The sequence below is a fragment of the Cebus imitator genome, unplaced genomic scaffold (genome assembly GCF_001604975.1).
Source record: "Cebus imitator isolate Cc_AM_T3 unplaced genomic scaffold, Cebus_imitator-1.0 Scaffold12, whole genome shotgun sequence".
Classification (NCBI taxonomy): Eukaryota; Metazoa; Chordata; class Mammalia; order Primates; family Cebidae; genus Cebus; species Cebus imitator.
Window position 1 is genome coordinate 4,846,518 of NW_016107327.1, and position 72,089 is coordinate 4,918,606.

General features: G+C 39.3%; 3 protein-coding genes across 4 annotated transcripts; all 3 read left to right on the top strand.

Moving 5' to 3' along the window:
- Nucleotides 1–16,626: 16,626 nt before the first annotated feature.
- Nucleotides 16,627–17,153, top strand: LOC108282262 (protein S100-A11). The gene has a single exon (XM_017498137.2). It carries the CDS (start codon nucleotides 16,681–16,683, stop codon nucleotides 16,996–16,998), a length of 318 nt encoding a protein of 105 aa, XP_017353626.1. The 5' UTR covers nucleotides 16,627–16,680; the 3' UTR covers nucleotides 16,999–17,153.
- A 10,386-nt stretch (nucleotides 17,154–27,539) lies between these two features.
- Nucleotides 27,540–40,909, top strand: AQP4 (aquaporin 4). Of its 2 annotated transcripts, XM_017498153.2 has the most exons (6): nucleotides 27,605–27,695; nucleotides 29,484–29,588; nucleotides 30,732–31,146; nucleotides 32,036–32,200; nucleotides 32,478–32,558; nucleotides 36,491–39,487. In XM_017498153.2, the coding sequence occupies exons 3-6, from the start codon at nucleotides 30,766–30,768 to the stop codon at nucleotides 36,767–36,769; spliced, it is 906 nt and encodes a 301-aa protein (XP_017353642.1). In that variant the 5' UTR covers nucleotides 27,605–27,695; nucleotides 29,484–29,588; nucleotides 30,732–30,765; the 3' UTR covers nucleotides 36,770–39,487. The 2 variants fall into 2 exon arrangements, with proteins under 2 accessions (XP_017353635.1, XP_017353642.1); XM_017498146.2 differs by lacking the exon at nucleotides 29,484–29,588 and having other exon boundaries at nucleotides 27,540–27,695; nucleotides 36,491–40,909.
- A 12,091-nt stretch (nucleotides 40,910–53,000) lies between these two features.
- LOC108282031 (10 kDa heat shock protein, mitochondrial-like) lies at nucleotides 53,001–53,324 on the top strand. Its single transcript, XM_037728263.1, has one exon. The coding sequence runs from the start codon at nucleotides 53,016–53,018 to the stop codon at nucleotides 53,322–53,324; it is 309 nt and encodes a 102-aa protein (XP_037584191.1). The 5' UTR covers nucleotides 53,001–53,015.
- Nucleotides 53,325–72,089: the final 18,765 nt, after the last annotated feature.

Here is a 72,089-nt window from a genome sequence, read left to right on the forward strand (position 1 = left end):
CCCATTTGACTCTTTTAGCTTTTGTTGCCAATGCTTTTGGTGGTTTAGTCATGAAGTCCTTGCCTATGCCTATGTCCTGAATGGTTTTACCCAGATTTTCTTCTAAGGTTTTTGTGGTGTTAGGTCTTATGTTTAAGTCTTTAATCCATCTGGTGTTAAAATTTTAGTGTAAGGCGTCAGGAAGGGGTACAGTTTCTGCTTTCTGCACATGACTAGCCAGTTTTCCCAACACTATTTATTAAACAGGGAATCTTTCCCCATTGCTTGTTTTTGTCAGGTTTGTCAAAGATCAGATGGTTGTAGATGTGTGGCATTGCCTTCGAGGCCTCTGTTCTGTTCCATTGGTCTATATCTCTGTTTTGGTACCAGTACCATGCTGTTTTGATTACTGTAGCCTTTTAGTATAGTTTGAAGTCAGGTAGTGTGATCCCTCCAGCTTTGTTCTTCTAGCTTAGAACTCATTAGGCTATGTGGGCTCTCTTTTGGTTCCATATGAAATTTAAGGTGGTTTTTTCCAGTTCTTTGAAGAAGGTCATTGGTAGCTTGATGGGGAAAGCATTGAATCTATAAATTACTGTGGGCAGTATGGCCATTTTCATGATATTGATTCTCCCTAACAATGAACATGGAATGTTTCTCCATCTGTTTGTGTCCTTTCTTATTTCGTTGAGCAGTGGTTTGTAGTTCTCCTTGAAGAGGTCCTTTACATCCTTTGTTGGTTGTATTCCTAGGTATTTTATTCTCTTTGTGGCAATTGTGAATGGGAGTTTGTTCTTGATGTGGCTCTCTTTAAGTCTGTTATTGGTGTATAGGAATGCTTGTAATTTTTGCACACTGATTTTGTATTCTAAGACTTTGCTGAAGTTGCATATCAGTTTAAGGAGATTTTCGGCTAAGGTGATGGGGTCTTCTAAATATACAATCATGTCATCTGCAAATAAAGACAATTTGACTTCCTCCTTTCCTAACTGAATACCCTTTATTTCTTTTTCTTACCTGATTGCTCTGGCTAGAACTTCCAATACTATATTGAATAGGAGTGGTGAGAGAGGGCATCCTTGTCTAGTGCCAGATTTCAAAGGGAATGCTTCCAGTTTTTGCCCATTCAGTATGATATTGCCTGTGGGTTTGCATAAATTGCTTTTGTTATTTTGAGGTACGTTCCTTCAATACGTAGTTTATTGAGAGTTTTTAGCATAAAGTGCTGTTAAATTTTGTCGAAGGCCTTCTCTGCATCTATTGAGATTGATCATGTGGTTTTTGTCTTTGGTTCTGTTAATGTGGTGAAGTATGTTTATAGACTTCTGTATGTTGAACCAGCCTTGCATCCCCACAATGAAGCCTACTTGATAGTGATGGATAAGCTTTTTGATGTGCTGTTGCATATTTGCCAGTATTTTATTGAAGATTTTTGCATCTATGTTCATCATGGATATTGACCTGAAGTTTTCTTTTCTTGTCGAGTCTCTGCTGGGTTTTGGTATCAGGATGATGTTGGTCTCATAAAAATATTTGGGGAGGATTCCCTCTTTTTGGATTGTTTGGAATAGTTTCAGAAGGAGTGGTACCAGCTCCTCTTTCTATGTCTGGTAGAATTCGGCTGTGAACCCACCTGGACCTGGGCTTTTTTTCATTGGTAGGCTATTAATTGCTGCCTCAACTTCAGCCCTTGTTATTGGTCTATTCAGGGTTTCATCTCTTTCCTGGTTTAGGTTTGGGAGGGTGTAAGCGTCCAGGAATTTATCCATTTCTTCCAGGTTTACTGGTTTATATGCATAGAGTTGTTTGTAGTAATCTCTGATGGTGGTTTGTATTTCTGTGGAATCTGTGATGATATCCCCTTTATCATTTATTATTGCATCTATTTGATTCTTCTCTCTTTTCTTTTTTATTAATCTGGCTAGTGGTCTGTCTATTTTGTTGATCTTTTCAAAAAACAAGCTCCTGGATATTGATTTTTTGAAAGGTTTTTTGTGTCTCTATCTCCTTCAGTTCTGTTCTGATCTTATTTCTTGTCTTCTGCTAGCTTTTGAGTTTTTTTTTTTATCTTGCTCCTCTAGATCTTTCAATTTTGATGATAGGGTGTTGGTTTTAGATCTTTCCTTGCTATGAATTTTCTGCTATAAATTTTTCTCTAGACACTGCTTTAAATGTGTCCCAGAGATTCTGGTACATTGTATCTTCATTCTCATTGGTTTCAAAGAACCTCTTTATTTCTGCCTTCATTTCATTGTTTATCCAGTCAACATTCAAGAGCCAGTTGTTCAGTTTCCATGAAGTTGTGTGGTTCTGAGTTAGTTTCTCAATTCTTAATTCTAATTTGATTGCACTATGGTCTGAGAGACTGTTTGTTACGATTTCCGTTCTTTTGCATTTGCTGAGAAGTGATTTACTTCCAATTATGTGGTCAATTTTAGAGTAGGTGGGATGTGGTGCTGAGAAGAATGTATATTCTGTGGATTTGGTATGGAGAGTTCTGTAAACGTCTATTAGGTCCGCTTGGTCCAGGTCTGAGTTCAAGTCCTGGATATCCTTGTTAATTTTCTGTCTCATTGATCTGTCTAATATTGACAGTGGAGTGTTAAAGTCTCCCACTATTATTGTGTGGGAGTCTAAGTCTCTTTTTAGGTCATTAAGAACTTGCTTTATGTATCTGGGTGCTCCTGTATTGGGTGCGTATATATTTAGGATCATTAGCTCTACTTGTTGCATCAATCCTTTTACCATTATGTAATATCCTTCATTGTCTCTTTTGATCTTTGTTAGTTTAAAGTCTATTTTATCAGAGACTAGGATTGCAACTCCTGCTTTTATTTTTGCTCCCCATTTGCTTGGTAGATCTTCCTGTATCCCTTTATTTTGAGCCTTTGTGTATCCTTGCATATGAGATGGGTTTCATGGATACAGCACACAGATGGGTTTCGACTTTTTATCCAATTTGCTAGTCTGTGTCTTTTGATTGGGGCATTTAGCCCATTTACATTTAAGATTAACATTGTTATGTGTGAATTTGATCCTGCCATTTTGATGCTAGCTGGTTGTTTTCCCCATTAGTTGATGCAATTTCTTCATTGTGTCAATGCTCTTTACCATTTGGTACATTTTTGGAGTGGCTGGTACTGGTTGTTCCTTTCTGTGTTTAGTGCTTCTTTCAGGAGCTCTTGTAAGGCAGGCCTGGTGGTAATGAAATCTCTGAGCAATTGCTTGTTCATAAAGGGTTTTATTTCTCTTTCGCTTATGCTTAGTTTGGCTGGATATGAAATTCTAGGTTGAAAGTTCTTTTCTTTAAGGATGTTGAGTATTGACCCCCACTCTCTTCTGGCTTGTAGGGTTTCTATTTGGAGATCCACTGTGAGTCTGATGGGCTTCCCTTTGTGGGTAACCCAACCTTTCTCTCTGGCTGTCTTTAGCACTTTTTCCTTCATTTAACCCTGGTGAATCTGATGATTATGTGCCTTGGGTTTGCTCTTCTTGAGGAATATCTTTGTGTTGTTCTCTGTGTTTCCTGGACTTGAATGTTGGCCTGCCTTGCTAGATTGTGGAAGTTCTCCTGGACAATATCCTGAAGAGTGTTTTCCAGCTGGGATTCATTCTCTCCATCACATTCAGGTACACCTATCAAACGTAGATTAGGTCTTTTCACATAATCCCATATTTCTTGGACCTTTGTTCATTTCTCTTCCTCTTTTTTCTCTAATCTTTCCTTCTCATTTTATTTCATTGAGTTGATCTTCAATCTCTGATATCCTTTCTTCTGCTTCGTCAATTTGGCTGTTGAAACTGTGTGTGCTTCACGAAGTTCTCGTGCTGTGTTTTTCAGCTCCATCAATTCATTTATATTCCTCTCTAAGCTGTTTATTCTCATTAGCATTTCATCAAACCTTTTTTCAAAGTTCTTAGTTTCTTTGCACTGGGTTAGAACACGACCTTTTAGCTTAGAGAAGTTTGTTATTACCCACCTTCTGAAGCCTGTTTCTGTCAATTCATCAGACTCATTCTCCATCTAGCCTTGTTCCCTTGCTGGTGAGGAGTTGTGATCCCTTGGAGGAGGAGAGGCATTCTGGTTTTGGGTATTTTCATTCTTTTTGCACTGGTTTCTTCTCATCTTTGTGGATTTATATACCTGCGGTCTTTGTGGTTGGTGACTTTCAGATGGGGTCTCTGAGTGGACATCCTTTTTGTTGCTGATGAAGTTATTTATTTCTGTTTCTTAGTTTTCCTTCTAACAGTCAGGCCCCTCTGCTGTAGGACTGCTGGAGGTCCATTCCAGATCCTGCTTGCCTGGTGATCACCTGCAGTGGCTGCAGAACAGTAAGGGTTGCTGCCAGTTTCTTCTTCTCTCATCTTTGTCCCAGAAGGATACCCACCAGATGTCAGCCTGAGCTCTCCTTTATGAGGTGTCTCTTTGGTTATACAGGGGTCAGAGAGCTGCTTGAGGAGACAGTCTGTCCCTTAGAGGAGCTCAAGTGCTGAGCTGTGAGTTCCATTGTTCTGTTCAGAGCTGCTGGACAGGTACATTTAAGTCTGCTGCAGCAGAACTCATAACTGCCTTTTTTTCTCAGGTGCTCCGTCCTGGGAAGGTGGGGCTTTATTTATAAGTTCCTGTCATTCTGCTGCCTTTTTGCAGAGATGCCCTGCCCAGCGAGGAGGTAGCCTAGTTACAGTCTGCCAGCAGAGGCATTGCTGAGCTGCTGTGGGCTCTGCCCAGCTGCTTTGTGAACTTCCTTACAGTTTTGTTTATAGGGGTATAGTTAGAACTGCCTTGGTAATGGCAGTCTGCCTCAGTAATGGCAGACTGCCTCGGTATTGGTGGACTGCCTCGGTAATACAGGACTGCCTCAGTAGTGGTGGACTCCCTTGGTAATGACTGACGCCCTTCCCCCAACAGAGCTGGACCATCCCACATCCAGCTGTGCTTGCTGTGAAACTCTCAATCCAGAGCGTTTCAGGTTGCTGGTCTTTGTGGGGTGGGACCTGCTGAGCCAGATCACCTGGCTCCCTGTTTCAGCCCCCTTTTTTCACTTGAACTGGTGACTCTGTCTCCCAGGCATTCCAGTCGCGAGTTGAAACAGAGCCCAGATTTGTGTGAGTTTTTGTGCAGAGACCTGCTGCGCCACCTGAAACAACTGTGCTGTAGACTTGTGGTGCTTTTCCACCCGTGAATCTCCTGGTCTGGGGCAGTAAAAATTTTTTTGGAAATGCAGTGATCACTCACCCTCTGCATTTTCGCTGAGAACTACAATCCAGAGCTGTTCCTATTTGGCCATCTTGGATCCTCTCTCCATGATTTTCTTGAAAAGGAAAACATTTTAAAAACCAGATGGCAGAAAAGACTGAAATACAAAACAACTTTTAGCCATGAGACTATAACTACAGCTCACATCTAGAGGCTAAGAGGGCTCAGGCACAGTGCTGGCCACACAGTATATGCTCAAGACATTTTTCTCATTATGTAAATATATTCTAGAGCACTCCCTGAGAACAAAAGTAGCAGTTCTGCAAAACTGCTAATTAGCCAGCACATCTTCTGAATGTTATGAGAAGAAGAAGAAAACAGCATCACCTATCTGAGCCATGTTGACCTTGACCTTGACCCAGAGAAGGTACTGTCTTGGACCTCTCCTCTCAGCCACGAATCTTCACCAGCTCTCCATTCCACTCCATGGCTGACCAAGATGTATTTTTCTCAACATGTTTTACACACTTTTGCAGCCTTCAGGGGATGAATTTTTTTTTTTGAGGGGGGCTCAAACTTGAGGCTGTAACTAAAGTTCTAGCATTAACAGCACAGGGAGGGAAACACCATATTCCCAGTCCTGTCAGAGGGTGGGGGCTAGGGGAGAGATAATGGGGTGGGGGGATAGGGGAAGGATAGCATTAGGAGAAATACCTAATGTAGATGACAGGGTGATGGATGCAGCAAACCACCATAGCATGTGTATACCTATGTAACAAACATGCACGTTCTGTACTTGTACCCCAGAACTTAAAGTATAACAATAATAATAACAAAGAAAGGTTTCTAAATATGGATTTTAAATAGCAATAAATTTATTCATTGAAAGTACTTTAAAACTATCATTCACAAGGCAAAACTTGTTGTTTGGAAACTCTCATATAGCACAATAGGTTTCTCTTTTATTATAGACAGACAGACAGACACACACACACACACACGCACACACACACAGGCTTTCCATATTAAGCTAATAATACAGACTTGAGGACTGTGGAGATGTGTGGAGGTTATCAATTATCAATGTTTATATTCTGAGAAATTCAGTGAACTTACTATTCATCACTAGAATAAAAAAAATGCATTTTTCTTACAGTTGAGAGATTACTGGGGGAAGTTTAACATATTAGAAAACAGTTTAAACTGGGAAATAAGATTTTGAGTAGGTGACCTACATGTGTAGAAAACAGAAATTCTTTAAAAGCAATTTGCTCAATTCTTAGAACTTTCCAAGCAACCAAATCAACAAAGGAATCTGTACAATCACTTACTAGGGAAAAGAACACTGGGGAGAGAATCTTCTCAGTTAAATCATAAATTCACTCAATTTTTAATACTACTTTGCTGCCTGTCTCCTATTTAGAATGCCATTCTGGGATTCTAACATATGGCACAGAACAGTACTGAGGGCCACAGAATCTGGGGTGTCAGAGGCAGGGATAGGTAGGCAGACAGAGCTAGGCTTAGTTAGCAGCACACTGCTTTAAATCAGCTCTTCTGTTACAAAGTAAACATCGAGATGTGTCAGTTTGCAAAGAAATAAAATGAAAAATTGTTTTCAAAGCCCTCAGAATCCTCCCCGCTTTGAGGCATTGGAAAAAATTGATTTCAGTAATTGAAAGAGAGTTTTGCTGTGCATGAACAATCAGCTCCATAGAAGATTCTGCCTACACGGCCCACTGACTTCCACGATACATGAGTTAAGATTGTTCTACACCCACAAACAAGCGGAGCAGACTAAAATCTATGTCTGTTTTTCCAGATTCCATTACACATGTTAAGTGCAAAAGTTAGTAATTATAAACACCAATTGAGATCTTGAAATGGTTGCTTCCCTTATATGGCCATATTACCAAATGAAAAATTAGCCCAATCTGAGTTGGATTTTTCTTCACATGATAAAGGAAACACTGTTACAGACACCCATACTTCTCCACCACAGCACAGGTAAACAAATTACTTTGTTTAAAAATCTATTTTTTCAATTCTAAATAATGGAATCAAGTTCTCATTTATTTTTCTACCAGTGGAAGCCCAATTCAGAACAAGCTTTAAAAATACTAAGTTTAATTTCACATCCCTAAAGAGAGGCAGGGAAGACCTTATTTACAACCCTGCTTCCAAACAAGTGCACATGGAAAATATTCCAAAATAGCCAAAATAATTCAATCAACTTTAATGACCTTTCAAGATGATCACTACATTTTATTACAGTCATTCATTCTGGAATTGTCAAATATTTTTGTTTTGTTTTTAAAAATTTGTCTACCTTAAATGACAAGTAAAAATTGTATATAGTGTAATGACGTTTTGATATATGTTGTTGATTAGCTAAGTTAAGCTACTTAACATACCTCTATCTCAAATACTTATCATTTTTTAGAAAAGAACACTGAAAATCTACTTTCTTAGCAACTGGCCATTTCTATGTCTTCTTGGAAGAAATATCTACTCAGATCCATTGCCCATTTGTAAATCAGGTTGTTTTCTTGCTATTGAGTCATTTGATTTCCTAATATATTTTGGATATTGACCACTTACCAGATATATGGTTTGCAAATATTTTCTCCCATCCCATAGGTTGTCTCTTCATTCTGTTGATTATTTCCTTGCTTGGGCAGAAGTTTTTTAGTTTGATATAATCCCATTTGTTTATTTTTGGTTTCATCTCCTGTGCTTTTGGGATCATATCCAAAAAATCACTACCCAGATCAACATCATGGGGTTTTCCCTTATATTTTCTTCTATAGTTTTACATTTTCAGGTCTTACATTTAAGTCTTTAATCCATTTTGAGTTGATTTTTGTGCATGTTGTAAGATGACGGTCCATCTTTATTCATCCACATGTGGATATCCAGTTTTCCCAGCACTATTTGTTAAAGAGACTGTCCTTTCCTCATTAGGTATTCTTGGCATCCTTGTCAAAAATCAATGGATTGTAATATGTGGATTTATTTCTGAGCCTGCTATTCTGTTCCATTAGTCTATACATTATTTTTATGCCAGTACTATGCTGTTTTGATTACTATAGCTTTGTGGTATATTAGGAAGTCAGGTAGTGTGATCCCTCCAGCTTTGTTCTTTTTTGCATAAGATTGCTTTGGCTAATCAAAGTCTTTTATAGTTCCATGCAAATTTTAGAATTTTTTTTTTCTATTTCTAGGAAAAAAATGTCATTGAAATTTTGATAGGGATTTTGATAGGGATTTCATTAAATCAATAGATCATTTTGTGTAGTATAGACATTTTAACAATATTAATTTTGGAATTTCCAAGTCTTTAAAGCTAAATTTCTCATACTGAACTTCATCTATGTTCAGTATACATTGAGGCAGTTGAATACAAATTTCTAGAACCTTTACCAAGCTTTGGAATCACTCTGCCTGCCTTTCTGTCTTACATAGCTTGCTAACTAACTCTCTTACGGTCACATGCCTCCCACCCAGGCCAGAGATGATCAACTTAAAGACTTAAGAACAGAAACTGGCATATAGTAAGAGCTCAAAACAAATTGTTAGTGATTATGATGATGATAATTAGCCCAGGCAGCATGGCCAGCCACTTCAATATTCAAGTGGGTACTGTGCCAAGCTTGACCCAGTTCCCTCCACCCATTCGTCCTGCTCCTCCTCCCAACTGCAGTAGCTTCAAATGCACTGCTAGCTGACCAAAACCTTCTTATTTGTATTATGTGCCTTCCACAGCACATTTTCCAGACAAATTACTCCAAATCTCTACGTTAAATCTTCTCCACCCAGAGCCCCTCTCCCATCTGATTCCCGCAGCAATTTATTTTCACACTATTTCATTAACACCAGTGCCTTCCTTAATATATAAAAGATAGAGTTTGTTCAACACATATGTATCTGATTGAAACCAAAACCAACAATCCTTGGTGTCATTTCAATGCTAACCTCCATTTCCCTTTTTCCTAAAGAACTGGTGAAAATCTTAGCTCAGTGCATGTAAGGGAACATTCCTGTACATATCTCATGGAGAGCCTTTTTGCTGCCTTGTTTCCACTCATGTTGCTTTTCTTCCTCTGTGTTCTACACTGCCCTGTTCCAATTCAGTCTGTATCAAAATGGCCACAGTTAGGATTCTATGAATCTAGTCTTTGGTACTAACTGCACACAGCACTCTATCTCTTGGTCTGCTTGTTAAAGATTCTCATTTTATTTATTTATATATTTATTTATTTATTTATTATTTTTCTTTTATGAGACAGAGTGTTGCTTTGTCACCCAGGCTGGAGTGCAGTGGTGCCATAATAGCTCATTGTAGCCTTGAACTCCCGGTCTCAAGGGATTCTCCCACCTCAAAGTAGCTGCGACCACAGGCGTGCACTGCTATGCCCAGCTATTTTTTTTTTTTTTTTTTTTTTTTTAGTAGAGATGAGGTCTCAAACTCCTGAGCTCAAGGGATCCTCCTGCCCCGGCCTTCCAAACTGCTGGGATTACAGGTGTGACCCACCACATCCAGCCCCATTTTAAATAAAGTCTTCCTCACAATATTTGCCCAGCTGTGGATAATTCTAACTCCTACTACACAGTGGTGAGTATGTGCAGAGGATGCACTTGCAGGACATGCTCTCTTTAAATGGTCTCTCCTGTTCTCTGGAAATTGTGTCTCTCTCTTTTGCTCAGTTCTCTGAGTTTGGGGTAATCAAATTCTTTCCTAATATTTGCATGACTGGGTCCCTCCCTTTTCTTTCCACCCATGGCTCTACTCTGCAGCACAAGGAGCCTAGCATACAGGTATGTGGACACCTCAGGCCAAGGTCCACAGGCACACACCTACTAACTATTGGCCATCAGCTATCTATTGGCCACCACTGGAACCTAAGGTTGCAGATAGCTGCAATGTAGTTCAGGTGGGGAGAGGGATGCAATAGAAGAGACAGGCCCAGGCACTGAGAACAGAGAATTCCAGAGTCCCAGTTATGGAGAGTGTGGATGTGCCCAAGAAGGAAGGTGGCGTACCCTGGGGAGGTACAGAGCATCCTCGAACAGGAACCCAGGGAAGGAGTCCCCAGTGCCAAGGTCTAAGGCCAGGACTGCTGCTGCCTTCATCCTTTGCTGCTCTGCAGGGTATATACCAACAGACATCAGAGCCCAAGCCACCACTTGAAAAATGTAAAACCTCCATTCTGAAATAATTAATTCTCTAATGATTTCTGTGATGCCCTATCCAACATTCCTTGATCTGTATTGCCTGAGGGGCAAATCTTCATCTCCATCTTAATATAAGGCATTTTCTCCTGAATCCTCTTTTTCTTTCCTCCTTTCTCAAAAACAGTGTCATTCCTCATCATGGAGGCAGCATATGGGCCACTGATGGTATGCAAGATGCCCTTAGGTGATACATGGAATGGATTTTCCTGAAAGTATATATATTGAATTTAATATGCATTATAAAAATGTAACTAGCATGTCAAGCCTGTGGTATTGTTGCACAGGTTGATGCTAAGTAAAAATCTGAGTTGCATATGTGTGTTGATACACACACACACATCCAAGCACACATATACATACACACACAAAAATATATTAGTAAGGAGCTGACTTCAATATGGCAGAAATGGTGAAGGTGGCACAGAAATGAAAGCAGTTTGGGAAATGCTGTGGAAGGAGAGCTCATTAGGAAAAGCTAATTAGGACACATTCTTTGTCGTAGGTCTTCCAGTTCACAACTGTACAAATCTGGCCCCTATGAAATCAATTTTCCTCATCTGTCTATCTCAGAGCCATTAGGAAGATCAAATGAAGAAATATACAGGAAAGATATAATGTGGCTCTCTCCAAGACTGACTTCTCTGTAATCCCAGTTCTCATATTTTCTAGATTCTGGCTTTCTCAGCTGTACCTTTCTATTCAATCATTTTGTTTTTTTCCTATCCACTGCTATCAGCTCATTCTCTTCCTCTTACTTGGTTAGATTCCAGTATCCTAGGAAGAAAGGTCTCTCCCTTATTTTTAGTCAAGCTCACTAAAACACGGCGGTTTAAACAACAGCTATTTATTTCTCACAGCTCTAGAGGCTGGAAGTTCAAGATCAAGGTACCAGCAGGATTGGTTTCTGGCGAGACCTCTCTCCTAGCTTGTGGATGGCCGCTTTCTCAGTGTCCAGAGAGAGAGAGAGGAAGAGAGAAAGAGAGAGCATACTCCAGTGTCTCTTCCTCTTCTTACAAGGACACCAGCCCTTTTGGATTAGGGCCCCACCTATTTGATATCATTTAATCCTCATTATTTATTGAAAGACCCTATTTCCAAATACAGTCACATTGGGGGTTAGGGCTTCAACATATAAATGTGGGGGGAATGCGATTCAGCCCATAACACTTCCCCTAGTCTTACTTTCTTCATTACTGTACCAGCCAAACTAATAAAGTGATGGATATACACTAAAGATTTTCAAGCAGAGGTTCAGTCTCTCATAATGCTTTTCAGAATTACAGAATCCCAGGCCCCATTCCAGATCTACTGAATGAGAAAACCATGAATGGTGTCAGGGATAGTGATTTTTACATCTGTGCAGGTGAATCTGATGTGTCTACCTGGTTGAGAACCACGGAGCTACACGTTATGCTTCAGCTTCACCCTCGACTTCCTCGCTGTCCACTTTCTCCTCACTCCCCTGATTTTTATCTTTATTCAACTGCAACAGTTCTTTTAAAAACCACCAAATTATTTCATAATTCCAAAATCACATGGCATTATAAAAATCTTTATTCCCTTTAATGTGTTTGCAAATGTTGGACCCCAGGGTATCCCTATTTTATGAACTTCCCACCTTTTGTTTCCACTGCTTGCAGTCACATGAATTTCATCTCTAACCCACGTGTTTTTGAGGGTTCTTCATAGACTCTTATTTTCCCATTCCCCAAGGCATCTCTTTTCTTCTTTCTTCCATGTACCTAATTCATCCCAATAACTTCAAACACTATTTCTATGAAAACAACTATGAAATCTTTAGACCACTCTTGTAATGACCTTTCCCCATTAACCACTTCCAGATACACACCTCAGGAAGGTCCCATGCATTCCTCACACCCAGTATGTTTATTTATTCATCAGATATTAAAGGACAACCATATTCCAGGCCCTGTACCAGATTCTAGGGGTGCAAAATGAAACTCAGACACAATCTCACCATTTCAAAGCTAGAACTCAATGAAGAAATGTAAGCCAGCAACTTTAATGCACACAAGGCAAAATACCACAAGGGAGGAAGCTCAGTGCACCAAGAGGCACAGCTAACCCAAATTTGGAAGTCAGGAGAGGCCTCTGGGAAACAGCAGTATCTAAGTTGAGTCTTAAAATATGAGTAGGAGTCAGTGAATAAGAAGAAAGAGAAGAATAAATCCTAGTGACCATTTATCAGTTCTGAACGAAGTAACATCCAATTATTCTTTGGCTTGAGCAAGTCCCTGAGTACAGCCTTAGGGGTACCTTCCAGAGTCAAAGGATACAAACCACCCATTCCCCAGCATGGCAAAGGCAGGGGCTGGGTGTGCCCATTACTTAGCCATGGCCAGTTTAGTAACCTTTCCCAAGACCTTTGCTTTAAGCAAAGGAAGAACATGGGACAAGTGTACTTTTTTTTACACATGGAAAGGAGACCACAGAGACCTAGACAGGACGGAAAATAAACCTGGAGAGTGGTACTGTGGAAAAGGAAAGTGAATGTTTCAAAAAGGGGGTGTATTGTGGTGAAGGCCTCTGGATTTGGGGTCATGGAGAGCTGACCTCAAGACGCTATACTTCTATTTGTGACCTGTATAACCTTGGTCAGTTTTCTCAGTTTTCTAAAGTATGAGATGGAATAACAATCCTAGCTACATCACCAGGTTACTTTGAGGATTAAATGAGCTATCTCATTTAAAGCACTTAGCACAATTCGTGGCACAGAGAACAAAATGGTCGGGGGGTCAGGTGCTGCAGAAGGGTCAAGGAAGGTAAGGACCAGAGCAGGTTTCCAGGAGTCACGTGACAGGAAAGGCCCTCAGAACCTAGAAAGAGCAGTTTACAGGAACAGACAAGAGCAGAAAAGAGATTGCAAGGGGTGTGAAAGCATGGAAGACGGGAAAAGCAGAGACAATAAGTAGAGATGATTCTTTAAAGACATTTGACGGTAAAGGGAAAATAGATTTAATGGTCTTTGGTAGACAACTTGGAGTTACCTTTAAAGTTTTTTTTCTAAGATGGGAGATACATCAGCATGCTTAAAAGATAGAGAAACAATATGAATTAGAGAATTAAGATATTAAAAAAGGAGATAATCAGTTAGATTAGGGATCTCAAAGGGTGGTCTACATATCCCTTAGAGCTCCCAAAAACCTTTCCAGAGAAGCTGAGAGATCAAAACTATATTCATAATAATAATAAGATGGCATTTGCCTACTTCATCCTATGACTTTTGTATTGTGCGTGCAAAAGCAATGGTGGGTATATTTGTACAGTTTGTGCTGCTGTAATAGAACATCTGAGACTGGGTAATATATAAAGAACAGAGAATTTTTTTTCTTACAGTTCTGGAGCCTGGGAAGTCCAAGATTAAGGGGCTTGCATCTGGCGAGGGCTCTTTCATTGCATCATCCAATGGAGGAAGGCTGAAGAGAAGAGAGAAAACACAAGAGAGCGAGAGGAAGGGAGTCAAACTCACCCTTTTATCAGAAATCCACTCCTGCAATAATTAACCCACTCCCTCAATATTGGCATTAATTCATTTTCTCCCCTCATGACCTAATCACCTCTTAAAGGTTCCACTCCTCCACACTGTTGCATTGGGGATGAAGTTTCTAGCACATGAATTTTGCAGGACACATTCAAGCCATAGCAGTGGTTACAACTGCTGGCCCCTGGCATGAATCAAGGTAGAGCCATCACACTGTCACAGCTGTCATTATCCTCTTCACCACCAAAAAACAGTAAGATGAACACAAGTTTCATTTAAGAAAGTTCTTGGCAAAGCACACAAATTTTAATCTTATTAAATCTTGATTGATAGCCCACATCTTTTTAGCATTCTACGTGGCAAAATGAAAACTGCATACAAAGCGCTTCTCCTGTAGACCAAGCGTGATGGCTGTTTTCAGGCTGTTTGCAGAGTTGTGAGTTGAACTAACCCCTTTTTTCATGAAATACTATTTTTACTTCAAAGAATGGCTAACTAACAAAGTATGGCTATTCAAATTGGATGTTTGGAAGATATTTTCTTGAAATTAGCAAAATGAGCCTGTCATCTCACGAAAAACTGATGGAATTTGTTTCCAATATTAATATTTGAGATTTTAAGCAAAAATTACAATTTTGGAAAATTTGTATCAGCCTTATGAGTTTAACAGCTCTCAATGCTTAAATTTTCTGATGTCATTGGTCATAATATTAATGAATATGGTATTTTTTATGATATAAAATAAAATATCCCAACATTTGGATGGTCTGCACAAATCGGTCAACCAATATTTTTTGAAAGACCATGGATAGTCTTAAAAATCATGCCTTAGTAAAAAATTAGTTCAAAGTATAAATAGATGAATGAATTTTAAAGTAACAAGGTATGAAAAATTCATTAATACGCTTTCAGATTTCACATTGCAGCTAGCCTTTAAGAAAGTACCACTTGTTGAATTTTGATATAGTATCAAAGAAAAATATCCACAGTTATCTGAACAGATTATTAAAAGAGTCCTCCCTTGTCCAACTACATATGTCTATGAGTCAGGACTCTCTATCATACTTCAAATAAATAACTATTTCACAATAGATTGTATACAGAAATCCAGTTGTCTTCTACTAAATAATACTTAAAAGATTTGAAAAAATGTAAAACGCCGGGCACGGTGGCTCACGCCTGTAATCCTAGCACTTTGGGAGGCCGAGGTGGGTGGATCACCTGAGGTCAGGAGTTCAAGACCAGCCTGGCCATCTTGGTGAAACCTCCATCTTAAAAAAAATAAAAAATAAATAAAAATAAATAAATTTTAAAAAATGTAAAACAATGCTCTCTTCCCTTTAATTGTTTTTGTTTTGAAGATTACCTTTATTTTTATTTACAAACGCAATTTAGGACCAAGCATGGTGACTCACACCTATAGTCCCAGCACTTTGGGAGGTGAGGCAAGAGGATCACTGAAACAAGAAGTTCAACACCAGCCTGGCAACATAGCGAGACCAGCCCCCCACCGTCCCAACAAAAAAAGTTTGCAAATTAGCTTAGCATGGTGGTACATGCTTGTAATCCCAGCTACTAGGCTGAGACAGGAGGATCACTTGAGTCCAGGAGTTCAAGACTACAGTGAGCTATGATGGTACCCCTGCACTCCAGCCTGGGTGACAGAACAAGACCCTGTATTAAAAAATAAACAAACAAATAAAAGTTCAATTTAGTTAACATATATTGAGTTTATTCTTGATATTTGAAGAAAATTATAACATATTTTTAAATTTTTCTGTTTCAATTCCTAGTATGGTGTCAACACATATAGTTCAATTTGAGGACTGCTGGATTAGAGAATGGCACTAGAGAAGGGAGGAGAGAGCAAGACTCAGAACAGAAGTGGAGAAATTCATCTGAGACAAAGGAGGGATATCTCTCCTATAGGAAACAGAGGAGGAGGGGATGAGACAGACATGGAGACATTTTTAGATTTGGTGGCAGGAATTTGAAGGACTTCCCTTCGAAAGTTTGTTTTCATTGTAATGTTGGAGTTGAAATCACTGGCTAAACATAAGAAAGTGCAGCGGGTACCAGGAGTGTGAGCAGCCTGTGGAGCGGCTCTGTGGTACCTATCAGAGCCATGCAGAGGGAAGACAGAGCAGCATCAGAGTCCCCGGGTTGGGGTGAGTATTCCTGAATCGTGACCAAATCTATGCCCATTAACCTGCTGAAGCAGCTGGGCAGGAACACTGAACAAGATAATATCAACCAGCATTTACAATATGTATTTAATTTCTTATTTATTTAACATTTCAACCATACAGAAATAGAACAGTATCTCAAACACCTGCCTGTCCACTCCCAAAATTTCAATAATTTTAATGTTTTGCCATAGGTAACACACTGAACATTTAAACTAATTTATTTCTGGATGTTTTAATGTGTCCTAAAATACTTTATTAGTTGCTAGGTCCACTCTTTATCTTCTAATTTTATAAATACTCAGTTATTCAATTCTGCTTCTGCTGTTGATCTTGAAATCTAACTCTACTAGATGGATAGCACACCAGGAATTGTACACAGTACACACACCTCGATCAAGATTGAGGTGCTCGCTGTAAGTAATCATCTTGCCACCTTTAGCTTCAGAGAACAAACAATTTTACTGGGAAAAAATGGTTAAACGGATCTGTTTTCACTTTCTCTTTTAAAGAATATAATATGGAGAGCTCTCAGCGCCGGTCCCAGCCGCAGCCTCCCGCGCGCCTCGCTCAGCTCCAACATGGCAAAAATCTCCAGCCCTACAGAGACCGAGCGGTGCATCGAGTCCCTGATTGCTGTTTTCCAGAAGTATGCTGGAAAAGATGGTTATAACTACACCCTCTCCAAGACGGAGTTCCTGAGCTTCATGAATACAGAACTGGCTGCCTTCACAAAGAACCAGAAGGACCCCGGTGTCCTGGACCGCATGATGAAGAAACTGGACACCAACAGTGATGGGCAGCTAGATTTCTCAGAATTTCTTAATCTGATTGGTGGCCTAGCTATGGCTTGCCATGACTCCTTCCTCAAGGCTGTCCCTTCCCAGAAGCGGACCTGAGGAACCCTTAGGCCTTCAGATCCACCCCATTTCCTTCCAGCCTTTCTGTCGTCATCTCCATAGCCCACACATTACCCTTTGAGCCCAGCACACCAGCCACCTCATGCAGGCCCCACCTGTGGATAGTAATAAAACAATGTCGCTTTTTTAAAACATGAACTGGAGAGTTGCTGAATTTGTGCAAGGGAGGGTGGAAAGTGGGAGGAATGTAAATTAGGTTGATAGAAGCTGTGTAGTAAATAAGAACAATGCATCTTGTTATACACATAATCATAACTAATGTTACAACCAGAATCATCTCTAAATTACTGACTGATAGAGAGATGTCATTTATTGTCGTTAGTCACTCACTGCTACCCCTGTTGGCACTATCAGAAGTCCTGAGAATACAACCAGCAAGACAGACAAGATCCTGCCTTCACTGAGTATAACTTGTAGCTGGGGGAGAGAACAGTCACTAAATAAACAAAGGACTATCAGAGTATGGTAAGTCCTAGGAAAGACAGACTACAATTATGTTATGGATTCACGGGGACTACACGAGGGCACTGTTCTGCAGACATGACATTTGTGCTGAGATCTGAAGAACTAGAAAGAGCAAACGTGGAAAGAAGGAGAAGGATTTCAAGAGAAGCAACGGGAAGGGCAAAGGTCCTCCAAAGCCGAAAAGGATCTGGGATGTTTGTAGAACAGAAAGGAAGCTGGTGTTGCCAAGGTCTTTCTGTTTGGCTTGGCTTAAGCTAGTGTTAACATTAGGGTTTTTTTTTGTTTTTGAGACAGAGTTTCGCTCTTGTTGCTGAGGCTGGAGTGCAATGGTGCGATCTCGGCTCACTGCAACCTCNAAAAAAAAGAATATAATATGACCCATTGCCTCAATGTATTATGTAGTAAGGATGTGATCCAACCAAAAAAAAAAAAAATCTAAGTTCAGCTTCCTTGTCAGAGTGAACAAATTCCATTGGTTAGAGCTAAATCTTCAGAACCCAAACTCTGGAAATAGTTCATGTCTTCTACTACTATGTAATTTTGACAGACAATTAACCATTAGAGTTTTAATCTTATCAACTATGCAAGCACTTGCTCTCCTTTCACCAAAATGAAAGGTTCCTGGGATGACTACACAACACTCAGAAATGTCTGAGGAACTATATTCCCATATTCAGCTGCAGTTGAGCCTAACAGTCTGAGCTGAGGTGGAGGCCTTGAGACATTCATGAGCTCTGATTCCAGCAACCTCTTTTGGCCTCCCTAACATCTCATGAGCCACAAGGCACTTGGGGCAGCATTTTGGCTACTCAAAATGTTGTGCAGTATGAAAAGGGTAATATGAGGTTTTAGACGTATTCTGTGAGATCTCCAATGTGATATGCTTTCAAAGGGTATAGTGTTGGTACTATCAAGGCACTATAGAGTTCTTTCATTTATTCCACACAACAATTCCTCATTTTTAAAGTGGAATTATTAACAACAACAACAAAAATAAGGATGACATTGCTCTTGAAAGCTTATAAGGTGATTTTCATATGCCCCTTTCTCAGTTACAAAGACTGTTCACAAAATAATGATTACAACAAAAATATAAAGTATATACTGAGTGTGCCTATGAAACTGTTCAGACTTTGTTACAATTTCTATTGTACCAATCACCCTCAGATATTAATACAAATCACAGTTCATTATGTCAGTACTTTCCTGGTTTATTAAATTGTTTCTCAAGAATTCTTTCCCATTTGAAATAAAAATTTATTTTTTTAGTCTAACCAGTTAAACAGTATAGGATTCTGTGCTTGCTAAAAGATTTTATCAAATGATTCTGAAATTAGACAATTTTTCTACAAATTTACTCTATTTTCAAAAGAAGACTAAAGTACAACCATTAACTATGGAGCATATAATTATAACACAACCCTATATGTAATTATAACTAAGGCAGCCCTGTGTACAATTCCTACTGAGTCATCCATTACTGGTCATAAAGGCCTTTGATTCATATACCTCCTTACAGGAGCGACTCACATGTTTTGGGGAGAGACATGAAGGGGATCTGATACTTACATGCTTGGAAATAGGGAGGTATGAAGCTATTTTGGAAGGGTGTTGTGGGGGAAAAAAAGAGAAACAGTATCTAAATAAAATTAGAGGAACAGGAAAGATTTCACAGAAAAAGTGAAACTTAAATTGAATTTTAAAGGATGAGATGTAAGTTACCTAGTCAGGGAAGGGAAGAAAGAATGTGTGAGAAGCTCCAGAACTTCTGTTAGATAGGTCCCTGCTAGGCACTGAATTATGTCCTCCCCCAAATTCAGATGTCAAGAAGAACTCATCAGGACATACAGAGAGATAGATACCAGGGATGGCCACACACAGAGAAAAGGCCATGTGAGGGCATGGCAAGAAAGCACCCGCTGCAAACAAGGAGAGGCCCCAGGAAAAACCCAAGTCACCGAATTACCCTTGATCTCCAGTCTCCAGAGCTGTGAGAAGATAAATTCCTGTTGTTCAAGCCACCGGTCTATAGTACATTGTTATGGCAGCTTGAGCTGACTAGTATAGCTTCGTGTAACTAGAGAGAAAAGTGGGTGTCAGGATGGTGGGAGCCAAGTGTGGGGAGAACCTGAAGCCAATGATGAAATGACGAGGGTCAGCAGTTTGAAATCTACCTGGAAAACAAGCAGCACCTTTGAAGGATTTTAAGCCAGAGAGTCATAAAATCAGTTTCAAGTTGTGTGTTAGAAAGCTTACTCCCCAGCAGTTTGGGAGGCTAAGGCGGGCAGATAGCTTGAGGCCAGGAGTTCGAGACCAGCCTGGCCAACATGGTGAAACCCTGTCTCTACTAAAAATACACACGCAAAAATTAGCTGCACATTGTAGCCCACACTTGTAATCCCAGATACTCAGGAAGCTGAGACAGGAGAATGGCTCGAACCCAGGAAGCAGAGGTTGCAGTGAGCTGAGATCGCGCCACTACACTCCAGCCTGGGTGTGGAGTGAGACTCCATCTCAAAATAAAACTTTAAAAAAAAAAAAGAACACTTACTCCTGCAGCGATGATGGGTTAAAGGGGTACAGGGCTGTGGGAGGAAGACCCTCTGGGAGGCTAATAATCCAAGTGTAAATCATTAAGGTTTGACCTAAGAAGGTGACAATGGGGTAAAAAAGAGGAGATGAATGTAAAAGGTATTAATGAGGTGACATTGGCAGAATCCTGTGATTGATTGGGAGTGTGGATTGGGAGAAATCAGGAATGATCCCCACCTTCTCGCTTGGGATAGCTGGGTGAATGGAGATGGCAGTTGATTTGGAGGGAAGAATACACAATTTTGTTTTGGCAATAGAAACTTTGGAGGTCATGTTTGTAGGTGAAAGAGAGCAGACAGAGTGCTGGGTGGAAAGCCTCTACTTTCCCAGTGAAGAGTGAGGCATGTGTTATATGCAGAACTGGGGCAAAGGGAGACAGGTGGAAGAACAGTGCAAAGGAGCATTTGCTGTTTTTCAGCTGTCTGTATCAAGCTGCTTGCTGACTTGCATCCCAGAGTCCTTTGGAAGAGGAGGCATGCTAAAGTGATGAAAAGCAAGAACTCTGAAGTCTGACTGCCATGGTTCAAATCCAGCTTCACTGTACACTGGCAGTGTGACCTTCAAGCAGAATCTGTCATCTCTCTCTACCTCTGTCTCCATATCTGTAAACAGGGACAGCAATAGTATCTCCTTCAAAAAGTTGTGTGAAGGATTAAATGAGATCATACAAAAGAGCTGCCGTCATTGTTACCTCTCACCCACTGAGTGTGGCCTTGGGAGGAGGAGAATTCCTGGTGACTCTCTCCCTCTATGGAAGTCACCTATCTTCCTGACCCAGTGTCACATGCTCATCTCTGTGATTTTAGTTCTGCACGCAGCAATGCCAGAAAAGGAGGAAGGCTGGTAGGCCATCCATCCCAGCAGCCGACGTGCAGGTCCTGCCTCCAGCTTCTGGAGCTGCCTGGGGTGTTGTCACTTGCAGACTGGTTCTCCATCCTCCCCACAATTCTTTGAGCCTCCATATACTTTCAATAAAGTTTCCTTTGCTTAGGGAAGCCAGAGTCATTTTCTGTCTCAGCAAGGGTCCTGACTGGAGAGGGAGAAAGATTACTTTGAACCCATACAGGATTGCCGGGTGACACGGAGGAGCACCTGTACTTTAGAAACCATAATTCTGCCAAGTTATCAATTTTCCACAGTGTTATTTGCAGCAGTACTCAGTAATGTCATTTATTGTCAACCACAAAGAGCTAAGAAGCCAATGAGGAGATGACATACTAATCAGCTACTTACTTTTTAATAAAATTTGCAAGATATTTTTTATTAATCCATAAAACAAAGTAAAGTTTTAAAATGTATTACTTCTGTCTTAAACCCATTTGAAGTTTATGAAATGTTATCATTAATGTTAATACTCTACAGTTACTAACTACTTATTTAAAAAGCAACATGCATCCATCAACATGCTATTGGTCCTAAGTCCTTACCTATGCTCAAGAAAAGATTTATCACTGAATTCTGTAATTTGGATAAGATTAAGAATATGTGATTTTTTTCAAAGTCTGACGTGCATAAGTTTCTTAACTCCATAAGCAAATGCCGTTTTTATTTACTTATTTATTTTTCAGCAACAGTGTCTCACTCTGGCACCCAGATTGGAATGCAGTGGTGCAATCATAGCTCACTGCAGCTCCAAACTCGGGCTCAAGCTGTCCTCCCACCTCAGTCCCCCAGTGGCTGGGACTACAGGTGGGTACTATCATACCTGACTAATGTTTTAAATTTTTTTGTAAAGACAGGGGTCTCTCTATGTTGCCCAGGCTGGTATTGAACTCTTGAGCTGAAGTGATACTCCTGCCTCAACCTCCCAAAGCACTGGGAGTAGCAGTATGAGCTGCCACACCCAGCTTGAATGCCTTTTATAAAATTATGAGCCTCGGCATCATCCTTACATTTATTAATGCTGTTTGCAAAGCATTCCTGCTGATACTGCCTTATTTGAGCCATACTCACTTGTTTACTCCACAATTCTTTTTAATCTTTACAATTCAACTAATTAATTAGTAAGATGATTAAGAGAGTGTTCCCTACTCCCACTGCCACCATCACAGGCCAGTGTTGGAGTTAAAAGTAAACAAGTGATTCCAGCATGCTAGGAACAATTCTACAATCGGATTTGGGAGCCCAAACTATTATGGAAGTATATAAAAGTTGCCCCCAAACCAGACTGAGGTGAAAAGGATAACTTAGCCCATTTTTGTATTATTATGAAGAAGTAACTGAGGCTGGGCAATTCTTAAAGAAAAGAGATTTATTTGGCTCACAGCTCTGCAGGCTGTATAAGGAGCATGGCACCAGCATCTGCTTCTGGAGGGCTTCGGGAAGATTCCACTCATGGTGGACGGGGAAGTGGAGCTGCCATGTGGGAGAGCACACTGTGAGAGGAGGAAGCAAGAGAGGGAGGAAGAGATGCCAGACTCTTCAACAACCTGTTCTCATGGGAACTAAGAGTGAGAATTCAGTTACTTCTGCAAGCATGGCATCAAGCCATCCATTAGGGATCCACCCCAATGACCCAAACACCTCCCACCAGGCCCCACCTTCAACATTGGGGATCAGATTTCAACATGAGACTTAGAAGGGTCAAATAGACCAAAGCATCACAGAGGGTATTATAGATTTCCTATAAATTTGCAAAATCACAGAACAGATCATCATCTGTTACATTTCACAGAGGAAGAAAACAGAGCTCCAAGAGGTCAAGGGTCTACAGCCAATAAAGGTAAATGATTGAGTCAAGATTGCCAACTCTTACCCTTCTCCTTCCACTACACAATGGTATCGTCAACAAAATCATTACCATCACTTCATTACCATCATCATCATCATCAACACAGTAAGAAATTTCATAGGACATATATTCCCATAACTACAGTTCATATTTTAAAAGAGATATAAGGCAGCATCAAAACACCAGTGAATGAGTCAATGCTTCACCCAGTTATAAATGCAGAGTATCACATAAGCTTTCAGGTTGTTTAGGGGATTACGTGACTAGAACCAAGCAAGTGTGCCACGAGCAGGTTTCATGAAGGAGATAAATACTGAGGATCATTTAAAGAAGAATCAGAGAATCCTGTGGCAGAGAGAGCAGGAAAAGGGATTGAGGATAAAAGAATCACCGAAGTTGGCTCCAAGGTGGGACCTGACAAGGTGTGGTCACAGCATACTCCCTGCAGCAGAAATACAGGCCAAAGTGCAGCAAAAGATAAGAACATTCAGGAAAGATAAAATCAGTAACGCAGAGACTTGACACTTCTAAGGCCTTGTGAATTTCAGATGTGCTTTCCTGATTGTATGAATGTGGGGGAAAAAAAGTACAAAGGTTAAAGAGAAGGATGTATAACTATTTAGGAAGGAAAAAGAGAAAGTGTCTGAATTATTAGCAAGGTCACCCAAGGGCATTTCTAAACAACTTAACTGTTGAGATCAGTCATTCCTTTTTGTGGTCACAGATTATGGACACTTCTGCTCCTTTAATAAGTGTTCTGTTTCTTGCATTATTCTGAAAGCATTTTTTTAACCACCTAGTTTTTTGGCCTACTCTGCCTGTCATACCCTATGCGTACAGGATTTTAAACATCTTTTCTGTCCTTGAAGCTGGAAACATCTTTGTTAGTCTGTTTAAAATATGGGTCCTCTGAGCCCTTCCATAATGATCACTGTAGATGACAGTGGTCACCAAAATGTTGGCTACGTTTTTAATATGTTTGAATTTAATTTAAATTCTAAAACAATTGCTAGTACAGGCTGCTTTCAGACAATTAACCATTTCAAACATTTTGGTCCCCCCCATTAAATCCCAAAGTCCTTTGCTTCCCAGAGAACTGATTGTCTACTAGGGAAGTCTGAGCTGTTTTTTTAAATGCCCAACCAGACCCTGAGCTGTCATATTAGCTGGGGAAGAGATAAGGTGTAAGAAAAGTATCCAGTCATCCAACCACATTTCTGGTTTTTTGTACCAGCTTCAGATGAAATACAGTCACTCAATAAAGTCCTTCTGTTTTCTCTTTCCCTCCCTCCCGTTCTCTCTCCCTATTTGCCTAGAGAGGGGAACCCTAAACCCTTTGGAGCTTTTCCAGCAGCTCCAAAAGAATCTCTTGACTATTTTCCCAGGGAATTCCTGCCTTAAATGTCAGCAGAGTACAACTCCCCCGCCAAAGCAGAATCTGCCTGGATCTGAATCAAGAAAAATGTGCCTGCTATACCAAACATGAAAACCTGGATCTGTGGGGTGTGGGGGCACAGAGAGAGATTTACTGTGTTTGTGAGAGATTCAACAACCATTGGAAAGAGAGGTTTCCTCCAATTTACCTCACTAAGGAACGGGAAGCTAAGTTAAATACTCTGATTCCTTGCTGTTATTTGATCATTATTTTTCTTTTACTCTTTCTGTGGTGAACTCTATTTCTGGAAGCCACCCCGAATTATAACCATAAGGTAAAGCCTCCTTGAAAAAGGAACAAAGTCCATTAAGCTCTTCATCGTGATGGTTGTGGTTGTGGCTGCCGCTGCTGTTCTTGTTCTGTTTTTTTGTTTGTTTTTAATGAACATACTGATATATAAGTGCTCTGGGGGAATTCATGATGCTGAGATTCATGAAAAGCCAAGTAAGATTTATGAGTTGCGATTGAATCTGCCCCTACCAGCCTGCAGACACTTCCCGTCTGGTGCTGAGGCATTGCTGGCATGTTTAGTGCTTTTGTTTCAGTTTTCAATCTCTGAACACACGAAGAAATATTAAAAGTTCTGAGGGCGAGGAAGGGAGAAGGAGTCCACAAATCCCAAAGATATACAACAGCACCCAAGGAAAATAGCATGGTGTAGTAGATTAAAAATTCAGCAACAAAGTGTGTCAATTAGCTAGTGTTTGCTAAGTGCCTGTCATTTTCACTTACGCTTCTCTCTGGTTCCTCATGTGTTACTGACCCACAACTTCACCAGGCAATTGAACTAAAGATTCACAAGGTGGTCTGGCATAAAGACAAATTTTAAATTAATGTGCCATGTAACTATCCTCCCCCAAAAGATCATAACACTATACAGTGAGAAAGTTAAGAAGATTTAATTTATAAATTGTTATTCAATTTTTAATGAATTGGGCCCTTTTAAACATACTGGTGGAGGGAAAAATTAGATTCCAACTCTCACTTGGATCCAAGTCCACATCAAAACACTTCAGCGTAGAAGGTATTACGCGTCTTCACCAGACCTTCCCACCTCCTGGGGACCCACCAATACCACAAGCACGGTATAGCTGCTTTCCTCCGTCATCGCATTCTGCATATAAGGCCACAGACAATCCTGTGAGAAATTTCTGCCCCTAGTCCAAAGAAAAGCCATATAAGTAGCTGGCTATTACACAGAGCTGACAGTATCACAGGAAGATCAATAGTAGCAACTTAAGTACAAAAAAGATCATTAGCAATACTTAATAAGAAAAGCTTCCTCTGGAAGGTGAAGAGTTAATCCCCAGTCAATTTTAAGCTACTCTGCTGAGAGTACTAATAAGTATAGGAGCTGGTGCCAATGAGGGTGGCCCCTTCCTTGATGGGAACAGTCATCCCTTAGGAACTGCACTGCCAACGCATCAGCCAGCCAGAAAACAGGGAAAGAGTCTGAGAAACCGTGGTAACCAAGTTTTGCTGGCATTTTGTAAAATGGTAACTGGAACTGCCAAGGCTGTGCACAGAATGCTAATGAGCCTAGGAAAACCTGTGAAGAGTGGACCTAGGAAATGTCCACCCACCGACCAGACCAGCAGCCCTAAGGAGCCCCACTCTGTAGACTCCTGGGGATCTGCCCACAGGATTCATTCACAAGGAAGCAGCTAAACATGGCTGCATGATGCCTTAGCTTCACAGCCCTCAAAACACTTCTGACTCAAATTTCTTAGGGTCAGAGTAATTACATTTAGCACATCTGCCTAGCAAGTCACAGTTTTCCAATTTGTAACAAACATTTTGCACCTTTTTAAAATCTCATTCTAAAATCCAAATGGCAAACAGCTTTAAGAATCAATATGAAATGTTTTAAGTGTGCTTTGTGGATTCACATAAATTTCCCCTGCCCCTCGCATCAGAATTTATTCTGACTTTCAAGGACCATATTAAAGGTAGAAACCACTGATGTACAATAATCAGTGTACAACCATATTCTTAAGAACTTAAATTCAATCTTGGTTAGCTGAGAATGCTTGAAATGGTAATAAAGTGGTCCTCTGAAAGTCACACTCAAATTTTTAATTCCTCTTTCTAATGAGAGCTCTTCACCCATACCCACATCTCAAAGTACACAAATGAAAGCAACAAAACATCAAAACTGTAGCTGGGTTTAAAAGTATAACAGTCTTTCTTCTCTTTTCTGTATTTCTTTTTTGTCATACTTCATTCTGGAAAAAAAAAATATCCAATCTGAATATAAAGTAGGAAAAGGGAGGCGTCCATAGGTACTATGAGTTATTATCATCGTTCTAGTTGTTGGGTTGAGTAATGGGTTCACATATGTTCATGATACTATTTAAAAGCCATTATAATTAACTATTAGAAAATAAGAGGGCCATACGTGCATGAGTGATGATGAGTGTCATAAATCAGGCCTTTTGATTATTCCAATCCCATGCACCTAAGGTCTATTTAAAGAAAAAATAATAAGATGGTGATGCAGGTAGCTAATGGTTAGACCTTCCAGAGTTCACCGGACTCCTTAGGCAGGGATGTCTTCATAAGCATGAAGTCTGCGCAGCTGCACAAGGTCCTGCATTTAGAAGCACCCAGCCTTTATTTATGCTCTGCCGTCACAATCTTGAAATTTTAATAATGTTTTAGCAAGGTGTCCTACGTTCATTTTGCACTGGGACCAGCAAATTATATAATCACTCCTGTCCCCGGGTTTCCAGATGTTACATTTACCTACAGTTCCCCATGGTTTCATTCCCATCCAACCTCGATATTTTTTCAATGTGATACTTCTTACCCCCAAAATATTAATGTAACAGTCAGGTGAGCACGCTAGAGCAGCCTTATTTCCTATGTTTCCTTATTTTTATTGTGCAAATCAGTGCTGCCTGTGCTATAAATGAAGCCGCAGTTATATATTGTACTCAAATGCTTCTTCTCAGATCAGAGACTTCAAACAGAACTCATTAGCTCAAAAATAAATCCACTGAAGTCTCTATCTCAATTCATCTCAACTGCTGGATAATAACAAATTCATTTTCTAATAGTTGCCCAACTTCAACTACAACATATAACCAAACAAGATAAATTTTCAACAATTCTCCGTGGTAGGAAGAATTCAAATAAAGATTTGAGGAAATCCTCATTTTCAAAAATCACTGGCTAAGAAAAAAAATAAACATAATATAAGTAAATGTTTTTGCATTCCTGAAATGCCCTGTGTCTACAGTGATCAGGTACAGAAAAGTTATTTCAAGTTCAAATATAACTTAGCGATTGCCACATGGTGCAGAATCTTTCCACCCCTAACACTCCAAAAACCCAATCAGACAAGTGGCCGTAATCTGACTCCCAGCACACAGGGAGCTGCGCGGCAGGCAATGAGAGCTGCACTCTGGCTGGGGAAGGCATGAGTGACAGACCCACAGCAAGGCGGTGGGGGTAAGTCCTTCTTTGCCTTAAGGGAACAATGCTCAGGGCCAAAAGATGAGACTCTGTCTCTTTTATTACAGATATTTGTGCCTTCTTAGGCACAATCAAGAAGGCAGCTATGGGGCAGGTGGGTGGTTCTTTTCAATCCAAGTACTGGGCATTTTCAGAAGAGAGGCATAGAGAAGGTAGAAGAAAGGGGATGCTTTTTAGCCAAATCCTCCATATATTTGAGATCTGCAAAAGCCCAGGAAATCACCCTATGGAGGTAAACCTAGCTATAGTATGCTTTATCAGAAAAATTACTCAGCCAGATGCTCAGCTGTCCTGGAGTGGATGAGGCTGAGTGTTCAGCTAGAAAGTAATGTGTCTGATTTGGTACAACCGGGTCACATCAACAAACCCCCTTTGTTCTGGGACAAAAGAAGCAAAACAAATTGTGTTGATCATTTCCAGTGAGTGTGAACATGTAAGGCAACACTGACAATAAAGACAGGGTGCTATGCGTGACGCTGGCGTGAGAAAGCCAGAGATATGTATATGCTGCCAGCGAACTTCAGGGTTCACAGCCAACTGAGGCTGGTCCATCTGCCTAGGAAAGAGATCAGATTTTGTGGATTAAAAAGAAAAAAAGACACTAAGGACACTCTTAAAGAGCGTGTTTATGTTTTGTTTGTTTTGGTGTTTCACACTGTGTTTTAAATTCCTCTGGGTGATGACAATTTGAGGCTGAAAGAGCAACTGAGTTTCTTAAATTAGGTCTCTGGAGAGGTAGACAGGTGCATGAGAGACCAAGCAGGGAGAGAACTCGGGAAATGGCAGGAGTGAGGGGCAAAGGGGGTGGGCAGGGAGGCTGGCCTTCTCGGGATCCCACCTCTCCTGGTGTCTCCTGCGTGGCTGAAAAGGACGTTTCCTGCCCAGCCAGCTTCCTTAGCCTCTTGCTTTATCTTCCTCCTTTTCCCCACCAACCCTGACCACAGACAACAGCACCTGTGATCACATTTTGTCCCCTTTGCTATCCCAGCTACAGCCCTGGGCTGCCGGTGAGTTCAGAAGTGACTCTGCTAACATCGATGTGTGAGTTTTCTGAATTTACCCTCTTTGGGAATATTTTTAACATCTCCTCCAGGGTTCCCTTCCTGCCCCCTTCCAAGTACCGTTTTTGTCTCTTTACATTCTCTTCCTCTAGAGAGTATGATGTCGTTGTCATCCCACCTGGGGTTTACGGTAATTCTGAGATTTGCTTCACTAGGGCAGGGGATGACTGGGATGTGGGATGTGGCTGGCCACTCCCTGCCCCACCTTTGCCTCCCCCCGCTCCCCGTAGAGCCTTCCTGCCACCTGGGCTTGGGCAGAAAAGGGTTTCTCTCTAAAGCAAAGCCCCATAGCAAACTAAAGGCTAGCCTGAGCTCGAAAGGTCAAGGGAGCATTCCCTCACCGTTTTTGGCACTGCATTTCCTCACTACCCTTGCAGAAAGCAAGCTCCAGGGAACGTTAAGTGACGTGGAGAAATGAGGGCCCCACAATCTGTGAAAGGGAAAGCCACAATAATCCTAATCTCTTTAAATACTTGGCTTTCTCGCCTAACCCCTTACACGGTTCTCTGCAATTAGATTCTCGGGTAACCGCTCTCCATTCTTCTTGGCTCTCATGAGTATCACCGGCAAAGGACAAGGGCAAAAGTCTTAGATAATAGGGTAACTGGGGTAATTGCTCCCCCAAAAGGAGAATCCTAGCCATTTCATGCCAGAATGAGCAGTTGGCATCAGTATCTTCAAACCACCCTTCTCTGCTCCAAAGGCATATCAATTGGAGGAAGAAAGCGTCCTCCCTCTCCAGGCTGCCTGCCCACCACCCTCCCCCGAGAAGCTCCGCAAGGTGAGACACGCGGTCCTCTAAGCCCGTGTAACAAAGCCTTCAAGAAGACCTTAGAGAAAAGCAGTTTTCCACAGAGCCTTATTCTCAGGAGCCCAAGGTTTCCCTGGCCACACCCCCTTTTCCTGACTCCCCAGCTCGGCCCCATGAAGGCAGGAAGGGTACCGGGGCATTGCTGGCACACCCCACCCTCCAGGCTCCCTTTGGCAGGTTTATCTGTGTGGCACGGTCAAAGACAAGGGGTGAGAGGGGGTCGGGCACGAGGAGAGGCTGCCCTTCCGCCCCTTAAAGCATCCCCACCCCCATCTCTCCCCACCTCCAGCGGCCAGGATGCAACCGCGCCAGCAGGCTCTCCGGGCCGCTGCGGTGTGTGTGTGTGCACCTGGCCGCCGCCCGGGAGCCTGGCACGGGCAGCGAACGGCCGCTGCTCCGTCCCCTGAGAGGCGCTCCAGGCTCCCTGGGGACGGAGGTTGACACGTCCCCGTGCCTCGAGCTCAGATCTGGGCGGTGCGCGGTGTCCCTTGGGCGGCCTCAGCTTCAGGGTTCCTCCCGCTGGCTCACAGGAGAGGGAGGGAGCGTCGCTGTCCCAGCCGAGGCCCGGCCTGCTCCCGTCGCCCACCAGAAGTTCCTCTCCCCTCAATGAGTTCACTTTCTCAAAAGACAGCCTTCAGCACCCTGGCTTCCTAGAAGGTTTCCCCTTAATCCAGAGTCTGGGGGGAGGAGGAGATTTTCAGAATGCCATTGCAAAGCAATCACTAGAAAAGATGAAACGACCCCCCCAAACCTTGTTTTAATGCTTTATGTTCAAAATATAAGTGGCATAGAAAATGTACTTGAAACTTAAAAACTTGCTCTAAGGGAATTAAGTACAAGGTAAATATATTTTATTCTTAATCTTCTAAGGTATTTGATTTAGACATTTCCCTTTCTAGGGACAGTTTGGATAATTTTCCAGTGAAATTGGATGATCTTTGAATATTAAATCAAAAGAGACTAGAATAATCTCCTGACTATTCATGAAAGAGCTTTTCCAGAAGCATTCTTTCTTGGTGCACAAATCATGCTTGGCAATCCCTGCCCGCAGGAACCCACGATGGCAGGACTTGTTCCCCTCACCTAAATTCATAAACCTGGGTGTAGTGGCTTCTGATGCTGATTTGTTTCTCTTTTCAGTAAGTGTGGACCTTTGTGTACAAGAGAGAACATCATGGTGGCTTTCAAAGGGGTCTGGACTCAAGCTTTCTGGAAAGCAGTCACAGCGGAATTTCTGGCCATGCTTATTTTTGTTCTCCTCAGCCTGGGATCCACCATCAACTGGGGTGGAACAGAAAAGCCTTTACCAGTCGACATGGTTCTCATCTCCCTTTGCTTTGGACTCAGCATTGCAACCATGGTGCAGTGTTTTGGCCACATCAGCGGTGGCCACATCAACCCTGCAGTGACTGTGGCCATGGTGTGCACCAGAAAGATCAGCATCGCCAAGTCCGTCTTCTACATTGCAGCCCAGTGCCTGGGGGCCATCATTGGAGCAGGAATCCTTTACCTGGTCACACCTCCCAGTGTGGTGGGAGGCCTGGGGGTCACCATGGTAGGGTCTTTAGCTATTTTCAAACTAGGACTCCAAGCCTCTTGCAAACTCTTTGCTAAATGATGCCTCGGTAGCATGAGAGACATTCCTAAAATAGCTAATTCACTCCTAGGGAATTTTTGATGATTCTTAATAGAGTGAAAACTGATTCTGACAGCATTTAGGTATATCTGTAGGAAATCATTGTTTGCTCTTGAGTTCCTTAAAAATAACAAAATCTAGGTGGCCAAAAAATTGTGTTGGTTTTTCCTCTCCTCTCATTCCAGTGACTATATTGATTTTATATTTAGCTTAACGCATTTTTCTTACAATTATTTGTTCACTAGCAGAAAAAAAACTATTTTCTTGTCATGTTCATAAGATGTAAAATGATCTACATAAAGGGTTACACTTAAAAAAATAGACATCTGATCTTCATTTTGTTCTTAGCTGATTAGGAGTATCAATTGTTAGCTCAGCACCAGGGATGATTAAAAAAAAAAAAAAAAAAAACTTACATGGCTTAAATTTTAATTGAAATATATATTAATTAATTTAAACCTAATTAATGGATTTAATCATTGCCTTATAAAATTACAAGGCTCTCAAGAAATTCTTTTACAAGTTAAGTGCTGCAGTGGCACAATTTGCTTCCTTTGTAGAAAAGGCCATTCAGCACAAACTCCTGCTTGGTCATCGTAAGAGTAATTATCTGTAATGACCCAAAATGAATATAAATTTATTCCTTCTTTTTTGGGGAGTGAGAGAAGGAAGGTCTCAATTGAAGGTGGGATAAAAGACTTACCTTTGCTTTTTACAGGGATAAACTGTGCCTTTCACAATGATATTAATACATTTTCATTGAAAATACTCTTGCTTCAATTCTGATGGAATATTTTTCTTTCTCTAGGTACATGGAAATCTTACTGCTGGTCATGGTCTCCTGGTTGAGTTGATAATCACATTTCAATTGGTGTTTACTATTTTTGCCAGCTGTGATTCCAAACGGACTGATGTCACTGGCTCAATAGCTTTAGCAATTGGATTTTCTGTTGCAATTGGACATTTATTTGCAGTAAGTTTCCAAGTCCATTTAAATCATCAATCCCATCTCATTTATCCTCACTCTAGCTGGCCTGAAGATGATTGTTTTATAGCAGTGGCTCTTTAGTATCCAAGCATGACTGTCAATTTTAGGTTATAATTTTTCCAACTGTGCAATGAGAATGTTGATATAGCTGCTAACATCTTGATGTTTCTCTAAGTGACAAATGATAGCAAATTTCAATGAATGATACTCACTAGTAGCCCTGTTTCAGCAATGTCTGAAGTTGTTTTCCTGTTTCCTATAGATCAATTATACTGGAGCCAGCATGAATCCCGCCCGATCCTTTGGACCTGCCGTTATCATGGGAAACTGGGAAAACCATTGGGTAACCCTCATATTGATAGTTCCTATCTTCCTACAGTTGAGGACAATTACCTATGGGGTCTCTTTTATTTTTCATTATTTTGCTTACTAGTTTCTCTTGATTTCTCCAACTTTGACCTTCACTTCATTACATCTTTCATAAAGACTAGGGAAAGACTAGCACAGACCTGTTGCAAAACATCGCTTCTATCTGTTCTAGGCCTTCAATAATAGTCTTTTCCTTTTTTAAAGCACGATTTTAGACACTGTATCTGGCAGATTGCAGCAGAATACGTTGTATATAGAGGTTGCCTATGTGGAACAAGTTAAAGTCAGCATGGTGTAGGTAATATGGTGTTTAAATAATTGAAAGTAAAGTATTCTCAGCAATAACAAAAAAAACTTGCAAAAAAATAAAAAGAATGAATGAAATACTTAAAAGTGCTGCCCATAGCAAAGATATTTACCCTTTTTCATTTACAAATGCATAAACTCAATGAATAGTGTGTAAGTTGCAAGTATTTGAACTGCAGATGGTGTCAAACAATGCAAACGTTTATGCTAGTATCACCATAACCATAACTGGAAAAGTAAATGACTCGCAGAAAAGGCTCACTTTTCAGTCTCAAGCCTAACCTATTATAAATATTTATTAATGTGGTGGCGATGCTTCCAGAGAATAGCAGTGTCCATTTCAAAATGTTATAATTAATTTTGTTTTAGCTGTTTTCTACAGCAAAGGAATTTAAATCCTTTAAAATTAAATAAGTAATGCAGCAGTTATGAAGGCCACTAACATGCTAACTTATAATAACCAATAAAAATATGAGACCTGTAAGCCAGCTTCAAAGAGGCTAGCTTTTATTATAATTTATATACGGCAAGTATCACTTACAACTTTTAAAAATTCATGACTATAACAGAATATGTCCCTTGTGTTTATGCGGACAGTGATTACTAACCTAGTCACAGCCAGCCATCTATGGTATATGCTGCAAATGACAAGAAAATGCACCACTGCTATGTGCATTCACTTCTGAGAAAAATGGACCAAATCTTTAAAAGTCATCTATACCATTAAATAACAGAATGAGAGTCAGTGGTCAAACCAAGACTTGGCCGACAGTGCCATCCATGAGACTAGTTATTTTGCCACAGATACCTCCATTTATGTCTCAAAAAACATTACCACATTAATAGAAATGGAAATTTTTAGTGAGTAGTATTTGATCTTTTTTTTTTTTCTTGAGATGGAGTCTTCCTCCGTCACCCAGGCTGGAGTGCAGTGGCGTGATCTCGGCTCACTGCAACCTCCTTCTCCTGGGTTCAAGTGATTCTCCTACCTCAGCCTCCTGAGTAGCTGGGATTACAGGCACCCACCACCACACCTAGCTAATTTTTGTATTTTTTCATAGAGATGGGGTTTCACCATTTGGCCAGGCTGGTCTAGAACTCCAGACTTTAGGTGATCCTCCCGCCTTGGCCAATGATCTTATAATAAAAATACAACTTTCACTTCAAATTATTAAATTGAAACTGTTTTACAATTAACAATTTTTAGTTAAATTTATGAGCACTTGAAAATGTAGATGAAAATATATTTTATTAATTACTTGTCAGTTGCTGTAAGTTAAATTTTAAATAGTAGAAAAATTCTTAGATTATTGATTAAATCAAGTTTCCCCGTGTTATATTATACCAAACTTAATTCTACTAAAAATGAATGTCCATTTTTGTAGCAATGGTTGTATGAAATTTAGAACAAATTTAAAGTGTATTTTTAGGTAGATAGATTAGGAATAACATTAAAATATTATTTCTGTATATTGTAATGATATTATTTTCGTTTTCTTTATTCTTTTACACATTTTCTAGATTTTTAGCAATAAAGATTCTTTAAAGTACATATGACTTCATTTTGAAATAGAAACTTGACAATGAGATTTGTTTATTTTTGAGAACATGCAGCTAGGTGTTGTATTCACAGATGTTTTGGAAAGGGTAGTAATTATTTTACTGTTCTAGTCTCCCTTGTGGGATTTGTAGCTTGTGGAGTAGTATATGTCTAATGAGACTTTACTAAAGGAACAATGAGCAAAGACATTTAGAGGAGGGCTCCCATTTCTCCTTCAAAAGGGCATAGAGAAGATAAAGGCTCATATGGTTTCTTTCATGTTCAAGAGAAGGAACTTGATTCTTCCAGCCACTCTAGCAACAGTTTTCCTGTAAATGTTATGTCTTCAGCCTCAGCTGAAGTTTGAATTTTCTTTAAATCTTACGAGGACGCAAACTGAGATTAATTTGCAGAGGGTGTTTTAAACAAAAAAGCATCCATCATGTTTTTTTTCAAATGAGTGTGTAGTATAGTTGAAAACAGTATACTACAGTGTTTTGAACAGTGTTTCAAAAGACAGGTTTTCATTTTGTTTTGGGCTTGTTTGGGGTTTTTTTATTTGTTTATTTATTTGTTTGTTGGTTTTTGTTTGAAGACAGGGTCTTACTCTGCTTCTCAGGCTGGAGTACAGTGGCATGATCATGGCTCACTGCAGCCTCAATCTCCCTGGGCTCAAGTGATCCTCCTTCTCAGCCTCCCAAGTAGCTGGGACTATAGGTGCACACCACCAAGCTCGGCTAATTTTTTTTTGTACTTTGTAGAGACAGGATTTCACCATGTTGCTCAGGCTGAATTGAATTCCTGGGCTCAAGCGATCCACCCCCCTTGGCCTCCCAAAGTGCTGGGATTATAGGCATGAGCTACTGTGCCCAGCCTCAGTTGAGGTGTTTGAAGTCAGACAGATCTGAAATTTCAGCTCAACCATTTGCTAAGCATAAAATTTTAAGCATCTTCTTACCCTCTCAGAGTGTCACTCTTCTTTTCATAAAATGGGAAGAACAATAATATTTATCTCATAGGTTATTGTTAGAATTAAATGAGATTATACAAGAAAAGTGCTAAGTATGGCTGGTTCAGGGACAGCACTCAACAAACAGGGTTTCTGTTGCCCAAGTGCATCTGTTAAATAAATGTCTAATATTCTACAGAACACATGCGCTCTAAAGCAAATGCCTGCAGTTCATTCAAACTCAAAACTTTGTTCTAAGTGCATAATTAATATATAATACTCATTTCCATTTATTGAAATCCTATGGAATTTCTACTTCTCAACTAGCCATAAACTCATGTTTTTTCACCAAGCCACCATCGTAAGAACAACAGAGATTAAAGCTATCTGCACAGTAATGAACACATGAGGTTTTTATTTAAATCAAATCACCAATTTTTGGAAGCCTGGATGGAGCAGATTACTATGAACTAAAAACTATTAAGTACTTTACAAGTATTATTATACCTAATCTTTTTACCCTATGAGGTTTGTATTATTATAATCCCCACTTTACAGATGAGGAAATTAAGGCTTTGAAAGTTACGTAACTGATGCAAGCACTCAAATTTTCTAAGTGGTGGAGCTGGGTTGGCTTTGATCATGCTAACCTGAATAACTGAATCCCCAGAAGACAAAGTCTGTGTTATAATCATGATGGTGCAGGAAACCAGTGTGAGATGGCAATATTGAGAAAAGAAGAGGACACTCCAGAAATTCTTTTTTTTTTTCTATTTTTGTTAAAGAATTCTTAGTGCACTTGGTTTGCAGTACTACCAAAGAGGAGCTATCTTTATATTAAGGATTATCATAAGATGGAAAGAACATAATTAATGAAAAGAAGAAAGGAGATAAAAAGTTCTTTCTTATTTTCTGTTCAAATGCTGTTTAATAATTTATGGATCTCTGATGAAGATTTGGTGTGTTTTCTTATTTCTTCTCCAATTCCCCTCTTTTGGATGCGTGACACAAATGTACTCTTCATTTAACCCAGCTAGATTCTATATTCATGAGCCGCCAATGGAATTGTTTTTTTCTACCTATACTCTATCCTCTTCCATCTTTTCCTTAGATATACTGGGTTGGCCCTATCATAGGAGCTGTCCTCGCTGGCGGCCTTTATGAGTACGTCTTCTGTCCAGATGTTGAACTCAAACGTCGTTTTAAAGAAGCCTTCAGCAAAGCTGCCCAGCAAACAAAAGGAAGCTACATGGAAGTAGAGGACAACAGGAGTCAGGTAGAGACGGATGACCTGATTCTAAAACCTGGAGTGGTGCATGTGATTGACATTGACCGGGGAGAGGAGAAGAAGGGGAAAGACCAGTCCGGAGAGGTATTGTCTTCAGTATGACTAGAAGATCGCACTGAAAGCAGACAAGACCCCTTAGAACTGTCCTCAGATTTCCTTCCACCCATTAAGGAAACAGATTTGTTATAAATTAGACATGTGCAGGTTTGTTGTTTCATGTCATATTACTCAGTCTAAACAATTAAGTATTTCATAATTTAGCAAGGAGGAAAGAAAGAAACCTATTGTGAATTTCAAATTAAAAAAAAGAAATAGTTTTAAAATATCCTTACACAAATATATATCTATTTTATCTAGTTACTGTTCATTAACAACCAATTCTAAATGTGTGTCAAGATTTGGTTAAGTCTTGCCAGATAGAACTCAAAGACATGTCTATCAGCTTATTTCTCCTCTACTGGGATATTGGTATGGTCAATTCTTATTTGATTATGTATTCTGTTAAATTGAGTTTAACAATGGCAAAATACAGTATATCCCAGTCATGCACATTCAAGAGAGAAAATATAATGATTTCTTTTATGAGCAATCCCTTATTTATAGGCTACCTCAGCAAAAGAGCATTAGCAAGTGTTACTGCTAATTAGCTGTTTCCATTTATATTACAAATACCCAAGTTTAAATTCTAACTTCAATTCATAATATTTCTTCTTCCTCCTCAATGCCCAAGGTAATGTGGAACTAGAAATTTGAAAAGAATATTCAGAAACCCTTCCCAAATCATAAGGGCACCTATTGAGATTCAAGACAAGCAGACTCGTAAAATCTTGTAGACACAGAGGAAAAGTTACCATCCTATAAAAATCACAGACAAAAAGGAAATCTGTATTCTGGTATCAAATGGTTGATCTGTTTTCAGTGCACACCCTCAAATGCACCACACAAGTTTAACAATCTAAGCTTTTAACCCCTTTATCACTTTGCTTATTTTTTTAAAAAATTTATTGGCAAAACTGGGGATTTTTGTTTGTAACTTTGGTTATCTATATTTAAACATTAGCTGAGGCATATTTTGATAACAAGAACGTTGCTAGTTGAGTCCTGGCTTTTTGTTGATTACTAAGATTTGTTCACTCTAGAAGGCGTAAAATGGTCCTGCCTGGTCCCAATCTCTGTATTCTTACTTCTCACAACATTTGTTGATAATGTTTACTCCAAGTGTAATGATATTTGAGTGAATTAAAATGCCTGACAGACAAGGTACGACATGGTTGCAGAATAAAAGGGTGAAGACATCAGATCACTCTGTATTCAAAGCTTACTAGACAACCAATCTTTCATTTCTGGATATATTGTTCATAACTCAACACATTTTTAAAGTATTTTTGTTACTGACTCATTTATTTGTCAAAATAATTTGCTTTTCTGTCCTGCTTTGCCTTTTGTCAGTAGAATGTTCTCCAGAAACCCCAGTTTCTGTCATCTTAACTGTCTAGTCTAGCCATTATCTTAGACAAAGAGCTGCAAATGTCAATTTCACCGAACAAAAGCTATTAGAAGTAAAGCAGAAACCCATCACTGCAAGGAGTGACTGGTAAATAACTGATGATCAAGGGCTCTCTTCTCTCAAGCATGGTTCCAACTGTGTGTCAGTTTTTAGTGTTAATGGCAGTTGCGTGTCTGTGGCAGCGAGATAATGGACCATTATTAAACCTGATTCTCTTCGGTGCTAGGAAAGAGTGATGTGTGAGATTCCCAGAGAGTCATCACACCAGTGTTATGCCTGGGAGTGCCACTGGCATACCGCAGGTGCCTAAATCCCAGGCCCCTGTCTGAAGGGGCGTGGCCACACCACACACTGCATCAGTGGTTACTTCCAGGCTGGGACGGCACCTATAGAAACTAGGGTGCAAATCTCCCAAACACGGTTTGCACCATCATTTCAAATGTTTGCACAATATGCCACTTAGAGGCTTAAAATCAGGGTGGTTCAGTTCAAAAGGTAATATCAACCATCAGCAAACATGTCAGTTTAAAAATGTTTGGTTAACAAGGAATTGTTAAACAAGATTTTTTGAATACACTTATAATATACTGGCTTATAATAATTTTTATTCTGCCATATGGTTTATTTCATATAAACTCACTTCCAATTATAGCATTCAATGAGTTAGGGTTAAAAAGTGAATGATGTTTTTGTAATTTGTTTCTAGTAGATAGCAGAGCTGGCACATAGTAGGTACTCAAAACAAGTGTGTTAATTAATAAAAATATATAAATCTCATTTGGGATTTAAGAATATAAATAATTTTCTTTTAATCTTTATTTTGCTCAATATTTAATAGGAAGCATGATATCAAGGATTACTAAAGGAAGGCAATATAAATGTGAAAAACATAAAATATATTTTTGCATTCTACTATTTTTAGGGACATGAAGTGAATGAAAGCTTTAGCACTTTTTTTTCCCCTACATATGAGACAACATATTTTGTATTTGACTCAAGGCTCTGCCAGTAAAAAGTAATGAAATTGTACCTTTCTAATGACATCTAGGCAGCAGGGGTCTATCGCCTTGTGGATGGCACCAAATTATCCAAGTGTATTAGGAGACTGAGGCTTTTTTCTTTAATCCCTTCTTATTAATGAAGTGCATAGTGCTGCTCCCAGGAGACCGCTACTGACAGATACACAGAGAGGAGATCAGAGAGGAAAAACTGGGAAGACATAAATGAATTATGCCCATCCATGAAACAATGCCAGCTCTCTCTTCCCTAAGGAAGAGTGTAAGTACCCCAAAATTGTAAGGTGGTCTCTACACTGAAAACATACATAGTTTGTCAAAAGAGTACAAAAGGGAAAGAGTCCTAGTTTAAGCTTTCAGGCTTTCTTAAAAACTTGGGGACCAGAATTAGAGTGTATGTTTCCATTGTTGAAGATAACATTTTCTTCAAAGAGACTTAACCTTTTACATGGGAAGGAAATATTTTCTGGACCTAAGTAGTTGCCAAAATTTAAGATTCCTACACTTTATTTCTTCCATTGATTCTGTTCCTAAACCCTTATACTATCTTTTTACCATCTGAGCCTTTTCCTAATGCAGCACATAGGTGCTCGCTAGAGCTGCTGCTCAGTATTGAAGATTTTAGAAAGAGGTTCAAAATCTTTGGAAAACATATGTGATGAAATTGAGCTGTATTATTTATTAGAGATCTGATTCCAAAGAGCACAGAATACTGTTCTCAGACCATGAAACCAGACAACACATGTATTGGTTTAAACTGGATAATGACAGGAAAATTCCAAAATACAGCAGTAAATTCAAATGCTAAGATGAATCCTGGAAGGCCTCCGATTGCAGCATGTTGACAACAACCTCACATGTTACGAACATTTCACAGAGAAACTGTCTTTGTGACAAATGAAGATGGCAGTCTGGGGGGAGCAGACAACCTTATCGAACAATAGAAAGGCCAATATAAATTCATTATAAGCACTATAGAATATGCAAATTCAGAACACTTTATACCTAAAAGTAATTCTGTCTTTCCTAATGTGTTTATAACATGAAAATTATGAGGAAGATGTGGTTACTATTTGCCAAGCATAATGTAACAAAACTCTTTCTTAACCACAAATGTTGTGAGTTGAGTACTTTACAGATTGCCCCATAGGAGCAGCAGCATTTGAAACCTATAATTCTTTGAAATAAATGAAAGACATTTAATTCAAGGATCAAAAACTGGGGCCGTTTTTGCAAATGACTACCTATACCCTGTGAAAATACATTTCAAAAAATGTTATGTGCAGTGAACACTAAATTTAAGAGCAGTTACAGTGTGACCTACTCATGTTAAAAAGCAAAGAGCTAAAAAACACACCTAATTTATGTAACCCATTGGAATGAATTTCTAGATTCTCTTCAGGATTAATTAAATAAACATGCAATTTATGAAAATATATAAACAATTATTTATCACTTTTATGACCCAAATCACAATAAAATTGTCATTTAGGATAAACTGGGGAGAATAGACTGAACATATGGTTATATTCACAGTTATTTATTAACTTAAATGTTATTCCAACATTAGAGCTAATGTTAAAAAGATTTAAACTGAAATGTCTAATATTTGGAATAATATATTAAAGTATTAGCATTGTGGTTGATTTTCACAAATTATGTTACATCTTGTACTGCTAAGCTTGTGAAAATAAACTTTTGGATGTTTTAAAATGTAAACATTATGTTTAATGAAGTTAAAAATTCATTTGTAGTTAGATCTTAAGATCATCCTTTAGAATGATCAGGAGGTTTAGATATTTGAGTATAATCAACACCAGAGGAAATGGTGGTAGACCCATGAAATCAAATGCAGTTTTTGAAAGCCTGCAGAGTATACACTGTGGGATGCCCTGACACAGAGAGTGAATATTGTGTTTGTACAGGCTGAATTCAAAATGTCCACATCTATGCAAAATAAACCATTGGATACCAGCTATCATTATAGTGAATCTAAAAGTGAAGACACAAACAACTGTGACTGGTATTGCTAAATAAATGATCCGTCCTCAGGCCATTTGGCAGATTCTGCCTACCCAGATGGATAATGTAGGCTCAGTGAGTACTGGTTTAACCCCCAGGTTCTTGGTTTGAGGGGCTTCTCAATTTTGACAGGTTATACATTCTCAGTGGAAGACTGAAGACAATCATGTAAGTAGTGTACAACCCATCAGGTGAGTGGTGAGTGATGCCTTAGGAGCCAGATGGACATGTACCTCACTTATAGCATTGGTCACACTGTAGTGAAATCATTGGTTGTGGGTGTCTGGCTCCTCCGCTAGAGTCTAAACTCCTTAAAGGCTGACTCTGTCTTATTTCTTCTGTATCTTCCCCACTCCCACCTCCACTCCTTGGCACTGAGATGAGGCTTGACTTTTCACTCAGTAAGTGCTTGTTGCATGGATAAAGAAAGAAATTAATTAATATCCTAACAATCATTAGGAAATGTCAAAAACACTACTCTTCAATCTTGTTGGTTTTTGCTGCATAGAAGTGTGTTAAATATTTGAATTCTTATAGTTCCAGGTAGAAGCCCAAAATTAGCTCAAACTCTAAAGAAAAAAGGAAATGCACACAAATAATAAAACACTAATTGGATTTCTAAAATTTATACCTAATGTGTAGGCAACTAGACATGTTTTCATTGCTATATTTATACAATGGCCAGATGTTAGATGAAATTTAGCTCAATGAGTACTTCAGCAAAAAAAAAAAAAAAAAAAAAAAAAAAAGTATTTTAACAAGCATAGAAAGCCACAGATACAAATGTCAGCTTGCTTTTGGATAATTATCCCATTTGGAAAATGTCCAAAATGATGTCACCTAAATTAATTCTATTTTTCAGTTTTTCTACTTCTTCAATCTTTGGGTTTAAGGCAACATTAAGAACTCTAAAAAGCTGAGTTGAGTTCTTCGATTTCCACATGCTCAGAAATCTCTGATAAATGATGATGATGTCTGTAACCTTTTGCATACCACATGGCTGGTGCTCAATAAATGCAAGATAGATAGATGGATGGGTGGATGGGTAGATGGGTGAATGGATGGATGGATGATTGGGTGAATGGATGGTGATTAATGGCTGCCTGGATGGATGGATGAAGGATGGATGGATGGATGGACGGATGGATGATGAATAGATGGATAGATGGATGATAAATGAGGGATGAATGGATGACAGAAATCCCTTCTATCCTTTCAAGGACTACTTTTCATAGAAGAGTTACAGAATTATGAAAGCATCAGCCATGGGTATGAAGGGAAGAGGAGAAATGAATGGATTATAATAATTATCAGTTGTGAACACATATGTGGGAATTTTGAATTTATAAATATTATTCTCCATGACTCGATATTTGAAGCTCATTGTGGTGCATGCATTATTATCATTCCCATTTCCAAAGATGAGGAAACCAAGTGTCAAGGAAATTAAGTAAATTACATCTATGCAAAGATACAAAGATACATTTAAAGATAAAGTAAAAACTAGAACACAGATCCCAATTAATCCCAATCCCTGCATAGTTCCCCTAAGTCACACAAGGTTCTCCCATTCATCTATCAGTCTAATTTCTCATTAGCCATGTTTCCTTTAAGTGGCAAAAAAATAAAAATGTATCTATACTCTGGGATCACCTCATGTCAATACCACCAAAGGGCAATAAAGTAAGTACTACAGGGCTAGACTAAGTATTACAGAACTTAGAAAATTATCATTCATGTAAATGAATGATGTTAAAAGAGAATAGCATTGACTGCTACAATGGGTTTAATTTAGGATATTTTGGATAATTTAGGAAATTTGTATTTGGTTTATCCTTAGGAAAGTATTATAAAGCCCACTATTCAAAACGCATTTCATTTAGTCTAGAAAAGACAGTTGAGGATAACTGCAAAGTTAGTGAAAAGATCTTCCACATTTCAATATGAATAATAATAACAATAGCTTTCTATTTTTGATCACTTACTCAAGATTTACACAAGTTTACTTATTCCTCATAGAAGCCTCATAAGGGAAGTCCTGCTACTATTCCCATTTTGAAGGTAAAGAAGCTGTAGTCTAGGCCAGGCGTGGTGACTCACGCCTGTAATCCCAGCACTTTCGGAGGCTGAGGTGAACAGATTACTTAAAGTCAGAAGTTGGAGACCAGCCTGACCAACATGATGAGTCCCTGTCTCTACAAAAAACATAAAAATTAACTGGGCATAGTGGCGCACACCTGTAATCCCAGCTACTAAGGAGGCTGAGATGGAAGAATCACTTGAACCCAGGAGGCGGAGGCTGCAGTGAGCAGAGCAGAGATGGTACCAGTACACTCCAGGCTGGGCGACAGAGTGAGACCCTGTCTCGAAAAGAAGAGAAGAAAAGAAAGAAGTGGGGAGGGGAGGGGAGGGGGGAGACAAGAGAAGAGAAAGAAATAAAAGAAAAAAACTGCAGTCTAAGGAAAGTAAGTAACTTGTTCAAAGACACACAGCTACTAAGCCATAGAAGTAGGATTTGAACCCAGGCAATCTCTCTATAGATCTCTGCTCTTAGTCAGGGCCTGTGTGTCTCCTACCTGTGGTGCTTTGGGGTTCCACTAGTTCCAACTTTCATTATCTGCTTTTTCCAAGCCTTTGACTTTTTCATAGCCAACAGAGATTGCAGTGCATTGGAACTCTTCAGTAGTTCCCGACTTAATCGCTAATAATCATTTTGACCACCTCAGAAGGAAGATTTAAACACTAAAGTACAAATGTCACCGAGATAAATCAGCTAAACTTACAAAGTATTTTTGGAAGGGACTTTCAATGGCCAATTAAACTCTTTCTTTAGTGAACAGGGGAGGGGGGACGGTAACAGAAACCTCTTATACAATATACCTTCTACTTTTTAGCTCAGATTTCCTTGCTAGTCTTTAATTTACCTAATGTGGTCATTTCTCTCTGCCCTTCTTTGAGACTTAAGCCCTCATCTCAATTTCAATTGTCAATATGTATTTTAATCCTTATTTACCTATTAATCACCTGATTCATATATGCTTGAGTGCCTATTTTGTTCGAAGATCTATCACAACTTTTAAAAAGTTAAATTTATTAAATATTTATCTATCTTATTTTATAAGGAAATCAGTAAGATGGTGTTTAGCATTAATCTGAGCTAGTGTTTACTCACTTATCCTTGATCAGCCTAGAGAGGTGAAAGATGACTTTTAAAAAAAAAATCAAAATTAAAGTGGGGTGTGTGTGTGTGTGTGTTTCTGTGTGTGTGTGTGTTTGAATGGGCCAAACTGTAACATTGTTAACACTTCCAACAGTTTTGGGAAATGATTGGATAGAATGATTATTGCCAGTACTTTCTCTTTCTTTCAATAAGAGGACAACGATTTGCATTTATAAAAATAGGACTGAACATATCTATCACCATCCTATTTTCAAACTACTGGATTGTAGCCTAGGTCCCCAAACATTTTGACTTCAGACTCTCGGAAGAAAAGAAATCTATTAAAATGTGGAAATGTACTACCAATGACTGTGGAAAACTATTTTTAAATTTGGGGCCCCCAGAAAGGGAAGAGAGGAAGAGAGAAGAGGGAGGGAAGGACAGCACTCATCCCTCAGTAGCAGCAAAGTAGGTGGAAAGGGGGTCCCAGCTCTTCTGCCCCTGACTGAGAGTAGTAATCACTAAGGCAGCAGTTGCCCTTGTACAGAGAAAAATCCCTGTACTAAGTCAGCATGTACTTGTCATCCTATATTGTAATCAGTGCCCCAAAGAGAACTGGGCTATACATTGTCTTCAACAAACGTAAGCCCATATCTCAGTTTTAATTGTCAAAATGTCAGTTTAAAGGGAAACAGATTCTTCTTATGAAATGAAAAGACTGACTTGATTTCATCAATAAATGCAGAATCTTGATTTTATCAATGAATGCAGAATAAAAGCAGGATTTCTCCATTTCTCTCAAGAAATCCAGTGTCTAAAATTTACTTATTTAAAAAAAAAAATGAGTTTAAATTTTAGCACTTGGCTCCTGGGAACGTTTCACCATATTAAGCCACTCCAAGATTTCAATGTCAAAACTTATCACAAAGGACTTGAGTTTTATCTTGTTGTTCCAAAAGCCGATATTATGGAAACAGTCACAGAACTGAGGAATGAGAGCAGCTGAGATTTCTCCAGTGACCTGCAGTAAGGAAGACTTGAGAAATTCATATATAGATTATTCAGCCCTGTGGTGTTAGTACGTTGTGGTTAAATCATTCATATTCTTTGAACTCTAATAAAAAATTCTCATCAAACAATGACATTTTCATCTCATCAAAGTTTAATCACAAGACTATTGTAACTCTGATTTTCTTCACCTCCGTTCAAATTGAAAGTAATTGTCAGACGTCACTTAATTCTAACCATTACATCCATTCTTATCTGTTCTAACTCACATTATTATGGTCCATTGTGCTTTCTAAGAGGCATGTCATGTTTTTTCTATTATTCAAGCAGTTTTAAAAGAACTTTGTCACATACTTACAAATAGTATACTTACGGTTCATTTTTTTAAATAATTTGAGATAACACGTTAACATGAATGGAAAATGTTTTCTTGAAACACTATGAGACATGAAGGGTAATAAAGTCTAACTATTGAATTGTTTAATGTGAAAAACCACTTAATTGCCTGAACTTTTGACTGTTTCAAAAACATTCTTAGCAACCCCCAGAATTATGGACTTAAAATGCACAAAAGCAAAGAGGAAAATACAGCTTGTTTAATTTTCTTCCATTGATGTTTGATGGAAAAACTCTCTGCTCTCATCCTGAAATATCCTGGGATCTGGCTTAAGAAATGGGATAGTTTACCCAGTGGAGACAGAGAGGATTGCCTCCTTCCTGGTGGTGGCATGTGAGTCCTCATCACACTTCCAAGGTATATGGAAAGCTACAACAAATCCAACAGGACTATAGGATTTGGGGATAATATGCATGCTGTATTTTCTGTTTTCCACAATGGACCTGTGATACTTTTAGAACGAGAATGTAAATGAATGATATTAAAAGAGACCTAAGAGGCCCAATTTAAGTATATGGGCCAGAGAGGGAAACAGGATATAATGTGGGACCTTTTAGATAGTAATGCTTCTCATGTTTAAATCTATTTCAAAGACCAGAAAACTTCAACCAATGCAGGGGTCTTAAGCTCAAATTCCTACAGGGGTAAGTAGGCAGGCCATGGAAAGGAGTCAAGAAGGCCATGGTGAGGCTGGGACAAACAGGGGCAAACTCGGCTCTACAGATTTTTGCCGCCTGAATTCTTGGGTCCATTGTAGCCTGATCTGATTTTTCAAACTTAAAATTAAAAATTGTATACGAAGTCTTCAATTCTATAATTTACCAAATCGAACACCTCTTAAATTCTTTTTGCCTCCATGCTTATTTTCTCTAACTTGGTTCAGGACATTGCAATAGATAACTCCATTAACCTCCAAGCTCAGTGGTTCTCAAGACAGGGTCCCTTGCCCACCAGGAAATACTCCAAAATGTCTGGAGACAATTTTGGTTGTTTCAATTCAGAGTGAGTTTCTGGCACCTAGATGGCAGCAATGCTTCCAGACATTCTACAGTACAAAGAGCAGTCCACCACTCCCAACAAAGAATTATCTGGCCTAATATGTGAATAGTGCTGAGATTCGGAAACTGTATTAGTCCATTCCATGCTGCTATAAAGAACTGCCTGAGACTGGGTAATTCAGAAAGGAAAGAGGTTTAATTGACTCACAGTTCTGCATGCCCAGGGAGGCCACAGGAAGCTTACAGTCATGGCAGAAGGGGAAGCAAACACATCCTTCTTCACATGATGGCAGGAAGGAGAAGTGCCAAGGAATGAGGGAAAAGCCCCTTATAAAACCATTAGATCCCCTGAGAACTCACTCACCATCACAAAAACAGCAGCATGGGGGTAACCACCCCAGGATTCAATTACCTTCCACTGGGTCTTTCCCATGCAATGTAGGGATTATGAGAACTACAATTCAAAATGAGATTTCAGTGGGGACACAGCCAAACCATAACAGAAACCCTGCAACTGATCTACCTGCCTTCAATTCTGCTTCACACCAATTCATCTTCACACTGCAATCAAGGTTATCTCTTAAAAATGAAATAACCTTCCTTTAGTAAAACCTGGGAGATACTATTTATTTTTCTATCCAGATCCCACACACATACTTATTTGCAACAAGAATCATTTTGCTTAAGAGAAAGATGTGTTCTCAGTCCCAGGGAGTCAATCCTTATTAGGCTTACTCAATGGGAATAACTTTATTGTCCTTCCCAGTGACTGATTTAGAAAAGGGCTTGAGAGTAACTCATTGACTATGATTTGAGAAAATATTTCTTACTTAAAATGGGACTCTGATAGGTTTATTTGAAAAGATGGCCATAATAATGTATACCATTCCTATGTGTGTGTACCTTTGAAATACGACTTTGCTGTTTTCCCATCATGTGGTTAAAATCTATTCCTAATTCCTTGAATTTGAGCTGGCCACTTGCTTCAACGAACAGAATGGAGCCAACTGGGTATTGTGGGATTTTGAGACTAGGCCCCATGAATTCTTGTAGCTTGAGCTCTCATTGCCTTGGAACACTGTTTTCAGATTGCCATGTGAAGAAGCCAAGGCTAGCCAACTGAGGGATGAGACCACATGAAGCAGGGAAGCCAGTTGCCTCAACCATGCAGCTGAGGCCCCAGATCTATAAGTAAGGTTATCTTAGAACCAACACCACCCCAGCTGAGCCACCAATTGACTGACTGCAGGTGAATGAGAGTCTAAGAGGAAGGAACAGAAGAACCACCCAGCTGAACCCAGCCCACTCTTCTGAGTCCCAGAATAATGAGCATAAAATGGTAGTTGTTTCTGGGCATTAAGTTGTGATTGTGATGTAGTAGGTTTCAGTGTAGTAATAAATAATTGATATAGAAGCATATGGATGTTTCTACCCTTTGGATGCTGTTGTATTTAAAAAAAAAAAAAAAAAAAAGCAACATCTGGCTTTTGCAGCTATTCTGAGGGGCATACTCGGCGCCTGGGAAGAGGAGGGTAGAAAAAAGAAATGATCCTGATCTTTTACACTGCCACAGAGAAGTTAACCACCCTACTTCTAGGCTTTTTTTTTTTTTTTTTTCCTGAGACAGACTCACTCTGTCACCCAGTCTGAAGTACAGTGGTACAATCTCAGCTCACTGCAACCTGCGCCTCCCATGTTCAAGTGATTCTCCTGCCTCAGCTCCCTGAGTAGCTGGGACTACATGTGTGCACCACCATGCCTGGTTACATTTTTGTATTTTTAGTAGAGAAGGGGTTCTGCGATGCTGGCAGGCTGTGGGCAGGTGATCTGCCCACCTCAGCCTCCCAAAGTTCTGGGATTACAGGAGTGAGTCACTGCACCAGGACTATTTATTTTTTAATAGACAGGAGCTCACTCTGTCACCCAGTCTAGAGTACAGCAGTGCAATCATAGCTCGCTGTAACCTCAAACTCCTGGCTCAAGTGATCTTGCTACCTCAGCCTCCTGAGTAGCTAGGACCACAGGCATGCATCACCATGACTGATCAGTTTTATTTTTAATTTTTCTAGAGGTGGGGGGTCTCACTGTGTTGCCCATGCTGATATCAAACTCCTGGCCTCAAGCAATCCTCCCACTTCAGCCTCCCAAAGTGCTGGGATTACAGGTGTGAGTCACCAGCCTAGACATCTTGTTATATAATAAAACATAGTAAAATGAGATCCTTTATTGTTTAAGCTAGTTTTGTTTGAGCTTCCTCTTACTTAAATGTCAAAGTGTTCTTCAATGTGAAAATGTTCTTTGGATTTTCATTGTCCTTAGGATACAATTAAAGCCCATTCATGATCTAGACCCTGCTAATCTCTAGCTTCGTATCTCATTTCTGCCCTTTTCATCGTCCCGACCACTCCTCTGCCCATCACACTCATATTGAACTTCTTTTGATTCTTCATATGAGCCATTATCTCTTTTTCTCTCTCTCCTGCCCCCACCCCCACCCCAAGGACTTTGACCCAATCACCACAATGCCATCACCTGAACTTTCATTTTCAAAAAAAATGTAGTTCTTTTATACAGAATTTATCTTAACAGTTCTGCAAAGTTTGGCCTACTGGTAATAATGCCCTACTGTTTCTACTCATTTTTCCCTCCTCCCCTAAAGGCAGTCACTTTCACCTATCTTAACTATATATTTTGGTAATTACCTCTATGTTTCTAAATAATAGATTTGTGCTGCCACTTGCTGATTTTGTTAGCTCTGGGTTTTAGACATTTATCTATTGACTTGACACTATTAAAGAAGAAGATTTATTGTGTTTCTCTCCCTTGTTTCCAACACACAAATATATACATATACACTGAGCCATGCAGTTAACCCTGGTTTCTTTGCTTTTTTTGCACGAGTTTTTCTTTTCCCTGAAGTTAATAATAATATTAATTTTCGTTTTCCTAATTTTTTATGTGTCTATCAGTTCAACCTCCAAATCCTTCATCAAACTGACAGAATGTTTTGCTATGTCCAAACATTAAAAAAGAAAATGCTTTTCTCTTTTAATGTTCGGACATAGCAAGTATTAAAAGAGAAAAACATTTTCTTTTTTAATGTTTGGACATAGCAAATATTCTGTCAGCTTCACCTTCCTAAAGAAACCTCTCCGACAGCCTTCCTGCTCCAACCTGGACTGGTAGAGCTTCTGTAACTATCTGTCATCCTGGAATCTCCCGTCACCATCATCTTGGGGCTTCCTGTTACCCCTCTCAAGTGTTTCTCTTATTCTCTACTTTCCTCCTTCTTTGTTTATCCTGAAAATTGATTTGTAGTTTTGCTGAGTATCAAAATTGAGTAGGCCTCTGGCTTCTAGCTGATGAGAAATCTGATGCCATTTATCTTTCTAATCCTGGATCCTCTCTCTCTCTCTCTCTCTCTATCTATCTATCTCTGTCTCTTTCTCTCTCTCTCTCTCTCATTTTTTTCTTTAGTGCACTGAAATTTCACAATGATATGTCTTGGGCCTATTTTCATTCATTAATTTTGCCAGGCAGTCAGTGAGCCTGTCAATATAGAACTCAAATTCTTTAATTCTGAGATGTTTACTTGAATTGATCCTTACATCCTACTTTGCATTTTCTCTCTCTCTCTCCTAGAGCTTCTGTTATTCAGATACTGGGCTTCTTGCACTCTATTAGATGCTTTACTCAGACATCTGGTTATTCTTGCCTGCTCACATTTAACTGGGGGACCAAATCCTCCAAGCATAAGTATATGTAAAACTTATGAACTGTGAACTTTAGGGTAACTGATTGGGCAGTTCCCCCAGCCATCAAGGTTGGGAAGCCTTTATGTCAATATTTGCAGGTCTTTGCTTACGGGTGGTCAGGTTCCTCAACTAGACCTTCTGCTCCCTGCATGGAAGGTGAAGGCCAGGCTGCTAGACATCTGGAAGCTGAATGTGGGAAGGCAGCTAGGAGATGCTTTCAACATCCAGTTTTGTGTATGTGCACTTAATCTCCTAATTTTTTATGGTACCTCCATCTTCAACTGAGCCCAGTGTCTCTGGAAAAAATAAATCCACCTTCTTCTGTCAGGGTTGGGAAGATCTATTGCCTGGCTTTATGAAGCTGGCAAGGTGACCTGGAAATCTGAGTACTTCAAAACTTTCCATCAATCCTCCTCATTTTAGTCCTTCTAAGCACCCCCACTTTTGGAAGTTCTATGTGCTACTTATTTCTGAGCTGTCAATCCTGAGGAGGAAAGTGCATTGGATTTCACCTTTTTCAACTTTAGCTTAGACTTCAGTTCTCTCTGGTCCTTCGCCACTCACCCACCTACTTTCTAGGCTACAGAACTTTGCAGTTATTGACTCCTTTTCATTGTTCCCATCCTTTAGGGTTTAAGACATTTTTAAAAATCACTGTACAGTTGTTTTATGGAGACCCTGAGAGGGCATGAAACTGTTTAACTTGCCAACCTTGCACAGAAATCCTCTCATCTCTTCTGCTCTTGGAATAATGTTACTCCCTCTGAGAAACGCCCGAACCCAGGAAAAGTGCCTCTCCAATGTGCCCCCTGTTAAAACCTTGTGTTCCTCCCAAAAATATGTGGATGTGGGTGTGGATGAAACCAACACGCAAATTTATATTTGTCTATTTGTATCCCTGTAAACTTGTATTCTGTGATGATAATCTCCTCTATCTCTATAAGGAAAGTTGGTGGATCCCCATCATTTTCTGCTTACATGAAAACAACAGTCCTATGATCACATCAATTCACAAAATTTGATTCACTAACTGGAATGTGTTCTGCCCAAAATATTAAGCAACTCCTCAATATTTCTTCGAAGTGAAGAATTTTTCCTCCCTCCCTTGCTAAGGCCTACAGTTGGCAGCTGCCTGCTGCCAGGGAGGGGTGTGACCAGCTTCTGCTCTTTCCCTACTCTCCTCTTTCACACTAGATAGCAGCTCATTCAGCTATGGACAGGAAGGAAAGGAAGGAAACAGAGTTGCCAGATTTAACAAATAAAAATAGTGATTAGGTGGCTTTGAGCTATCTGGGTCTAGCAAATTATTAGAGCTGAACTCTTTCCCTCATGGGTTGGTGTTCTGTTTTTAATTTTTTGGAATTCTCATCCTTAGGGAATCTCGTTACCTGTAGTTCTCAAGATGATAAGGGGATGCATTGATCTCTAAGTCCTACCATCAGTCCTCTTCCTTTGGTCCACAGGAATTAAGATGGTTCCAGCTCGGCCCTTTCTTCCATGAAAAACACTCACACACGTCTTCTGGTGAACTCTAGGCACCAGGCTAATCCCTGTGCAGCATCAAAGCAGCTTGTCATCCTTTCTGTCACCTTCTGGATTTCCCAAGGAAGAGTGAGACCCCAGGGCAAGATTCCCTAAATTCCTAAAACCCGCAGAAAGCTCTCCAAGTGAACCTATTAAAAGATTGAGGGAAAGAGTGTGGTGATCTCTTCCCACCCTACCCCTTTGAATAGAAAATTAGAGGCTCCTAAGTATCATTTCCTCCAAGAAAATCTTCCTCAAACCCATCCTTCTGCTCTGCAGACTTGTACAACCTTCATCTGGATGAGGGGTCCAAATAGAAATCCTATGTCACAGGAAACTTGTTTCACACTGACTTTGATTTCTCATGTCCATTATGTCAATGTCTTGATCAAAACAAAGACAGAAGGGGTCCATTTTCAAAATTCTTTTTTATTTTATTGCTATTGTCTCCACCTGCTAGTCTATAAAACTCATTAAGGATAAAGATTAATAAGAACGTCTCTACAATCCAGCACATGCATAACACATAGATGGCAATCTATAAATATTTACTGATTGAAGACTGAATGAATAAATGGGTTGGTCTTTACTGGTTTTCCCCAATAGGCTGTTATGCAACAAATGGTCAATTGCTTCTCCTCTCCCTGCTCAATAGTGGTATGAATTTTAGCTTCAATTTGCAGATGTAAATTAAACAGAAAGAACAGAAATGCTAAGTCTTGAGGCAAGTTATTAATGAAGGTCTTTAAAATACCTTTTTCAAAAGATTTTAACACGGAATCAATATTCTTCTATTTCAAGTAGTTTAGGTGTTGCCCTGAGTAGAGAGTCAAATGAAATACCCAACTGCTGAGATTGCCCAACATCACTATTCTATAAAAATCCAATTTAGAAAGTCTCATTTGTAAAAAGAAATTGAAACTTGGCCAGAGCAGAGTACGAGTCTGAGGCGGAGGGAGTCATGGCACGACAGGCATTTAGAAAGTTTCTCCCACTCTTTGACCTAGTATTGGTTGAAAGAAGTGCTGCTGAAACTGTAACCAAAGGAGGCATTATGCTTCCAGAAAAATCTCAAGGAAAAGTATTGCAAGCAACAGTAGTCACTGTTGGATCAGGTTCTAAAGGAAAGGATGGAGAAATTCAACCAGTTAGCGTGAAAGTTGGAGATAAAGTTCTTCTCCCAGAATATGGAGGCACCAAAGTAGTTCTAGATGACAAGGATTATTTCCTATTTAGAGATGGTGACATTCTTGGAAAGTACGTAGACTAAAATAAGTCACTATCGAAATGGCATCAACGTGAAGTTGCCCATTCCAGTGAAGTTCTAAAATCTTTCATCATGTAAATAATCTCCATATCTCTCTTTCATAATAAACTAATGATAACTGATGACATTTAGTGTCTCCAAAATTGTTTCCTTGTACTGATATAAACATTTCTGAATAAAAATATATAAATGAAAAGAAAAAAAAGAAATTGAAACTTGATTAACATAAATTAATTTGGCCAGGACTCTTACTGTTCACACTAAGTGAAACATGAAAAGTAAACAAATTATATCCTATTCTAAAATGTTATGATGCTATGATATGAATAGTGGAAAATAATTTGAATTTTTCAAATACTTCCAGCAAAATTTTGCAATCTCTAGTTAGCATTTGGAACATAATTTATATTAGAATTTTAATAATAAATGGTTCCCACAAGAATATTGAATTTGCTTTTATTATTCAAAAAGGAGTGAAGCAGTCTACACAGGATCACAGGGAAAATTTTGGATCACACAAAGTTTACCTGAAGTAAATATCACCTAAAATGTGTGTTCTTTCAACCCTATTATTATGGAATTCATACATTTATTATATGTGCCCCTGCCCACTTCCTAAAAGGATTTGAGGTAGATTTCAAGTTTTAGAATAGATACCTGAGTACACAGGACAAAGATAAGAAATAACAAAGAATATCGACAGAAGGATGATTGTATATACAAAGTCAGAGATTAAATATTTGCTGCACTTCGGCACTAAATTTAGCTCTAAAATTTCTGGTAAGCCAAAAGAAGAAATGCAGTAGCCTATATTAAATCTACCATAAAGTAAAAAATATTTATACCAGCTCTTCAAGAGTTACTATTTTAGTTTTTGTACCAAATTCCAGGAATACTTTGTCTTATGAGTCCTTATAAAATAATAGCTAACATATATTGAATATCTACTATGTGCCAAGCACTCTCCTAAACTCTCCATATGTATTAATAATTTAATCCTCATAATAGTACTTAAAGGTAGATTACTACCCCTGCTTTACAGGTTAGAAAACAAAGGCACAGAGAAATAATTCACTCATGGTTACAGCTCAAACGAAGCAGCAATAACCTGGTCCCAGGCAATCTACTTTCAAACCCCTGCTCTGAATTGCCACACTGTGCATAAAATCCTCATCAGCGGCTCCACAGATGACCTAGAAGGTCTCCATTTCTTAAATCAACACTCAAAAAGAGCCAAGGGCATAATATTGAACTTAAAGCATTTTCACTATTAAAACTTAGCTAATAGAACTATTGGAACTTAGCTAACAACACACAAATTGTTCATTACTCAGTCCACTATAGGAGTAGACAATAGCAAACCTAAAGGAATCATTATTAAACTCAACATTTATTGAATGCTTACTATATAGCACGCACTGTGCCAAATAGCTTAGATGCATTATACAATGCAGCCCTCAATCAAGCTTACAAAGGAGGTATCTATTTACCTATTCTCTCAAAAATATTGACTGCATACCTTCTATGTGACAAATACTATGCTAAACTGGGCCACAGTGGTGAAAAAACAGTAGCTAATAATGATCTCAAAAGACACAATTATGAACACCATTGTTCCAAATGTTGAAATCCTGAAAATATTATTATGGAAAAATAATTTTTAAAATTATTTTAACTATATTTACTTACATTTTTAAAAGCAATTTTATTTGAGAAACATAAAAACATGAAAGAATACTTCATAGGCCACTCTGCATAATAAAAGAGGCAATAATAACATAATATTTTTGCAAGCATAAACACTCAGGTATACTAATGACATTAACATGGGTATAATAGTTATAAGCAGACAAACCATATTCATAAAGAAATAGATAAGTGAATATTCAAGTTTTAGAATGGATATCTGAGTACACAGGACAAAGATAAGAAATAACAAAGAATATCAAGAGAAGGATGATTGTATATACAAAGTCAGAGATGAAATATTTGCTGCACTTCAGCACTAAATTTAGCTCTAAAATTTCTGATAACAAGTCAAAAGAAGAAATGTAGTAGCCTACATTATATCTACCATAAAGTAAAAACTATTTATACCAGTACACACGCATACCACTATGATAATTGTGTGCACTCAACTTTATAACTACAGTCAGCTGAAATACTATGACAGACAACCTAAGTCTTCTGAAGAAATCAATCAAAACCTGTGATGGGTTGCCACCACATCACCACCACACATCACCCAAAGAGCCAAGAGCTCAAGAAATCTTATCTTTCACAAATGTAGATGGACAAAAAGGACATCTCTTCATTTACTGAAGAAGTTTCAATGTTTTTATGTCCATGCACAATACTGACACACAAAGCCAGTGCTGTAACAATGAACCTTGTGGAGTTAAATTTGCAAAAAGAAATGCATAAAATGAATGAGAACTCTCTGAAAGTCTTCAGTTTATAGCTCCAGTATTGAAATGATGCAAAGATGAAATACATAGCACAGTAAATTGTAAAAAATAATGCTGACAACTTAAAATAGTAGAAAACAATTTGAAAAAAAGATAAAAGCTAAAAAATAATACATGTTTTTTAAAGTGTATCACAGTGACAAATTATGGGCAGTTGCACAGAGCTAGTCCACAAAAGCTGGTTGACTTTCACAATCATTAACTTTATTTTGAAGTCTTGCATCCACATCTGGTTTTTTCGTTTTTTGTTTTTTTCTTCTTTTAGGGCATGATTCTCTTCAGTGAATACATTCACATTCATTTTCGACATGGCTCTCCCCTTTCTGGAATTCTTCTGTAACTTGATATACATTGATATCAGCCTTCCTATTAAGTTTTCCCATCTTCTGTGCTCTGCTTCTATGTTGTTTTGAGCGTGCAGAAATCCGTTTTACATGCACTCATATACAGACCAATATGTCGGAAACAATACTGTGATCCAACAGCAACACCGTTCCCTAAGTGTGTTCTTATCTTACTGTGCATATAATTATTTTCTAACCAGTCAGTAACTTCTCCAGCGTCTTCAGCCAAATGTGGTTTTAATTTATTAAAAGTTCCTGCAATGTCATCAGGAGGAAGAAATGCCAATGCTCAAAAATGACAAATTTTTAAACTAAAGTTTTTGTCCTTGCCATATCTTGTAACCAATCCATTCATTTGAATTTTCCACCAAATGCATTGAGCTGAATGGGAAAGACAAGCTTCACTGTAAACAACTAGAAATTCACCTTTAGTAGCTTTTAGTACACCTAATTCCAAATCTGTCATTATGGTTTGAGGATTCCATTGAAATTCACATTTCCTGTGACTGTGATTTTCAGGATTTTAGACATTAGGGATTTTAGACTTTTGGGAGTTTGGTCTTTCAGAATTTCAACATTCGGGATTATGGCTTTCAGGGTTATAATCCAAACCCAAACAAAACAGGGTAGTGCTGGAGGCATTCATAAATTAATCACAGATTAAACAGAACTACAATAGAGATGCTTGAAAAAAAGGCACAATGTGTCATGATATCATTTTCATGATCATTTTGAAGGGGCATTTGAAATGCTATCTGAAGGTTGTATGGGAGGTAAGTAGGTGAAGGGGGAGGAGGAAAAGGCTCTGGGACCTGAGGATGCGTGAAAAAGCCCAGAGAGAACAAGAGTGAGAGTAAAAACCAGAGACAGAGATTAACTTGCCCAGCACCAAGAGCTATTAAGGGAGAACGTCTGGATTCAAGTCCAGGTGTCTGCCACATCCAAGTTCAAGCTGTTAACCCTCACGTTACGGTGCTTCCAATGTCCGAGTGTGTCTCTCTTATATAACTTTTGAGAGCTAAATGGCAGTCAGCTCAAAACTGAGTTTTTGAATAGCACCGGATGTACACATTGTAGGTGTTCTTTGGTATTTGACAAAGATCTCTCCATTGGAGCTGCATCATTCTTTCACTTAATTTTCACTAATTCAATTACATGCACTGGCACTAAAAATTTTTTTAATGTATAGTTAATAGTAAAAATGGCTTCACCCAGCATTCCACGCTGAGTATGAATGTCTTAGAATGAGAGTGAATAGGCAACATGAATCACTTATCCTGTCAGTTTCACCCCAGCCAGCCTCTCCTGGGGAGAGTCTCTCATTGAGAGATCCGGGGCTGCCTCTCATTGAGAGATTCAGGGCTCCGGGGGTTCTGGACACATATTTCTGCAACATTTTCCTTAACCATAAACTGCATTTCCAGAACAAGCACTGTTCTTTCCACCTCCACACCCTAGTGTAGGCCTCTGTGCCCTCTACCTGGAGGCGGTCCCTCCACTCTGCCTCTGCCAAGTAGATTTTTTGAACTTTTATCCAAGGGCTACTTTTTCTCATCACTGTTCATGCTGTCTTCATTGGTCTGCACAAACTTGCTGGGTTATGTGTTTGTTCCCACACTAGACCTTGAGTTCCTCAAAAGTACTAATGATGCTCCAGAAGCGTGTCGTCCTAACACCAAGCAGATAGCAGGTCTTCAATAAATGTTTGTCAATTGGTGAGAGAAAAGGTATTTACATTGATCATCTGTTTCTCCAGGGAATTCATGGCCTTTGTGTGGGCTACAAAGAGACTCTGAGCACACCAGTCATGTTGACAATGGGCTTCCTTTTCCTAACCAGAAAATATTCCAATGTTGAAAGGAATTACTTGTCTGTTAACAAGCCTCTGATCAAAAGGCTCACAGGTCAAATTCTAGAGTCTAGTTAGAGCCTGAGAGACAGTACCCACCAGTGTGCTTCCCATGTAGAGGCTGGGCACACCCAAGGCACTGCACCCCCATACCGACCACAGCAATTCCCAGGCTGCAGTGTGGGAGGGGCAGGCACCAGAAATGACAAGGCATTGCCTGGGACCATAGAACAGAAATTTTGGAGCTTGTGCTAAGAATGGGCACTCTGGCCAGGTGTGGCTCACATCTGTAGTTCCAGCACTTTAGAGGCCAAGGCAGGAGACTCACTTGAGCCCAGGAGTTTGACACCAGCCTGGGCAACGTATCAAGACTCTGTTTCTAAAAGAAAAAAAAAAATTAAAAATTAGATGGGTGTGGTGGCACGTGCCTGTAGTCCCAACTACTTGGAAGACTGATGTAGGAGAAACACTTGAGCCCAGGAGTTCAAGGCTGCAGTAAGCCATGTTTGCACCACTGCACTCTAGCGTGGGTGGCACAGCAAGACTCTGTCTCAAAAGAAAAATAGAATGGGCACTTTTGGATGAATTTTATGCTTAAGGAGATCTGCATTCTGATCTTTTAGAAATCAAGGTTAAAAACAACGCACTGAGAGCTGAGCTGACATGTCACCAAGAGAAAGAGAAAAGGAAAATAACTTAAGCTTTTAAAATCTTTCTTCTCACAATGGACCAAGATGTGGAAGGAAGAATGCAATCTTTTCTAGCAACTGAAAGACAGAGATAGTGAGAGGTGGATCCTGGCCCTGGGGCAGGAGGAAATGTAACCAAAAATCTAGGCCTCAGCTGGCAGTGATGTTTGCATTTGATTCAGCTACAAACTTTGCTGCTGCTGAGTTAGAATCAAGGAGCTGACCAGGCCTCAAGCCCCATGATCCCTTGAAGCTTCTCCTAATGCAGAAAATAGTCCAACCTGGCTGGGTATCAGCAAGGACCGCATCACACAGGGGAGGAGAAAGACTGGAACCAGGCCAGGTGTGGTGGCTCACGCCTATAATCCCAGCAGTTTGGGAGGCCAAGATGGGCAGATCACCTGAGGTCAGGAGTTCGAGATCACCCAGGCCAACATGGTGAAACCCCGTCTCTACTAAAAAAATACAAAAATTAGCCGGGCATGGTGAAACGTGCCTGTAGTCCCAGCTACTCGGGAGGCTGAGGCAGGAGAATTGCTTGAATCCAGGAGGCGGAGGTTGCAGTGAGCCGAGATCATGCCACTGTACTCCAGCCTGGCGCCTGGAGAAAGAGTGAGACTCTGTTTCCAAAAAAAAATAAAAATACAAATATATATTTTATTTTATTTATATATATATATACATACACACATACATAATTAGCTGGGCCTGGTGATATTCTCCTGTAGTCCCAGCTACTTGGGAGGCTGAGGCAGAAGAACTGCTAGAACCTGGGAGGCGGAGGTTGCAGTGAGCCGAGATCACACCGCTGCACTCCAGCCTGGGCAACAGAAAGAGACCCTGTTTCAAAAAAAAAAAAAAAAAAGACTGGAACCAGGCAGGAAACCTCCTGTTCGAGGCCCTGGGCAGAAGAGGCAACCCCACAGCAGTGGGCTAGGTCTGTCTCCCACAAGTGGTTTAGGTCTGTCTCTTCCATGTTGGTCTAGGTGTGCCTCTCCACATGGTTTAAGCATGTCTCCCCCACATAGTTTAGGTGTGTCTCTCCAGCATGGTCTAGGTGTGCCTCTCCCGTGTGATTTAGGTGTGTTTCTCCAGCAGGGTCTAAGTGTGTCTCTTCCACATGGTCTAGGTGTATCTCTCCCATGTGGTTTCAGCATGTCTCTCCTGCCTAGTTTGGTAACCAACACAATATCATCTTGTACACTTTTTTGAAGAAATAGCTGCCAAGATTCAAATTTTGGGAAATTTTGTATAAAAATTAGATCTCTAAATTCTTAAAAATTAGGAAATGAGGCCACACTGGACCTCCATCCTCACAGGCAGCCATCAGTTGGAGTCCAGTTGCTTGTGGTCCCTTTGTGTGAACTGTGACTCTGAACACACACGCTGTCCCTCACTCCACACTGCCTCTTCCACCAGATCCTCTCAACTCATGTACGTCACCTGCCAGGTCCCTAGAAGCGATTGAGATCGTGTTCACAGTGACCAGGAGGCAGTAAGGCAGGGCTTTAAGCATTCAGTTAGAGCTCTGGTGCCACCAAAACATAAATGAACATTTGATTCTGTCCTTTTCCCCTTTGAGAAAGAGTTTATGAAATTGATTTGCAGGTGCAACAAATATATCTAAGTGCAGACTAAAACCAAGTGGAGAAACTGGAATCCCTTTCAGGGATGGCTGCCCTAAATGAGACAAAAAGGAGAAATTCTTCAATATGCCAGGAAGAAAGGGAAGAGCAGGAGTGAAAGGGTGGAGCTAGCAGACCGGGGCGGGGAGGGGAAGGCTGTGCCCTATGATGTGACTCCTCCCGGTGACCCACCAAATCGTCAACATCTCCCAAAAAAGTGAAAGAACGGTGGAAGTGATCAGGGGACAAAGAAAGAAGGATGAGAAGGAAAAGAAAAGGAGGGAGAGGAAGTGTGAAAGGACAGGCTAGCTTGATATAAGAGCTTCTTCTAAACATAGCTAACAGAGGACGAATTATGCATTTAGGGTTTCACTAAACCTAGCAGAGCAGCCAGCATCCATGCAGGAGCCCAGAGACAGAAGGACACACAAAAAGACAACTGTAGAAACTTGCAGAAATTAAAATGAGGCTTCTGGATTCTCATGGCCTCAGAGGTAGTGTTTCCAGCCAAGTGTAAGTCAAGCTGAAAAGCACAGGGCGTCCCAGTGTTACCCTGACTCATAAGGCAGTAATTCTTATAAAGGAAGCCTACTCTCCACTGAGCCTCAAGGAGGCTCACAGGGTCGACAGCAGGTAAGAGAAAATCAGTGGATAACAGTCTCTTAAACTATTTTGTTCATCTCTAAACAGTTTCCAACATTTCATGAAAAATTCCTTTAGCAATATTAGAAAGCTTTAGATTCATAATTCTCCCCTCAACCCACCAACACACACACAAACGCACACACACATTCCTTCTCTAAAAACAAAACAGCAGTATCGGCAACCATGTCTCTTTTGGAATCACAACAAACTTATCTCTGTATATTCTGAAAGGATTACAATGACTTGATGGGGAAATTTTTTAAAAGAGAAACATAAACCTGATGTAGGATAATTGCACCACTGGTAATCTCTTGGGATTTACATTCCTTTTTTTTTTTTTTTTTAACTTTTCAACTGTTTTGAGGACGCATTCCCCAGAGGCCAGGTGTTTAGGATCAGGAACTGACTAACCGACAGTCAAAATGATGTTGAGGACAATAAGCAACAATAGTAATCAGAAGAAATAACTGTGATGATAGTAATAATCCTGGAGGTGCCGTCAGAGCCAAATGTTGCCATGGAAACTGTGAAAATGAGAGGGGGTGGGAGACATAGAAAATCTTTTACGATGGAATGCTGTGTTCCTGGAACTTCTGAGAATGAGCTCATGTACTGTATCCCAAAGAAGATTCAGATAAATATCAATGTTTCATGATTATACAAAACAGAGTTAAGGACAAAATGACTTATCAAGATAGGAAAGGACATGCTGGGGCAATGGGTATTTGGGGTGATGGGTATTTGCCTTCAGGGTCTGCCTCAGAGAAACAGCTGCACACCATCTTTTTAGAGAGAATTCAGACCAGCTGCACTGCAAGGAATGTACACAACAAAATGAAATTGTTTCGAGCATGGTAGTTCTTTTCTATCTGCACAGCTGTCCAGAGCAGTTCAAGTTATAATAGTGGCACATGTCGCTCTTTAAGGGACAATATAGAAGCTTTCTGAGTCCCAGGATTGAAATCTGAACAGCTATAAAAACCTCTCCAGCTATTTCCAAGAACATAAAGAAAATGTTGGTGCAGAAAGAGGTCAGAAAATCCATCTGGATTGCTTTTCAGCTTGACAGTTCTGTCTCTGGGGTATTTTTGTTGTTTAAAAATGCTTATCACAATGTTATATAATTATATACAAGATTATTCTCTGATTAGGCCACACCCTGGCTACTAAAACTTGCAAAGAGAATCACTCTCATTTCTTGGGATCGCCAGCCTGCCTACATGTGCGCCACTCTCAAGCAAGCCCCGGAGAAGCCCTTCCAGCCATGGTGCTCACACCCCAGAGGACCTCCCTGCATATGATAGCTTCATCAAGCACAGCTCGCCATAAGCACCAGAGATGAATACATAGAATAATCAGTGATCTAGAAGTTCCTTCACAAACAAGAATAGTCTTCCCTTCTGGTGGGCTGATACTTTGTGTCAGCGTAGAATGTTCTCCATTCTGCATTCTTCCTACATGTGAGACAATAGCTACTAATTTCTCATCCTTTTCCTTGTGATGGTAGAGGTATGATATGTGGTCAGCAGCATGCAAGCTAATCTTTTAATAATACAGTAACTAAAAGTATACATGTTTTTATTTTGCTCTTCTTCCCAGAAATTTAAGAAGTTAGAGGGAATATTATGTGCTTACAATTCTCTAACTCAAAGTGCATAATACAAAATAATTCTTTCCAGAGACACTCTGAGTTATACATGTCTTTTAGTGAAAGCCAGTTTAAGCAGCCAGATAGAACTGCACTTAAATCCAATTCCAGCTTTGTCACTTGTCAACTGTGGGAACTTCATCTAAACCTCATTTCTCTCCTTCATAGAAGAAGGATGATGAAATTACTAAAGATATTGAGAGGATTAAAGGAAAGTACATATGTCCCATGCCTTGTCCATAGTAAGTGTTCAGTGTTTTTATTATAGGTGACAGGTGGATACCTGGTAATTTGTTGTAAAACATTTGTTCACCCTAATGGAAAGAAGAGTAAGGCAGCATGATACAAAACTAAAGAGTTTTGTGCTGACAATGCCTTTTCTAGCCATGAGAAGTCTCTTCCACTAGAGCCGGAAAACCGGTTTCAGAGGGTCTGCAGACTAGTAAGTAGGCGGCACCCAGAGGGTCAGCCCAGTGTGGAGGGGGGAGCCTTCTACCCTTCCTGCAATAACCCCTGGAAATCTCCAAAAAGACACAGCACTTCAAGTAAGACATTGTTTTTTAAAAGAAAAAAAAAACCCTCTACAGACAAGAACCCACTCTCATTTGTTGGTGCCCCAAGGCATCTGACAGCAATAACAACAAAAAAAATAGCCGTCACCCCAGTTTAGAAACATTCTTAAACCACAGACCTGGCTCCAGGTTGCTTCTGAGGTCTCACAGAGTGATGGCTTCCTCGGAGCCCTATTCCGCAAACAGTCTAGAACGCAGGCCTCAGCCCTCTTCATCACTAACAATTCAGTTTTCACACTTATCCAGCCAAGTTGCAAGAAGAACCCTGAAGTAATCTAAAACACATATCCAGTTATCAAAGTTTTTGGTCCTCAAGTCACTTTGATTTTACTAAAAGCAATCATTTGAAGGACATCTTGTCAGCTAGAATCCCAAACAAACAGAAGTGTGTGAAACACGAGTGATTTGAATTCTAATAGTTTTCCCTTGGAACAAGCTTTGTAGTAAAGGTTGTGATGCTGAGAAAAGATAAAAGGGAGCACAGCTGCAGATACAGTTCAGGATGACTTAAAAATCAAACATCATCATAAAATGCTAGAAGTTTAGCCAGGCGAGCGCACAGGAACATCGCAGTCCTCCCTTCTTTCATTAAGATTTCTATTTCATGTACTCTGAAGGTTGATGTCAGAGGGTGAACAAGCACCGAGAAGCCCCTTGGGGAAGGTTCAGAGGGCTCCTGGTCAAGGTTGGCCCTATCATTAGGTAGAGCAGGCAGTAGCCTAAAGCCAAAGACTATTAGGAGCAATGAAAACGTGTAGTGACTAGATACCCTTTGGCTGACTTCAGGCTTGCAGGCATCACAACATTTTCCAGTGTACCTGGGGCAATAAAAGTCTTCATCTCCACCTCTCAATTCAATCGGGGACATACAGTATTGATTTCCAACATTAAATTATACCGGGAGTTTTGTTTTTTTTTTTTTTAACTATTGTTGAATACAGCTATTTCCCATTGTTTATAATGCATATCTCTTTTAGGAAAAAAGAACAGAAAAATAAATGTGAAACAGCTACATAATTTGAGATACCATCTACTCAAAAGTCTTCTAATAAGCAGATTTTGTTGATTTATACATTTCTATTGCCTGAATAGATTCATTGACTCTGCAAAACAACACTGGATTTTAAAGTGCATTTACTTAAAGACAAGGGCTGCCATTCTGTATGTTGATACAGCTGTTGAGCTACAAGAACCTTCATACTTGATGATAATAATTCAGAAACTATCTCTTCACCAACCTCTATTCAAGTAGGAAAGATTGGAGCTCTCGCTGCCTTCTATAAAGCCTGCTGGTTAGTACCATGGAATACCAAATTCTCACAACTGCTAGGCCACTCACTAGTACTGTATATCCATACAGTTCTGTCCCAGACCCTGTCTTGTATGCCTAGCAACATGTGAGGATTTCTACTTTTTTTTTTTTTTTTTTTGAGACAGAGTCTCGCTCCATCGCGACGCTGGAGCACAGTGGCGCCATCCCGGCTCACCGCAGCTTCCCTTTTCCGGTTTCAAGAGATTCAGCCTCCAGAGTAGCTGCGAGTACAGGCATGCACCACCACACCCGGCTAATTTTTTGTATTTTTAGTAGAGACGGGGTTTCACCATGTTGGCCAGGATGGTCTTGATTTCTTCTTAATCTCATGATCCACCCGCCTTGGCCTCCCCAAGTGCTGGGATTACAGGCGTGAGCCACCAAGCCCTGCCGAGGATTTCTATTTCTAAATCCAGTAATGCCAGTTGTACTTATTACTGTCATTATGCAGTTTCATTAAACATTATTAAAAGCAATTATGAATATGAAGAACAAAAGATCTACCTCTGAAAAAAACAAATCAAATGCTTTAAAAAGAGACTATAAAGTCAGCTCAACTTAAAAAAAAATACCGTCATCTTAAGTTTGAGCAAGACAGCCGTAAAAGGTTGAAAGAGGAAATCAAATCATTTCAAAATGGGAAGAATAGTAGTTTTAGATTGCTTTCTACGTTTCTGTAAGTTCTTCCTTCGCCTAAGAAACAAGTTTCACATGGTCAGTGTGGGTGTCCAACTTGTCTGCGAGAGCCAATAAAGAACATGAATTAGAAGATCCAAACTCAAGGACAAGGCCTTTTCCTGTTTCACAAAGCTGGTGAATTGGTATTTTTTAAAGATGGAGTCTTTCTCTATTGCCCAGGCTGGAGTGCAGTGGCACAATCGTGACTCACTGCAGCCTCTGCCTCCTGGGTTCAAGGGATTCTCCTGTCTCAGCCTCCCAAGTAGCTGTGATTACAGGAGGCCACCACCATGCCTGGCTAATTTTTTGTATTTTTAGTAGAGACGGGGCTTCACCATGTTGGCCAGGCTGGTCTCCAACTCCTGACCTCAAGTGATCTACCAGCCTTGGCCTCCCAAAGTGCTGGGATTACAGGCATGAGCCACAGCACATAAGATTTGTGTAAGCTATTTTTATAATTCTCTATGTTAACTGACTTTTTTGATTGGGTGATCCACTAAGGGTTTTATTTTAGTCAAAGGAGTAATTTCATTTTGTTACATGTAAAATGATATTTTGGGATGATATTGAGGTAGTTTCTCCTTTTTTATTGTCAGGGCCATCTTTACTTTGAAAGATACAGGACTATGTATATCCTTGCTTGTGATCTTCCCAATCAGTAGCATCTGTTTCTAGATCAGATAGCATACAATTCCTTCCCCTGCTAAGAGTTTTGTGCCTCCTCCAAAAGATGTAATAAAAATAAGACTGAATATGGTCTTTTAATCTTGGAGTCATAAAAGAAAAGTTGAGGGGCAGGGGCTCAAATTGCTCCCAGATGAAACATCGCAACTTGAAAAGTGATAGAGCATATGGTTTTGCATGTGTGAGGCTTCCTCTTGGAAAACAATAAAGGCAAATCACAGACAGGATCAGGAACACTGATTATTGCTTTGGTGTAATTTATTATACCTTAGATTCTGGAAAACAAAACATGGTAACATGCTTCACTCTTTTCATGCAGAGAAGCTGTGACTATTTCTCTATAGATGATCAGAGCCTGGACAATGGTCCCGAGATTTCATGCTACCAATATGAAAAATGCCTCAACCACAAATAGATTTCTAAGTAGCCAGACCTAATGGGCCACCTTTAATGATCAGCAGAGCTAAATCTTGTTGTTTTAAACTTAAGGTAACTGGAGCAGGTCAACCATATATGATCTAATCAGTGTACTCATCTGAGAAGAAGTTGATGTATTTGCTCTAATATATGTCCCTGTGTCAGATATATGTGCCAGTGACACATCAGAAAATTTTTTGTTAAGTAGCTAATTGTTAATTAACCTAATTAATTTCATAAATTAATTTTACCCATAAATAGTATAAAATTTTTATGATACGCTTACAGATTATATTTGATATTCAGATTAGAAAATATCCAGGTTAAACCACTTCTATGCAAACACTTCCTAAAATGAGGATACTATAAGACAACCATACTTTTTCTTGTCTTCATCTGAGGATGCTTTCTTTTTTTATATATCTATCATCCCTCTGGTGATACTTAATTGTAAGAATTACTGCAATCATTTATCTTAACTTTACCATCTTTGTCAACTATTTTCTCTCTAAATTCTAAAAAAGTTCCACCATGAAAGGTGAGCCACCTTGAAATTACACCATTATGATGAAAATTTTCAGGATCACCATAGCTTACTGCCATAAGACACAGTCAGCTTTGTCTTAGCAGAGTTCTAACAGGAAATCTTAGAGTATACTTGTACTACAGTTCACTTTTAAGAGCTGGTAACCACCTGGGACTCCATCAATCCTGACTTGCCAAAAAAGAGATATCAGAGAAAAAAGCATATTGGCCACTTCCTTATTTTGATTTTAAACTAGAATTTACTTGACAAAATGTAATTCCAATGCAAGCATTCTAAATGGGAAGTTTAACTGATAAATATAGTTGTGTTCTCAAGGTAGAAAGAAGATAGGAAGGAAGGAGGGATAAAGGAATGGAGGAAGGAAAGGAGGAAGAGATGGGGAGAGAAGAAGAAAGGGAAGGTGTGGAAGAAAAAAATGGCATATTTTCTATAAAGAAATTAATTTTTTTTAGACATGGTCTTGTTCTGTCACCTAGGCTGGAGTGCAGTGGTGTGATCATAGCCAACTGCAGCCTTGAACTTCTGGGATCAAGTATTCCCCCTGCCACAGCCTCCCGTGGCAGTGAGATTACAGGAATGGGCCACCATGCCCAGCCATTGTTTTTTAAATATTATTTTTAATAAAACAAGGAAAAGAGACATGTAGCCACAATTGAAAAGCCAAAGCTTTCTTGAAGTAATGACTACATAACATTCTCAGAGAAAAATTCTAAGAGGTGTGGGAGAATGTAAAATTATAGGGAGTTATGAACTATTCCCCATCCACCATCACTCTCTATCAACAGAGGGTTTTAAAACCCGTGTTCAGTTAGAGCCTAGACCAGAGGCACCTCAAAGAGCTGGAAGCATTGGTCATCCTCTGACCATAGCACAAAATTACAAAGGGTGATCAACAATGTAACATTGATAAAGACATAAATGTTGGGTGAGTTTAAATAGTAGGTACTATGTCATACTTTTTTCCCTCATACACAGCATCTTCAATTTTAAAAGTCCATAGAATACAAAGACAGGTGCATACAGATGTTAACTGCAGCATATGTAGCCAAGAAAAAGTGAATATTACAAAAATAAGCATCAATAGAAAAAAAGGTGAAATAAATTGTGATACATCTGCACAGTGGAATAGTATATAGCCATTTTTATTTTTTAAAAAAGATACTAAGAAAATTGTTGTGTATGTGTGCTGCATATGCAAAGAAAAATAGACAAAAAGATGTATAGAACTATAGGAAATATAGCAACATAGGAAAGAGTTGGAAGGGATATATACCATATTTAACAATGACTACTTCTGATGGAGAATGATATCAGAAAGAATGGATGAGGAATACTTCCTACTTCTTATTTACATAATTCAAATTGTGTAGGATAATATACTTTCTTTTTTGTGATATCTTAGTATTTTTTCTCAAATTTCAAAGATATTTTATGTTACTATTCCTAGGAATACTCTGGGTATGAACCACAACTTCCACCATTCCGAGTGTTTTTAGAATGGAACTTGAAGAACCTTAGACACAATCAGGTTCCTTTTATAGAATCAGCAATCCCCAGCAAAAGACAATACAAGAATTTGTGAATCCACCTAATCTCTCAGGGTCCCCAAAAGGAGAAACTGTCTAAAACAATTCCTGGAGTTCGTAATTGTGTCAGGCTAAAATACCTATCAGGTGCATTTCAGAATTGAGAGCTAGAATATCAAAGTTTGCATTTCCTTCCCAAGATAATATCCCATAGAGAATTTTTTAGAAGCCAGTCACAGAATATCTTAAAAAGGTGCATTGCTTATTTAAATTAAATATTGTGAATTTCATGAGTAAATAAAAACACTCTCAGGATGGTAAAAGAAACTGTGCATACTGCATTTAGGAATTTTTTTTATCTTGCCAACTCCCCAAAATCATTTGAGAGCAGTATATGTAGACTGGGAAGTGAAAAGACTCAAGAAAGACTGCAAAATAGTACTTTCCAGTGCTCATGCCCCTGCAAAAACATCAATTTGAACAATTATTCACACATAAAAATACCTTCACAAGAGCTAAGGAAATCAAGTGAGTGATTACAGTACCTGGGTGTGGCACAGAAAAGATGTGCTGAAGAAGGTAGGGCAGGCGTGGTGGCACATGCATGTAATCCCAACACTTTTGGAGGAGGAGGCAGGCAGATCATTTGAGGTCAGGAGTTCAAGAACAGCTGGGCCAACGTGGTGAAACCCCATCTCTATTAAAAATATACAAAAAAATTACCCAGGAGTGGTGGCAGCCACCTGTAATCTCAGCTACTCAGGAGGCTAAGGTAGGAGAATCGCTTGAACCTGGGAGGCAGAGGTTGCAGTGAGCCGAGATCACACCATTACTTTCCAGCCTGGGTGATAAAAGCAAGACTTCATCTCAAAAAAATAATTAAGTAAATAAAAGAAAAGGAAAAGAGGGTGGGAAGGAAAGTTCACATTACCCACCCATGACACCCTCCACAACTCCAGGCAGCACAGGATCAAGAGAGATACCCTTCGTTTGGGGGAAAGAGAGGAAAGTGAGCACCAGACTCTGCCTCAGACTCCAACCCTGAGCCTGCCCTAGTAAAATCCAGCACTGGGCAGCAATGGCTTCAGACTCCAGGCCAGTCTAGCAGGCTGAGCCTCCAGACTTGCCTTGGCACCAGGGCAGATCCTATATCCCCAGATTCCAGACCTGCCTGGGAGACTTAGTCCCCAAGTACACCCTATTTACAGGCTGACTTCAGTGTCCCCAGGCTCTGGACAGGCCCCAGTACCAGGTCAACTCTCCCAGACAGGCTCCAGGCTGGCCTCAAGGCCAGGTGATCACTAGTAGCACCAGGTTCCAGACCACACACACATGACTCTGGATGAGTTGACTGGTAAAGGGTTTGCCCAGAAAAAGCCAGTCTACAAAGATTCAAATAAGTCTCTACTTCTTCAAATACACAGACACCAATGCATAACCACAAAGACCAAGAACAATCAAGGTAACATGACCTCACCAAAGAAACAAATTAAAGCTTCAGTAACAGACCCTAAAGAAATGGGGACTTACAATCTGCCCAACAAAGAATTCAAAAGAATCGTTTTAAGTAAGCTCAGCAAACTTCCAGAAGATACAGAGAAACAAGTTCACAAAATCAGAAAAATAACAAATGACCAAAATGAGAAAATTAATAGAGATTGAAATTATTTTTTAAAACCAAACAAATTCAAAGCCAAAAAATACAATGAATGAAATAAAAAATGAAATTGAGAGCATCAACAACAGAATCAATAAAGAGAAGAAAGAATTTGAAAATTCAAAGACGTTATTTGAAAATGTATGGTCAGAGAAGAAAAAAGAAAAAACAATGAAAAGGAATAAAGAAAGCTTACAGTATTTATGTATCAGCATCAAAAGAGCAAATATTCAAGTTATAAGAATTAAAGAAAGAGAAGAGAGTGATAAAGTAGAAAGCTTAAGAAATAATAGCATAAAACTTTTCAAATCTGGGGAAAAACATAAATAATAAGAAAAAAGAAGGTCAGCATTTTTCAATCATATTCAATCCAAACAAGTCTACGTGAAGACAAATTAAAATCAAATTGTCAAAACTCAAAGATACAAAGAGAATACTAAAGGCAGAAAGAAAAAAGAATGAAATAATAAATACATTCCAATAAGACTAGCAGTGAACTACTAGTCCATATAGGCCAACAGAGACCATACAGGCCAAGAGAGAATGGGACAGTATATTCAAAGTGCTGAAGGAAAAAAAAAAACAAACTGCCAACCAAGAATATTTAAATGGCAAACTGTCCTTCAGAAATGAAGAGATAAAGACTTTCCCAAACAAAAGCTGACGAGGTACATCACCACCAAATCTGCCTTATAAAAAATGCTAAAGGGAATTCTTCAAGCTGGAATAAAGTGATGCTAATTAAAAGCACATGAAAGTATAAAATTCACTGGTAAAAGTACATGGTTGAATTCAGAATACTCTAATACAGTAATGGTGGTGTGTAGATAACATTTAATGTCTATAACAGTTTAAAGAAAAAACTTATTTAAAATAATAATATAACAAAAAATAAAACAAAATAGTAACAGCTACAATTTAAGGATACACAATACAAAAATATGTAAATTATGATATCAAAAACATAAAATTGGGAGTGGGTGGGATAAAAGTAAAGAATTGTATATGCAATCCAAGTTGTTATCAGCTTAAAATAGCCTGTTATAAAGTGTTTTATGTAAGCTTCCTAATTACAACAAAGTGAAAACCTACTATAGACATACAAAAGACAAAAAGTACGAAATCAAAGCATACCACTAGAGAAAACCACCTAATCACAAAGGAAGACAGCAAGAGAGGAAGAAAGAAGCAAAGGATCTGTATCTATATCTAAAACAACCAGAAAACAATTAACAAAATGGCAGTAGTATAATTCTCTTCAGTATAAATGGATAAATTCTCTAATCAAAAAAATATTCAAAGTAGCTGAATGGATCAAAAAAGACCCAACTATATGCTGCCCACAAGAGACTTACTTCACCATTAAGGACACATAGACTAAAAATGAGAGAATGAAAAAAGATCTTCTATGGAAATGGAAGCCAAAAGAGAGCAAGAGTAGCTATATTTATATCAGATAAAATAGATTTTAAGTCAAAACTGTAAAAACAAACAAGGTCATTATTTAATGATAAAGGAGTCAATTTATACAGGAGATATAACAATTGTAAATATATTTGCATCCAACATCAGAGTACCGAAATATATAGAACAAATACTAATAGATCTGAAGGGAGAGATAGACTGTAATACAATAACTTTTAGACTAGACTAAATAGACCTAACAAACATGTACAGAACTTTCCATCCAATAGCAATAGAATACATATTCTTTTCAAGAACACATGAAATATTCTCCAGAATAGATCATATTAAACCACAAAACAAGTCTTCTTGAATTGAAGAAGACTGAAATTACATCTACAATGTTATGAAGCTAGAAATCCATAACAAGAAGAGTCTTGAAATTTTCACAAAAACATGGACATTAAACAACAGTCTCTTTAACAATAAATGGGTCAAGGAAGAAATTTAAAGGAAAATTTTAAAATATCTTGAGACAGATTAAAAGGACACACAACATAGCAAAACTTATGGGATGCAGCAAAAGCCATTCTAAGAGGGAAGATTATAGCAATAAACACATACATCAAAAAGAAAAATGATCTCAAATAAATAGCCTCATGTTATGACTCAAGGAACTAGAAAAAGAAGAACAATAATAAAG

Bases quoted from the DNA above. Each gene is read 5' to 3' on its own strand.
- AQP4 (XM_017498146.2), top strand. From the start codon at position 27,664: ATGAGTGACAGACCCACAGCAAGGCGGTGGGG. The intron at 27,696-30,731 runs GTAAGTCCTTCT...TTCTCTTTTCAG, and splicing joins CCCACAGCAAGGCGGTGGGG to TAAGTGTGGACCTTTGTGTA. The intron at 32,559-36,490 runs GTAACCCTCATA...TCTTTTCCTTAG, and splicing joins GAAACTGGGAAAACCATTGG to ATATACTGGGTTGGCCCTAT.
- LOC108282262 (XM_017498137.2), top strand. From the start codon at position 16,681: ATGGCAAAAATCTCCAGCCCTACAGAGACCGAGCGGTGCATCGAGTCC.
- LOC108282031 (XM_037728263.1), top strand. From the start codon at position 53,016: ATGGCACGACAGGCATTTAGAAAGTTTCTCCCACTCTTTGACCTAGTA.